This window comes from Colossoma macropomum, unplaced genomic scaffold (assembly GCF_904425465.1).
Source record: "Colossoma macropomum unplaced genomic scaffold, Colossoma_macropomum, whole genome shotgun sequence".
Classification (NCBI taxonomy): domain Eukaryota; kingdom Metazoa; phylum Chordata; class Actinopteri; order Characiformes; family Serrasalmidae; genus Colossoma; species Colossoma macropomum.
The window spans coordinates 3535745-3606253 of NW_023494806.1; the positions used below are offsets into that span (position 1 = coordinate 3535745).

General features: G+C 40.3%; 2 protein-coding genes across 4 annotated transcripts; both read left to right on the top strand.

The window, feature by feature from the left end:
* The first annotated feature begins 470 nt into the window (after positions 1–470).
* Positions 471–19066, top strand: tia1l (cytotoxic granule-associated RNA binding protein 1, like). 3 transcript variants are annotated; one of them, XM_036598541.1, is made up of 11 exons: positions 471–656; positions 3036–3132; positions 3237–3335; positions 5754–5808; positions 6751–6838; positions 7909–7984; positions 9639–9744; positions 9960–10058; positions 13966–14050; positions 14651–14786; positions 17074–19066. In XM_036598541.1, exons 1-11 carry the CDS (start codon positions 628–630, stop codon positions 17224–17226), a joined length of 1023 nt encoding a protein of 340 aa, XP_036454434.1. In that variant the 5' UTR covers positions 471–627; the 3' UTR covers positions 17227–19066. The 3 variants fall into 3 exon arrangements, with proteins under 3 accessions (XP_036454434.1, XP_036454437.1, XP_036454435.1); XM_036598544.1 differs by having other exon boundaries at positions 17077–19066; XM_036598542.1 differs by having other exon boundaries at positions 9963–10058.
* Positions 19067–21795: 2729 nt separating this feature from the next.
* On the top strand, positions 21796–56416 carry LOC118827632 (calcium-activated potassium channel subunit alpha-1-like). The gene is made up of 20 exons (XM_036599065.1): positions 21796–22005; positions 24871–24966; positions 26465–26526; positions 28225–28315; positions 30281–30392; positions 32960–33035; positions 34282–34357; positions 35912–36082; positions 36192–36283; positions 38510–38620; positions 40796–40901; positions 42475–42557; positions 42646–42715; positions 45545–45700; positions 45874–45983; positions 47169–47237; positions 48150–48236; positions 48322–48407; positions 48965–49034; positions 56192–56416. Exons 1-20 carry the CDS (start codon positions 21796–21798, stop codon positions 56385–56387), a joined length of 2130 nt encoding a protein of 709 aa, XP_036454958.1. The 3' UTR covers positions 56388–56416.
* Positions 56417–70509: the final 14093 nt, after the last annotated feature.

Here is a 70509-nt window from a genome sequence, read left to right on the forward strand (position 1 = left end):
TAACACTCTTATTACAAAATGTCACACTGCAACGTATAAAGAACGGCCTCGGTGCACATCCCCTCTTGTTTTATTCAACATTTCGAGTTCGTTTACGTTAATAAATGAAATTTTGTTGTAATAATTCTGTATTTATTATTTATTCACATTAATTTCTTGATACATGTTCTACCTGGCTGCATATATTGCTTTTATGTATCTCATTTTTTCCTTCATCTGTTTCCATTATATTTTAAATGCATGGTTTAACAATTAACTCAAAATAATTAAAATAAAAGAGAGAGAGAGAGAGAGAGAGAGAGAGAGAGAGAGAGCGAGAGAGCGAAAAAGCTGCTCGCCTCGTCCAGTGAGATCGCGACAGGCAGGAAAAACAAGGGGTGCAGAATTGGGCGGCGTGCGAATAATGACGCGCCGCCCCCCTCGGCTCGTCTTTGCCAGCCGACGCTGATTGGCTGGACCAAGCCAGACCGCGACGTCACACGGTTGCGTATGTAGAGTAACGTTAGAGGAAGTTCTTCTAGCGTTTTCTCTTTAGCACAAAAAGACGGCGATCCGGCTGATTTAAATCATCGGTAACCTCGAAAATATAACATTTCGACCGAAGGTTTGACTCGCTCAGACGGCAGGATGATGGACGACGACCAGCCCAAGACACTGTGAGTAGAAAGAAGCCCGTTATCATCACAAAAGCGAGCCATGCTATGCTATGCTATGCTAAGCTAAGCTAAGCCGTAGCGGCGAATGGGCCCCGTTAGCTTAGCATCATGCGGCACACAAAGCGGCGAAAACTCGCTATAAAACGCCGAAACTCTGCCTGGCAAGCAGAGATAGCGGCATAAAACGAAGGAAGGCGGTGTTTAACGTTAAAGCAGGAGGTGTTTGGTGCACTAAAAGCGGCCGAAATCAACATAAATGTGATTTTTAAGCGGGCTAAAGCGCCCAAACTCGGCCAGCCGGCCGGAAAAATGCGGTGTAGCCGTTGTACGGTCAGGGGTGTCTTAAACAAAAGGGACCCGGACTGGAAATATCTGGACAATAAAAGCCGTAACCCAGCTCAACTAACCCCAATAAACCAGGTCATGAAGCGAGGCTTTGCTACCAGCTTCTTGTTCCGAATTTCCTCGTTCCACCTTAAGTGGTGCAGCTGTTACATTCTGGCGCCTGTTCCATTTAAGGTGGAACGGAAATTTCGAACAAAAAAGCTGACGAAAAGGGACATCAGCTGCACTCAGGTTGACTTTTTGCTCATAACAACGTATATTTACTCGAGCTAGGCTCATCTGGGCTGACCTAAAGCCGGGTTTGGCCTGGATGGGTGCGTTTTTGTTAGTTTCGCTTTTGCCCCCCGAGCAGCGCCGGTTGCCGATTTGGCGCTCAAAAAAGCTTCATTTTCGTGAGATGTTTTCCATAATCGAGTTAAAGATGAACCCGAGGAGGTTCCACTCACTATCCCCGTTTTCCCGAGGTTTTCACCAGTCAGCAGAGCGGTAGATGGATTAACTTAGCTGGCTAGCTGAGGTGAAAACGTGGCAGAAGTGCTGCCTTTCTCTCACGGAGCTTTAAGCATGGCCCGTGTAGGGCTCATACAAATAAAGGGGAATTCCACCGATTTTTTCAAAATTTTTCCGTTGTTAACGTGTTAGTAGGTCATCATGCCACCAGAGTCGTTCGGGGTGGTTTGGTTTGAAATGGTTTACTATAAAGTCTCAAATTTCACACAACACAAATATATCCATTCCATTTACTGTCCAAAACCCCCAGTGAACCTACAAGTGACCTCAGGTGAATTTTACATGCAGTGTTGATGATGGTGGTGAAATCTGAAGACATACGTTTTCTTTTGGGACTATTTTGACTCTCAACGCCCTGCATCTGCCCCTCCCGCCATGAATGGGTTCAAATAAAGGGGTTAATAAGACAATTTAGGCCAAAACTTTATCACAGAACTGTCACAAAACAGTGTCTCAGACATCAGGCAGTGAATTCATAACCATTTCGTGTAATAACGTGATATGAGGGAGGTTTTAGAGGTGAACGTCTGGTTCCTGTCACCACCGCTGTGAACACTTCTGACTCGGTGAGTGTCTCTAGAAAAAGGCGTTTCACACCAAACCACTCTGAGCGATTTTGATTACATATCAAATAATTAATTATCTGGAGTTTTGGAAAATTAAGAGTTCCCCTTCAAGTATCATGATATCAGGTGATATTTAAGACATTTTAATTCATTATCATTACCATAAGGTGACATTAATGATATGGTTCATTTGATTTAACTCCATTTTTTGTGTTTTTTGTCTCTTAAAATAAATAGGAGTGCTTGATAATATAATCAATCAGCAGATTATTGCTTTAAAAAATAAATTAGATTAAAATTTAGATCAGTGGATATTTCAAACTGATACTTGACAGTGTATTCGTTGTTCAGTGGAAGAGTTGAACGTTCAGGTGATGCTAGATAAAATATTTGCCTTTTATTCATTTTACAGCGCTAATGTTAATCCAAGTCAACATCTGCATAGGCGGTTATGTACGCACAAAAAATACCAGGCGCTGGCCCAAAACTACCATATCAGCACATCTCTAAAAATGACATGGATGGGAATCTTGTAAATACTAACCAGACAGGAAGGAAAAACTGCTATTTATTATATATTTATAATTTAATTTTAAACTGTTCACTGTAAACAATCTGAGGGATCCACATTCCTGCTAACTGTCAGATTTTGGATACCATGAGAAAAGAGCATGAAATAGAATTAAAATAGTTATAATAGGAATAAACTACTGGGCAAGAGTTTAACTGCAGAAAACCTGTTTTAAATAGAACAAAATCGATCAAAACCAGCTTTACCAAGTTTAGAAATGCTCTCTTAAAAGTTGCAGCATTCAGAAAGGATAGGCTCGTTAAGTTTATTGATGCTGCACTTAAATATCATCTTATACTTCAATATGTTCATCCAATATCATGATATCCAGTTTTATCAGGCTTGCTTAGTCCCAATATCTCTGACTGATCTGCTTCTTTTCCTCAGGTATGTGGGGAACCTCTCAAGGGACGTGACGGAGGCCCTCATCTTACAGGTGTTCACCCAGATCGGCCCCTGCAAGAGCTGCAAAATGATCATTGATGTGAGTAGCAGTGAGCGGAACATGGCTTTAGCAGATGGCGGCAGGTTTCTGCTCGTGGGATGGAGACGTTTGACGCAGAGTGGGTTTCTTTCTTTTCTTTTCAGACTGCAGGAAATGATCCTTACTGCTTCGTGGAGTTCTATGAGCACATGCATGCTGCCGCTGCGCTGGCCGCCATGAACGGGAGGAAAATATTAGGAAAGGTAAGACGGCTTAAGATCAGCAGGAGTAGTTTGGGGGGGGACGATAGATCTGACGTTATCGGAATTTTTACACACACGTTCATTTGAGAAACTATGCCACTCATTTTGCTGGTTTTCTGAACAGGTAAGTGACGTGCATTCAACTTTTGAATCGTTGTTCTTGCAGCATTTCTTCTAATAGCCACAACCAAATCAATAGCATTATACCAGACTCTTGAAAGTAAAGGTGTCAGATAAAGAGTTTGAGAACCGCCAATGAGATGTGAGTGTGAAGAAACTCAGTGTAATGTTAAACCCTTTTCCTAGAAATCATGAGTTTAAGCCAAAAACCGTTTAGAAATCTCTGTATTTTTAGACACTCATCCTTACTGGGCACAAACAGCAGATAAAGGTCATGCTAACCATTTGTTCAGTCCTAAACAACCCAGCAGCACCGACCTTCTGATAAAAGGTCCTGCGTTTTACTCTTGTCTTTGATTTTTGCGCTTATTATGGAAATGTTTCATCTAATCCGCAAATGGAGCAACTAGTATAAGTCAGAAAGAGAGATCTAGAGGCCTTAGAGCCTGTGTTAGTTTTTGTTATGACAATAAAAGCAAAAGAGGGTGCATTAACAATTGAAAGTGAGTTATAATCTACTTAGAAATCTTATTTTATGAGGAGAAATTGTCTCATCACATTTACACAGGTGCGAAGGTGAGTGAAAAGCCTAGGAGCGTAGCCCCCTTGTAGTACTTACATATGCAAAATATTATATATATATATATATATATATATATATATAATTTGCACATTTGTCTCAAAATATACACATTAATATACACCTGTATTGCATAATAACAAATAAAAGGCTGTGATATGTATGATATTACATATGCAGTCTGTAGTTATTGATAATGAACCATGAAAATTACTGAAAATCGAGGCCGATGCCAATTCTGATGGCAATTGCTGTCAAATCACAAATAACCCATTATTAGTGATTTGACATCAATTGCCATCAGAAAAGGGTCTCCTTTTGAGTTTCTCAGTGGCGCAATCTTCTCCTTATTGTTGCGTGATCATAAGCTCGAATCCTGGCAATACTGTGACCAAAAAAGGGGCTAATTATTGGTAATTGTTATTGCCTGTACTGATAAAAGCGTGGCTTGTTATTGGCCAATATTATCTGCCAACACTTATCAGTCTGGCTCTGTTTGCAGTGTGTAGATATATTTGCATATAAGTTTCCAGAATAATTTTTATTTTTAATTTTACCACTGCACCTATCCAAACATGCACCCTCTAAGGCTGGTTGTGCACGGTAAAACTTTCATGCAACACTATTTCAAACTAAATTGCGCCAGAGTCGCGTAATGTACCGTGTCTTGCAACGCATTTGAAACTCAGCTGCAACAGTTGCACAGCATGCTTGAAACCATTGATTTTAGTGGAATGGTGGACAAGAAAGTAAACAGATGATGTTTTATTTGGGGGTTCTGCTAACTTTTGGAGCAGTCAAATGTGTTGCATGCAACTTTCGTTTCAATTTGCTGTGTGTAACTGACATGCAAGTAGTTGCATGAAAGTTGCACAGTGTAAAGCCAGCCTGAGCTCCTCAGAACGAGCAGACGAGAATTGTAAGTTTACTTCGCCACACAAATATGCAGAAGTCTGGTAGGTGGCTGCATTGCGTAGTAATGGACCCGCCGTCCTTACCTAAGAGGATTAGACTCGAGTACAGCTCACAGGTCCAACCTGAATTCATTGCTCAATTGTTCTTTCCACCGATTAGTTTAGTCACCGTCGAGTCACATCTACTGATGTTAGAGTTATTATGAAGGTTTCTCCCTGTAGGGAAGAAAACAAGCCACCCTCGTTTAGTTCTAGATCCATATTTTGGGAGGAACCCTTATAATGTGAACGTTGGCCTCATTCTTTTTACCGCTGTGCTTAGTCCTCTGCACATCTTATCATCACACCATCTCTGCACCCACACCAGGCCTTCTTCTTCAGAGACGCCTTGGCAGAAATATATTCAGTGCAAATATTTTATCCTCAACAGGTAATGAAGGACCGTTTGAGGAGTAATACAAGTTGATAGTGTCACTCTGTTGTAAGTCTCTAGACCTTTTTACTCCGTAGCAATATTTACAGATTATTTTTTTTTCTTCTTAATATTTTTGGTAGTTTTTTTGATGCCTTGAGTGATCGCCCGGAATTTTTTCCTTTTTTCTGATTTGGATTTTTTTTATTTTTTAGTTTTGTTTATTTTATGAATTTTATAATTATTTTGTTCGTCAGTCTGTTTCTACGTTTGGAGACTCACGTTATTGTCACGCTAAGTAAGTTGGAGGTTCTCTTTGTGTGTGTGAGTTCGAATGTTACTCCCTCAAATGTTTTTTATTTTGTTTTCCGTATCTTTTCTCATCCTCGCAGGACATGAAAGTCAACTGGGCCTCAATGCCAAGCAGCCAGAAGAAAGACACAAGCAGTAAGTGCTGATACTGAGATCCAGCAGTCCTTGATTTGTTGTTGTACAGGAGTGTGATTAGCGCGTCCCGTTGGCAGCCTGCCCTTCGCGTCAAGAATGCTTTTCCTTAAAGGGCTCATATCATGAAAAACCCAGTTTTTAAAATAAAGAAATTCGTGAATAAGAGTTTGATGTCGTACATAAACATAGGCAGAATTTTATAGGTCTGCATTTGTACTGTACACTCTATTTAGAGTTTATATGAGGAGACTAAGCTAGTTTATTCCAGGTCACGCAAAGCAGTGTATTTGCATATTCACCTATTCAGCCTAAGGCAGTTTAGCTCTGCCCATTCAGTATGAATTTAAAGGGGAAATCCACCCTTTTTTCCAGAATTTCAAAGTTATTCAGATTGGATTGATATGAAACGCTCCGTTCTAGAGAAACTTGCAGAGTCAGAATCGTTCTCAGTGGTAGCGATAGGAACCAGACGTCTCAGGAATTTATTGCTCCTGAAATGATCTGCTTGATACCTGAGAGTAATTTAAATGGCTAAATTTGAATTGTGGACGTTGTGAAGTCTGGTTCCTATCGCCACCATTATAAAGAAATCAAAGTCTAAGTTTCTCTACAATGAATCACTTCACATCAAACCACTCTGAATGACCTAGTTTGCATCTCGATCACTGAATAATGGAGAAATTTAGAAATATTGGAGGAATTGCTCTGTAAGATGAGTTGTTTCTGCCTGTACTGCTTTTTGATTGAGGTAGAATAAATGACAGCCAATGAGAACAGAGTTATTTTACCTATCAGTCTTGAAGGCAAAGTTGGAAAATGACCTTGTAAAAATGATTTATGCTGGTTTAGGTACCAGAAACACCCATGAATGTCCCATAATTAGTGATATGGGCCCTTTAATCAATGGCTAACTCTGTGCACCCTTTCTTTTTCCCACCTCAGATCACTTCCATGTCTTTGTTGGTGACCTGAGCCCAGAAATCTCCACAGATGATGTCAGAGCTGCCTTTGCTCCCTTTGGGAAAATATCGTGAGTGAACGTTTTAGTGCTGTTCTGTAGTTGATTGAGATGCCATTAAATTGCCCTTGTGCAACACAAGAGAAGAACAAAATGTCCTAAACTCTTAATGTCTGCTACTGATTTTTATTCTGAGTAATGGAGGAATGTTTCTGTTGGTCAGTTCATCATGAAATTTGAAGACACTGTAAAACATAAGACAGTTAAAGACAAATATGGAGTTGCAAGGTTTTCATGTATTCCTAAACATACATGAATACATAGAGCTGGGTTTCTTTCATATATATATATATATATATATATATATATATATAGATATATAGATATAAATCGAAGAAATGCCCCAAAATTACTTGGAAAAAGTTCTTGTTCTGTTGACTTACATTAAAAGTAAAGAAGGTATTTTCCTTCATTTATGTATATATTCTAAATAAATACAGGACAAGGGAAAAATGTCCTTTACTTTTGATACAAGTCAGTACTCTTTTCCGAGTAATTCTGAGCCATTTCTTTTGGTCCATTCATCGTGAAACAAAGTGTACAAAGTAGAAATCAGCAATATTAAGACAAGCTGTGCCACAACAGTGCACAAAGCAGCTTCATGGGATTTTTGCCCCTTGTGTCTAAAAACAAAGTACTTCCTCTGACATTTCATTTACCAACGTTCTGCGTACGTTTTGGCACAAAACAACCTCATGTTAACATAATCTGTTGATGGTATATGTTTACTGATACAGGATGGGCTCCTCAACTACACTGTGTTGGAAATTGGCCCAAAATATTTTTTAAGCAAAAAAGTTTTGTTTTTCTTAATGCTTTCTGTTAGAAGTGGGCTGAGAACACCTGGTTTAGAGTAGTGTAGTAGAATTTGTAAATTAAGTATACATAGTTTAATTTCTATAATTCAGCTTCATGTATATCTAGTTTGGTCTCCTCACTTTCCTGCTCAGCCGGGTCGCTGGTTTGAACATTCAGATCGCTGTTCAGGGGCCAAGTGGTTGATATACACTGTTCCAAATGTCTAAAATGCAGAGATCTTCCATCTGTTCCACTGTCTGTTACTGATTTGTGTTTTCTTCTAGTGATGCTCGTGTGGTGAAAGACCTGGCTACTGGAAAGTCCAAAGGATATGGCTTTATCTCCTTCATCAACAAATGGGTAAATAATTGTAGCCTCTGAGGCGAGGGTGGGTGGGGAGGGCCACATCACTGCAGACTAGGGACATGCATTCCGACTAATTTTGATGTTCAAGTGTCCGGAAGAGTTTAAGAACAGATAGCTGGTTAACCGCAGAGAAGGGCAAAAAAAGAATAGACAGATTTCAGCTGAAATTAAAGTACTTTTTTAGGTGACAGCGCTGGTGTTGCACAAAAACTTAGCAAAATAACTTACTGAGCTCTTCATGTCAGATGAGTAACATAATGGAGACGGCTTCGGATGAGCGAATGAGCTTCTTTTCCCTCTTCAGTGAACGGTGTGCCATGTTATACATTAGTTTGTCCAAGAAATATATTTTCTGTGGTTCTGGAACTCGCTAACATTAGCCTGGCCCAGGGGTCGGGCAACATGCGGCTGTTTTATTGCCCTGTTGTGGCTCCACAGCAGAATTAGATTTGTAGGTAAAAATAAAATAATCCTCCTTTACAGTAAAATAAAGCTCTGCTGATCGTTCAACACAGTTTAACAATTAAAGGGCTAAAACGCTGGAGTTAATGTAGAACTGCTGATTCACCCTTTAACCCTGAAGGTCGGCACAGACTGCTGGTCACCATAGCAACACAGATAAGTCTCATCTAGTTATTAGCTAACGTAGCGGTAAAGAGAGAGATTTAAGACGAACTTTGATAATTTGGAGACAAATGGACTTATTTGCGTTTATAATCACTCCAGCTGGTTTCCTGTTACGATTAATCTGCAATGAGAAACTGTCACACTGAAAAGTCGTAAAGCTGAAGTCCGCTTGTCATCCCGTTCCACCTTAAATGGTGCAGAAGGTACATCCGGAGGTTAGAGATGTGGAACGGGAAAATTTGAACAAGAAGCTGGAGAATGAGAAGCCTCGTAAAAAGTCAAATGTTGAGAGATTTTAAAAGAAAGTATTCTACTTCTGCGGAAAAGTTTCCTGCGGGAGATGTGAGAAAAGCAGCTATAGCTGAGCTGAAGCTTAAAGCAGAGCAAAGTAAATCTGCGTTTTGTTTATATTGAATTTTTTATTCTATACTAGTACATTAACACATACTGAGACATATTAACAGCCAAGATGGTAAACATTACTTTAATAAATGGACATAAAGTGCTGTGGCTCCCAAGGTGGTTTGACTTTTGTTAAAAGGATAAAATGGCTCTTCGTAACATCTGGGTTGCCGACCTCTGGCCTAGCCTAACATTTAGTGACGATAACTGCGCTGTCTCTGCCTTCAGTCTCGTCTTTAACGGTGCGTCCTTTGCCATGTGCCCACATTTAGGCTTTTGCGCTTCAGAGCAGGAAAGTATAAACATACTTACTCACAAAAACAAGCAAGATGTTTACGTTATACAGTTCTGTTAAAACAGAATTGGTGTTTCACTGAGCAGGTGGTCTGTATGTTTTGTCTTCACATGGTAAAAACAGTAGTAAAGTCAGTATTAGTAGTATCAGTAGTATGGCACTCCAAACTGTATTGTTTTCCTCATTTAATAAGTGATTCATCTGCTAATTAATATCAGAATTGAAAGTGAGTAGCAGGATATTGTTTTTCCAGTGATAAATTAGCTTCTCTGTTTGCCATATGACTGATTTGATTCAATTTATTTTGTGTTCCTCATCTGATAGGATGCAGAGAATGCCATTCAGCAGATGAACGGCCAGTGGCTGGGAGGAAGGCAGATCAGAACCAACTGGGCTACCAGGAAACCACCTGCACCCAAATCCAATGAGAGTGAGTGTTTCAGACGAATGTCATTTGTGATGCTTGTGTTTGAGAAGATGATGTCATATATTTAACGCTGACCATTTAAATGAAGTAGAAAAAAGAAACCTCATCCTTTTAGCTGTTAGAAGAAGAGCAAATCTTTATAGGTTTGGACAGAACCCTTTATTTGAACCTAACTGTTCTAAGTATTGACCCTGCTGTCCTCATTTCACCTTTGTAAGCAGGCAACACCAAGCACCTGTCCTATGAGGAGGTGCTGAACCAGTCCAGCCCCAGTAACTGCACCGTGTACTGTGGAGGAGTCACCTCTGGCCTGACAGGTTTGTTGTGTTCTTCAGCCTCGGTCTCTTGCGATGGTTATCTAGTTCCGCAGTGCAAGTTTGGTGATAAAACCCTCCTTTAGGGCTGAAAGATTAAACGCTTTTATGTTGAAATAGTGCAGTTTTCAAATCACAAGCATGACAAATTTAACTGTACACACTTAAAAATAATGGGTAATCAAGGTCTTTAGTACAGAAAATTGTTCTATATAGAGCCATGATCATTCAGAGAACACTTTGCATGATTAAAGGGTTCTTTGCATCACGAAAGGGTTCTTTGCATCACGAAAGGGTTCTTTGCATCACGAAAGGGTTCTTCGCATCACGAAAGGGTTCTTCGGGTTGATGAAAAATGTGCATGAATGTGCTATATATAGTACTATATAGAACCTTTTTTGAAATGAGTTCTATATAGCACCCAAACAGGTTCTTCGGTTGTTACTACACTCTTAAAGATAGTGCTTCAAGGGTTCTTTAGTAAAAAAAATTTTTTATGTAGAACCGTGAACACTCAGAACCCTTTGCATAATTAAAGGGTTCTTTGAGTTGATAAATGTGCATGAATGTGATATAGACGGTACTTTATAGAACCTTTTTGAAATGAGCTTTATATAGCACCCAAAAGGGTTCTTTTATGGTTACAAGCTTGACACCTTTGGGTGCAATGTGGACCGTTTTCAAAAAGGTTCTGTATAGAACAATCAACAGCACATTCTTCATCAATCTGAAGAACCATTTCAAGAAGCAAAGACCTCTAATCATGCAGTGGGCTTTTGGTTATTTTTATTTTATTAAAAAAATTTTTTTGGGGATTTTTCCCCAATTTTTTCCCCCAATTTAGTCATTTCCAGTTCCACCCGCTAGTTAGGACTCCCCCAATCACACGACACTCTCTACACACAACGCTAGGAGGGTGAAGGCTAACACAGGCTTCCTCCAAGACCTGTGAAGCCACCGCATCTTTTCGAACTGCCGCTCACGCAACGTCATTGGACAGCTGAACGCGCTCAGAGGAAAGCGCCAACCGCCAGATCTGTTACGTCAGCTAACAGACGCCTGCGCTGACTAGCATCGCGTTAAGTGGTGGGGGGAGAGGAGGGGGCCGTCCTACTCACCCAGAGAGAGCGAGGCCAGTTGTGCTCTCTTGGACTCCCGGCTACGGACGGCTGTAGCATCACCAGGGATCGAACTCGTGATCTCCTGATGATAGGGCCAACACTTAGACGGTTGGCTACCCAGGAGCGCTTCTGTTCAGTTTTTTCGACATTTCCGTTGTTTGAAGTAGACTGCCATCTCTGGGCTTAAGACGGGAAAAAGTGGCCATGCTGGTGGTCTTGGCCAAAATACAGTCCTGGATGTTAATTTACAGCAAAGTAGTTGCAATTTTAATTGCAGTCATATCCATCATTTTCCCTAATTTGTTTAGCACTGCCCTACTTAATTCAGATGTGTCAGTATGGCATACCAGCAGCCGCTGAAGTGGGAAATGAACATAAAATGAATCTATGGAAAATGAATGTTTATCAAAGCATCAAATATCAATTTACTAATCTTGTAACGAACAATTATACAATTATAATTGCCCTCCTGTGTATTCTCATCCCAAAGCCATTTACCTCTTTCTGTCTCGATAATCATCCAGGCTGTAAAAGGTGTCTGGCGGTGCATTGTGATGCCAAAATAAGACAATATGCTGCGTGGAATCAGCTGTATCTACAAGTTATGCAATCTAATGCAGCTCTGATGTTAAAACACTTCAGGCTGCAAGCAACTTAACCCACACCAGCCCTTTCAGCGTCATAGTCGACCCACACCAGCATGCTTAATGAGAGTTCCTACAGATCCTCAAAGTCTTAATATAGATTTATAAAATTTAGGGGTTTTAAAATGTCTGTTTTTGACTGTTAGAGCAATTCTGTTCTAAGATGATTCCTAAAGAGCATGTTCAAAAGAGTCACTGTGTAAACTGTTTGAGTAGCCCGACAGCCAAAAATATCCAACCGATTACGGTCCTCTGGCCAGAAGCTGACCACTTGTGAAGGGCTAGAGGACACAGAACTGATAACAAAGTCAAACACTTAACGACTGTGCAGTGACTCTGCACTCTCAGTGTATAAACATGTTTATTTGGTTCAAACATGGTTGAAAATTAGACACTTTATACTGGCCAAATTTGAGTTTGTGGGCATTATGAGATGGAAGTGGTGTTATTTTTCTGTTCTTTTTAAAAGGATGTTAATATTATTTTAAAAATTGCTGCCACCCTGACATTCCCAGTACACCAACCTCTAATAGGCTGTGCAACATGGTTAGTTATTTATCGTCATTGAAAATATTATAGGAGAGTTCTGAATCTATTATTAATCAAATCGTGATTAGTGTAGCTCGTGTTGCTCTGTAACTGTGATCACCTGTCACTTATATTTGGATGGGATATATTTTGTCTGGGAAACACCTAAAACTTCATTAGGTGGGCTTTAAATGATCGCATTGGGAATCCGGTTATTAATGTCTGTGAAATGCGTCCCCCCTCATGGGACCTTTCTGTCAACAGTTTGTCTGTGACCTCCAGTTTGGCTGAGGTTTACTCGCAGAAGGTTGGTGAACTTCGCACTTTGAGCAGGTGACGATGGGTCGTTTGCTGCATCTTAAAGCAAGCCAGCTATTCTTTTGGCTGCCATGTCCTGGTTTCACAGTCGTTTTCTAAACCAGAGTTGATTGTGTGTGTGTGTGTGGGGTTCTTTCACTGGCGTCTGATGGACAGATGAAGGCATAGAAGCGTGTGGGTGGTTCAGTGGGTGTTTATGCAGAGAGAAAAAAGAGGAAAGCTTTATTAACAGTAGATACGTTTCCATCGGCTTTTTGTGCAAATTGCAGGCAATAAAATGAAAATGTGTTAAACGTGTTACTTTAAGTGATGATAAATGCTTATGATGGGATTTCCTGCAGAAAACGCTGTTGTGACAAAAGTGTGGTGCAACTTGTACCTTTCACTTCCCTGACTTCCCATGAGTCAGTCTGTCTGTCTGTCTGTCTGTCCATCTATCTATTTATCTGTCTATACTGTGTGTGTGTGTCTGTCTATCTATCTATCTACTTGTTTGTTTGTCTGTCTCTATCTATCCTGTCTGTCTGTCCTGTCTATCTATCCTGTCCATCTATCTATCTATTTATCTGTCTATCCTGTCTGCCTATTCTGTCTGTCTTCATCTATCTATCTACTTGTCTCTATCTGTCTGTCTGTCTACTTGTTTGTTTGTTTGTTTGTTTGTTTGTTTGTTTGTCTGTCTCTATCTAGTCTGTCTGTCTGTCTGTCTGTCTGTCTGTCTATCTATCTATCTATCTATCTATCTATCTATCTATCTATCTATCTACTTGTCTATCTATCTGTCTGTCTGTCTACTTGTTTGTTTGTCTGTCTCTATCTATCTGGTTTGTTTGTCTGTCTCTATCTATCTGGTCCGTTTGTCTGTCTCTGTCTATCCTGTCCATCTGTCTATTTATCTGTCTGTCTGTCCGGTCTGTTTGTCTATTCTGTCTATTTATCTATCTATCTACCTGTCTATCTGTCTGTCTATCCTGTGTGTCTGTCTATCTATTCTGTCTGTTTGTCTGTCTCTATCTATCCTGTCCATCTATCTGTTTATCTGTCAATCCTGTCTTTGTCTATTCTGTCTGTCTGTCTGTCTGTCTGTCTGTTTGTCTATCTACTTGTCTGTCTATCTTTCTGTCTATCTATTTATCTATCAGTCTGTCTGTCTGTCTATTTATCTATCTACCCTGTCTGTCTGTCTGTCTGTCTGTCTGTCTGTCTGTCCATAGAGATCATGTTTGTCATATAGAGCTGTTTGAGCGCTTAAAGTGAATTAGGCTCTAAATCTAACGTCTGTTTGTTTCTTTGCTCCAGATCAGCTGATGAGACAGACTTTCTCTCCATTCGGCCAGATCTTGGAGATCAGGGTTTTCCCCGATAAAGGCTACTCATTCGTGAGGTGAGGGTTTTTTTGCTTTGTTTTGGGGTTTTTTTCTACTGTGCACTGCCAGATAATTTTGCATATTTCAACAAATGATGCCAGAAGGAAGTTAAATTGTCTAGTAGCGTCAAATCTAATATACAGTTGCTCTTTATATTATCTTGTGTATTGGTGCCGCTGTAGTGGTAAATTAAGTCTGGTGTTCACTGCTTCCGCAGAGATGAGAATAAAGGTATACATAAACTAAAAAAACTCAGGATTCGAAATCCAAAAACTGCTTTCACCTGATATCATACGCTGTTTACACGACCACTTAAAGAAAATGGTAACGGCCAAAATCAGATAATAATGCACTCGCTTTCACATACGTTGAATACATACATTAAAATGCCATTATTCTCCAGAATAGAAGCCTTAATTCACTCAGCTTTACGAGGCCAAATGTAGCAGGGGGTTTAGACAGTTCTTGCTGTACATAAACCTTCATATCACGTGAAGTCAAATGTTTATTTATAGAGCGCTTTTTACAACGGGCCTTGTCACAAAGCAGCTTTATAGCATCAAAACGTGCGGAAATGTGTCCTGCAAAATCACAGTCTGTCTTTTTTCCATTTGCAGGTTTGACTCCCACGAGGGTGCGGCTCACGCCATTGTATCGGTGAATGGGACGTGCATTGAGGGCCACACTGTGAAGTGCTACTGGGGAAAGGAAACCGCGGACATGAGGGCCATGCAGCAGATGCCCATGCCCCAGGTACCAGCCTCTTCTCAACGTCAAAGCTTCACAACTAGCCATAAGATATAAATGTCTCCATTCATACTTGGTTATACCGCTAGTTCACCATCTGTCCTGTAGAACCTGGGCTCTGCTTTTACATCTCACCCAGCTCCTGAAAGACCTTAATTTTTCAGAAAAGCCATTTGAGTGTGGGTGTCCATAGCCCCCCCCCCACCATTGTACTCTGATTGGATGAACCCAGATGTGTAGTTTTGATCACTGACAGTGGTTTTCATGGAAGAGGAGTGTTTCCTCTAGATTTTTCTTCAGGCCTGATTTGTAGACCCTTCAGCACTACCAGCGTTGTCTTGCATATGTGGTGTCAAATGCACGGGGTTGTAGGAATGTCATCGCAGTATCACCACACATAGTGAAATATTACTACTTTTTTCTTTTTACAAATACAGTGAACACACTATCATGTGTAAACACCATGTTTTGCATTTATTTTGAAGAAAACCTTCTTTGATTGGTCTAGTAGTTCATGCAGTAGTCAGTTAATTTATATCTGAAGAATTCATATGTGACTGAAATTCATACTGGGCCAAAAACTAATGTGCATATAAGTCTAGAAAAATGTTTACGATGCTAATACTGTTTGAACTGTCAAGTCTACAAGATTCGCAGCGGATCTGCATTAAAGAATACTGTAAGTTGATTGCTTGTGTCTCCAAACACCCAGAAAGTGGACGTCTTGTCGGCTTTCTTGTCAGTGGAAAGGCAGAGATGAAACACCATGCTGGTTTCACGTATTGTATTGACTCTGGGATACATCACCATATTTCAGAGAAACCACCCGAACTGATATTTCAGTTTGCTGAAAAACTTTGTTCTGACCAAGAAAGAAAACTGTCTCTAGATTTTAGAAGGCTGGCACAGGGCAGTCCTCCTCTGCTACACCCTGCTATATCACAGTACTGTAGTAATGATTGGATTTGAGCCAGATTTAGAATTTTATTTTTGCCAAAAAGAGCAGATGCCACAGTTTGGTTGTGTGGGCAGCCTGGGGCCTGTATAATGATGGGGGAAGCACTGGAGAAACACTCTGAGAGAGCAAGGGGTGTATCAGTGATACATTTTTACAGTTTCCATGTTAAATTGTTTGTCAGAACTGCATTGAAATCGTTATACCTTACATTTAAAAAGGGTCCTAAACTGTTACTGGGGTGGTACTGTTCATCACTGGGGTGGTACGCTTAAGCGTGTGTGTTCAGTACCTTTAGTCAGGGAACATAATTACATAATATGTAATTGCAGTTATTTTTTTCAGTTAATTATAAAAATGTATTTTTTATTTATTTTGTTTCCACGCACCCTGTCTTGTCTCCAGACTCTTTATTTTATAGTTCGGTTTTAAAACATTCAGTAATGAAATGGTACAAATATGTACCTTTCTCCTGGGATGAGGGTGGGGGGGACTTAATCATGGTACACAGTAGGAGCTTAGGACGACCTTGTTTGTACTTGGATGAACAAAGCATATACACAGATCAGGAATAACATTATGACCACCTCCTTGGTGGTCAGGACCCCCATGGACCCCCACAGAGCAGGTACTATTTGGGTGGTGGATCATTCTCAGCACTGCAGTAACACTGACGTGGTGGTGGTGTGTTAGTGTGTGTTGTGCTGGTCTGAGTGGATCAGACACAGCAGTGCTGCTGGAGTTTTTAAACACCTCAGTGTCACTGCTGGACTGAGAATAGTCCACCAACCAAAAATATCCAGCCAACAGCGTCCTGTGGGCAGCGCCCTGTGACCACTGATGAAGGACTAGAGGATGACCAACACAAACTGTGCAGCAGCAGATGAGCTATCGTCTCTGACTTTACATCTACAAGGTGGACTGACAAGGTAGGAGTGTCTAATAGAGTGGACAGTCAGTGGACACAGTGTTTAAAAACTCCAGCAGCACTGCTGTGTCTGATCCGCTCGTACCAGCACAACACACACTAACACACCACCACCACGTCAGTGTTACTGCAGTGCTGAGAATGACCCACCACCCAAATAGTGCCTGCTCTGTGAGGGTCCACGGGAGTCCTGACCACTGAAGAACAGGGTAAAAGGGGGCTAACAAAGTATGCAGAGAAACAGATGGACTACAGTCTGTAACTGTAGAACTACAAAGTGCACCTATATAGTAAGTGGAGCTGATAAAATGGACAATGAGCGTAGAAACAAGGATCGGTGTATCTATGCAGTACTGGGCAGTCCTTAATCAAGTCCTGTTCTCATGGTCTCTCTTCTTCTTTTTCAACAGCAGAGTAACCCAGGCTACGCTGCCCAGCCATACGGCCATTGGGGCCAGTCTTATGGCAATGGGCAGCAGATGGGCCAGTATGTGCCCAATGGCTGGCAAATGCCCACCTATGGAGTCTATGGCCAGGCCTGGAACCAGCAGGGCTACAAGTAAGTACGACATGGGCACCCTCCACCACCTCCTTCGGCTCAAGCGCTACTCCTGCTCCAGTGCGGCAAATTTCCAGCAGGATGTACCAATACGCCAGCGAGGAGGTGTGAAAGGACTCCATTTAACCAGTGTACAATATATTTGGATCATTAACCTGCCCTCGCTGCCCCTTTTTCTCTATTTTTTTTTTGTTTCTTTCTTTCTTTTTGTTCCCTCCCCAAATAGTTCTTTGGACAGTAATTTTTTTTTTCATTGGTCATTTCCCCCCACGGTGGACTTAATATTGGAAACGCTTCCCCGTCATTCGCCCCCAATCAGGAGGACTGTCTTCATGTAAAAAGCCCCTCAGGTTTTTTTTTTTTTGTTGTTGTTTTTTGTTTTTTCCTTTTTTCTGGACCCCTTATGTTTGTAAGGACTTGAATACTATTCGATGGACATTCATTTCTTTTATTCGCACCAGTAAGGTTTTCCGGCACCCTCTCGGCTCGGTAGTCAGGAGCATTTTTATCTCCAAACTGAAAGTTATGAGAATTCTTCTCCTGATGTGGAGGAGGCTTCCTCAGTGGCCTTGACATGTACTTGAAGTCTTGAAGTTACCAGAACTTCTAGCGAAGTAACAGATTGTTCTTAATTTCTTCTCCAGCTTTTAATAAAATTCATGATAACATGTTACACAACACATTTTTTTTCCTCCTCCTTCCCTTGGTTCTCCAATACGATTAACTTTTTTATGACGTGAGATATACGAGGCTTATTTTAAGCTCTGATGTTTAAACTTCATCCTTTTTTTATTGTTGTTGTTAAGGATCATGTTTTCTGAGATTAAATTAGGCTATGACAACACGGAGTGTTCTAAGTTCTATGTAAAGATATTTTTGTAATTCTGTGTAAAATGGGGTTGTGAATTACTTTGTCGGAGCTTGTAAATTGGGATTTGTTTACCATCTTGTAAATTGCATGGGCAATCTTAGGCTATGTTGACTCGTTTTCGCTCTCTTCTTGACATGTTGGAAGACCTACGGAGTTCGGTAGATTCATTTGGATATGCAATTTTAATTTTCCCTTTCTTTTCCTGTGTAGCCCGTGTTTCGTTCATTTTTACCCTCACGTGAACAGGCTTGTCACTGTGTTTTGATTTTTATAAGCCAAAGACAACGGTAGGCATGGCAGTGATTATCTCGAGTGGGTTTTGAGCGCGCTCGGAAAAGACGACGAAAGATGCTCCCTACACAGCTTAATTCAGTTCAGAAAGACATAGTGCCACATAGCCATATGGTTCAGCTGTTTATGGTCATATCAAACCTGAGTTGTGTCCAGTGTGTTTGTGTGTTATTTCTCTCTTTTTCTTTTCCTTCATTCTCTTCTGGGCGTCTGGTCACCATCCCACTGTGCTCCATCCCTGCTGTTAGTCATCACTCTGCCCTCAAAGCATAGAGCTTTCATCCCTGAGCAACAAATCTCTGCTTTTGTGTTCTTTCCTTTTTTTTTTTCTTTAATTTTTTTTGAAATACGATTTTTTTTGACTCTCCACTCGAGTAGTTTTGGACTAATGAATCAGACAGTCTGCTTTCTATAACGTTTTGAATTTGTATTTTGTAAAAAGCTGAAGAAATGTACTGTCGTTCATCTTGATTCCTGAGTTTGAATTATTATTTTTTTGTCCTCTCATTCCATTTTTCTCCTAGACCTCATTGGAGGGTCCTGTTTGATTTTTTTTTTTGTTTGTTTTTTCCCTCTTGAGTTGGGTTTTTTTTTGTTTTGTTTTGTTTTTTTTTCTGATTCCATGTGTAAATAACTTGATAACCATTAATGATAACATTAAAATACTGTTCCAGTATTCCAAGACTCTGATAAGTAAGAAATGTCTGTTTTGTCTTTTTTTTGTATCTCCAAAATTGATTTGTTAACCAGTTTGTCACAAATTCCGCTTAGTTAAGTTATATTAGTTATATATTATATTAGTTAAGGGGGAGCGATATGGCAAAAATGTTACGATATATTTAATGACATATGGTCAGTACATATCAAACCGCAAAAGCAAAATATTTTGATAAGCTGGAACAAATGCAGTGCGAGAATTGAGTGCGATAATTTTGTTTCACATACTGTACTGCACTTAATACAGTTAACCAGGACTAATTATGTTCTTTTTATAATGATAAATCAACAATATGTTCCGAAAAGGTATATTGTGATGCCATTTCTCACAGTAATGGTGACACAGTGTCATGTTGCCCACCCAAAGGACTGTCCAAAGTGAGTGAGCTACACTTACTGCTAACAGCTGTATAAAATTAAGCGCGTACCCATGCAGTAAATTGGGTACTGAAGAGCTCAGTGAGTTTAAACATGGCACTGTCACAGGACCGGATCTTTAAGTCAACTCATGAAATTTCTTTCCTGCTTGATCTACCGACTGTAAGTGCTGTTATTATGAAATGGAAGCTTCTAGGAATAACAACTCGGCCACAAAGTGGTAAACCACACAAACTCGCCAGCATCACTCACTGCGGAGTTCCAGATTGCCTCTGGAAGCAACGTCAACTCAAGAACTGCAGCAGGAGCTTCATGAAATTGGTTTCCACAGTCAAGCAGCTTTACACAAGCCTGAGATCACTGTGCGATGCAAAGGCCCAGTCCCATTCCCTCTTTTTACCCATACCCCTTGTTTTCGAGTGTCACTCTAACCCCTTGGAACTGAGTTACAGGGTAGTGGTTGAAATCTTCCCTCTGAAATGGGACCCTCAAATAAAAAGAGCATCACTTCATTAACAGCTACCAGCGCTGCTCTGTAGGCGACCCTGCCAGTCTGCAGTGACAGCAGAGGAGGGTAAAGTTCAGCTCCTCACTGCTGGGCTTTAGTTACATTTAGGGCATCATATGCCTTCAAAGAGGGGGGCAATTATTTATTATCACCCACCCCTAATTCTTCAGTGATGTGAAGCTGAAGTCAGATATTCACCAGCTTCTTGTTCGAATTTTCCCTGTTCCCTGTTTAAGGTGGAACGGGAAGTTAGCTAGATAGCTACTGAGACATTTTTATGCTTGTTATGAAGAAAATCATCATAAAACATTGAAACAACATTAAACTAACGGTTATCGTATTTATTTTAACAGAGAAAATTCTCACATTTGTGGGTTTCTTTGGTTTCTTGTTCAGCCGTCTTGCAGGTTTCCTTTTTTTCCTCATATCTCTCTGTTTGGAGTCTCTGAAAAACCTCCGTGTGGAGGGTCATGTAGCCCCAACACTTCGCCCTCCCCCTCTATCTCAACAAGAAGTGGGACACCCTACCCCTAGACGTGAATGCGCGAAACAGAGGGCTAAGGGCTCAGTGGTAGGGGCGAGGGGTGAAATGGGATTGGGCCCCAAATGTCGGCTAGACGGGTGTAAAGCACGTCACCACTGGACTCTGGAGCAGTGGACAGGTTCTCTGGAGTGATGAATCACACTTCTCTATCTGGCAGTCTGATGAATCTGGGTTTGGTGGATGCCAGCAGAACGTTAGGAGGAGGGATGATGGGCTGGGGCAGTTCTTTGGGGTTTGGGTTCCTTGGTTCCAGTGAAGGTTGATGTTGCAGCTACAGCCATACAAAGACATTGTAGAAAATTATATGCTTCCAACTTTGTGTCAGCAGTTTGGGGAAGAGCCTTTCCTGTTCCAGCATGACTGAGCCCCTGTACACAAATCAGCTCCATAAAGACATGGAGTGACGAGTTTGGTGTGGCGGAACTCCAGTGGCCTGCAGAGTCCTGCCCTTCTGTAGTAATAGTGAAAACAATGAACAAGAACGAAAACTCTTACAGATGCTACATGTTTGCCATGGTCTGCTGGTTACGTACACTAAGGGAAGGTGTCCTGGATGTGAACTAAGCCTAGTCTTGGACTTCAGCCTAGGTTTAGGATTAATCTGCTTATGGACGTCTGGCCCAAATGTCCAAAAGTTTATAGACACCTGCGTATCCAACTTTCTTCTGAAATGAAGGGTGTTAATAATGAGTTTGCTGCAGTAACAGCCTCTACTCTTCTGGGAAGGCTTTACATTAGATGTTGGAACATTGCTGTGAGGATTTGATTGAGCATTAGTGAGGTCAGGTACTGATGTTGGATGATCACTGGATCTCCAACTCATCCCAAAGGTATTGGATGGAGCTCCATCACTCCAGAGAACTCAGTTCTACTGCTCCACAGCCCAATCCTGGGGGGCTTTATACCCCTCTAGTCCCCAATTGGCATTGGACAGGGTGACCTTAAGCGTCCCAAAGTATTGCCAAACAGCTTTCAGTGTTTTGCAGCATTGTTTGACTTTCCTTAAGAATCCTCATCAGGTTGCATCCATGGCAACAGGCCTGGTCACAACAAACATGATGTCACAAAGCTGTTATCACTCTATTTTGACTGCATGTAACCTTGCGTAACGTTCTAACACCAAACAGCTTCTTTGCTGGAACTCTGAACCAACACGTGATGGTGTGGTTTAACTTTCTTCCACGCTTATATAAAGTAAACAAACCGTGAAAGCAAAGCTATTTGCCATATAAACCGGGGCACTCGGAGCTGCGAAGGCACCGCCATGTTGGCATTCATACCAGCCAGCAGTGTCCACCCCCACCTGTATGAGGAGTACTGCACATACCGAGGCCATCGCCTGTGGGGGGCGTATTTCTGCTCCTCTCTCTCAGTCTTCGTAGGAGGACTCGTTATCTTGCTCATCTGGAAGTTCGGGAGCCGAGCCCTCCGGGGATTACGTGTCATGCCCAAACACAACCGCACGCACCCACAGGTGAGTCAAGGCACGTTTAGGCCACAAACACCTCAGAATAAACTTGCTTCAGGCCTTTCTTTTCCTCTCTCCAGTGTTTTTATTTATTTTTGCACAATAGCCAAACATTTCACAACAGACGTACACGTGGTTAACACAGGTCCACAGGTGTGTGAATGCACAGTAGGCTAATTTTATATCCTCCCACTTTTTTCTTTCTCTAGAATTCATAAACATAATAATCCATTAGTAACAGTATTTTTTTTTAATACCCAAACATTCAACAGACAGAAATAGAAAAGTTAACACAGGTGGTTCCAGGTGAGTTAGAGCTATTTTACAATTAACACAGGTGTGGCTACAGGTGAGTTAGGAAGCTAATTTACAATTAACACAGATGTAGCTACAGGTGAGTTAGAGCTAATTTACAATTAACACAGGTGTGGCTACAGGTGAGTTAGAGCTAATTTACAATTAACACAGGTGTGGCTACAGGTGAGTTAGAGCTAATTTACAGTTAATACAGGTGTGGCTACAGGTGAGTTAGAGCTATTTTACAATTAACACAGGTGTGGCTACAGGTGAGTTAGGAAGCTAATTTACAATTAACACAGATGTAGCTACAGGTGAGTTAGAGCTAATTTACAATTAACACAGGTGTGGCTACAGGTGAGTTAGAGCTAATTTACAATTAATACAGGTGTGGCTACAGGTGAGTTAGAGCTATTTTACAATTAACACAGGTGTGGCTACAGGTGAGTTAGGAAGCTAATTTACAATTAACACAGATGTAGCTACAGGTGAGTTAGAGCTAATTTACAATTAACACAGGTGTGGCTACAGGTGAGTTAGAGCTAATTTACAATTAACACAGGTGTGGCTACAGGTGAGTTAGAGCTAATTTACAGTTAACACAGGTGTGGCTACAGGTGAGTTATAGCTAATTTATAATTAACACAGGTGTGGCTACAGGTGAGTTAGAGCTAATTTACAATTAACACAGGTGTAGCTACAGGTGAGTTAGAGCTAATTTATAATTAACACAGGTGTGGCTACAGGTGAGTTAGAGCTAATTTATAATTAACGCAGGTGTGGCTACAGGTAAGTTAGGAAGCTAATTTACAATTAACACAGGTGTAGCTACAGGTGAGTTAGAGCTAATTTATAATTAACACAGGTGTGGCTACAGGTGAGTTAGAGCTAATTTATAATTAACACAGGTGTGGCTACAGGTGAGTTAGAGCTAATTTATAATTAACACAGGTGTGGCTCCAGGTAAGTTAGGAAGCTAATTTATAATTAACACAGGTGTAGCTACAGGTGAGTTAGAGCTAATGTATAATTAACACAGGTGTAGCTACAGGTGAGTTAGAGCTAATGTATAATTAACACAGGTGTAGCTACAGGTGAGTTAGAGCTAATTTATAATTAACACAGGTGTGGCTACAGGTGAGTTAGAGCTATTTTACAATTAACACAGGTGTGGCTCCAGGTAAGTTAGGAAGCTATTTTACAATTAATGCAGGTGTGGCTACAGGTGAGTTAGAGCTAATTTACAGTTAAGGCAGATGTGGCTACAGGTGAGTTAGAGCTAATTTACAATTAATGCAGGTGTGGCTACAGGTGAGTTAGAGCTAATTTACAGTTAAGGCAGATGTGGCTACAGGTGAGTTATAGCTAATTTACAATTAATGCAGGTGTGGCTACAGGTGGGTTAGAGCTAATTTACAGTTAAGGCAGATGTGGCTACAGGTGAGTTAGAGCTAATTTACAATTAATGCAGGTGTGTCTACAGGTGAGTTAGAGCTAATTTACAGTTAAGGCAGATGTGGCTACAGGTGAGTTAGAGCTAATCTACATTTTTTGCAGGTGTGGCTACAGGTGAGTTAGAGCTAATTTACAATTAATGCAGGTGTGGCTACAGGTGAGTTAGACAGCTAATTTAGAATTAATGCAGATGTGTCCGCAGGTGTCTGAAGGGACATTTAGGCCACACCCACTTCTGATTAAACCTGCTTTAGTCCTTTTTTTTGTCTCTTCAATATTGTTGTTCATTTTTGCACAATAGCCAAACATATATTTGACAACAGACATACAAGTGGTTAAGCCAGGTGAGTCAAGGCACATCTAGGCCACACAGTGTCTGTACTTACTTTAGGCTGTGCTGTTTTTTCTGTTCTTCTTACTGTTTTTTCTTTCCAATATTTGATTGTTCGGTTTTGCACTATATCCAAACATTTAGCAACAGACAGACAAGCAATTACAGATCAAATAAATGAAATAACACCTCTCTGTGCTTTACATGAATACTTAAAATAATAATAATAATCATTTAGGCACTTCTTACGGGTTAGTACAGGCAAAAAACAGTTAAAGATTATAATGAACTGGATGATTTTAACTTTATGCTGGTAACATCTTATTTACGCCATAAGGAGTCTTAGGAAACTCAGTACACTCCTTGGGCGATGCAATTCCCTAAAGGGCCTCTTTAAGGGGCCATTTCATGGAAAACCGACTTTTCCTCACTTTTTTGGGACAGAAGAGTTTGATGTAGTATGTAAACGTTGTTAAAGCTTCAAAGTGTGCCATTCACTCCTCAGTCCATACGGTCCATACATGGAAACTAAACTGCAGGAGCCCATTTTGATTTCACTGTTTTCTGTGATGTCACAAAAAACCAAATCACTTACATATTTCCACATACTCAGCCTGTTTAGCCCCGCCCACTCACGCTGAAGTTATAAGGAGTGTTTCAGCTCTTCTTTTTGAGTGAGGCGAAATGCAGGACAGATGAGAATCCAGTTTTCCATGAAATGGGCCCTTTAAATCAGCCGCAGTGGTGGATTTGTTGTTGTGTAACTCTGGAAATCTGTGTGTTCTTAGGGTGTTAATCCAGATGCTGTTCTCAGTCTGAGGAACTCATTGAGAACGTGGGCGTTCTCCATCATCTCTGCTCAGCGCCGACCTGGAAAGATTCTGGTGCGTGTACTTAACCAAACGCACTTTACATACAAACCGAACGACCCTCTCTTAAAAAAGATGGTTCCTCAAGGGTTCTGTAGTAAAGGCTATGGTTCTAGATGGAACCGTGAACACTCAAAGAACCATTTGCACGTTTAAAAGGTTCTTTGCATGGTGAAATGGCTCTTCAGATTGATGGAGAATATGTTTTATGTGGTTCTATATAGACCCTTTTTTTGAAAATGGTTCTATGTAGCACCAAAAAAGGGTTCTTCTATTGTTACAAGCCTGACATTATAATTAAAGCAGAATCCTTTTTAGTGCTATACTGGTACTTCAAGTGTTCTTTAATAAAAAATGGTTCTATATAGCACAAAAAGGATTTGTCTGTTCTTACCATGTCAGGCTTGTAATAATAGAAGAACCCTTTTCAAAGAGGTTTTGTACAGAACCATGCATAGCACATTCTCCATCAGTCTGAGGAACCCCTTCACGATGCAAAGAACCCTTTAACCATGCAAAGGATTCTTTGAATGTTCATGGATCTATATAGAAGCATTCCTTTTTAAGTGTGTAGAACCATTTTCAAACAGGTTCTATCTAGAACCATATACAACACATTCTCCATCAATCTTAAGAACGATTTCACCATGCAAAGAGCAGGAGCATGAAATGGGTCTATACAATACTCATGGTTGTAAATGGAACCATCCCCTTAACTAAGGAACCCTCGAAGAACCGTCTTTTTAAGAGTGTCGAGCTCTTTTAAGGTTCCCCATTAATGTTTAAGGGAAATTCCACCAATTTTTTACATTTTCGGCATAATTGAGTGTGTGAGATATAAACAGAGTGATTCAGAGTGGTTTGGTGTGAAATGGTTCAGATGTCTTTACAGTGGTGGTGATAGGAACCAGGGGTCGCCATGACTACAACACAATTATAGACATTTTATTTACTATCCAGAACCACCAGTGAACCAACACGAGTTTATATGGAATGTTGATGATGGAAAAATAGGAAAAAATCCGAAATAATAATTTTTTTTTTTTGGGACTATTTTGCCTCACAACACCCTGCATGTATCCCTCCACCATGAATGGAGTTCATGTTCTCAAAATCTATCGTTAAACAGCGTCTCAGACATCAGGCGGTGAATTCATAACCATTTAATGTAGTAACTTTCTGTGAGGGAGCTTTTAGAGGTGGACGTCTGGTTCTTATCACCACCACTGTAAACAATTCTGACTCTGTAAGAACAGCGTTTTACATCGAACCACTCTGAGTGGCTTTGTTTACATCTTAACCATTTAATTATGCAGAAAAGCTCTTATCTAGAGTGACTTGGAGAATTCAGTGTTTGTCTTCAGCTGGTTCCCAGTTTGACGTGTAAATTATAGCGTGTAAAAACACTTGGCTTGTGCGCCGTGTGGTGCGTTTTCAGGTTAAGTAGGGAGCTCATGTTGTCTCATGTTGCCTGTTCATCTCTGTGTTTGTCTTATTTTCTCCTCTCTGCCAGACGCTGTTCACGTTTTGTGTGCATCTTTGCTCGGTTGTGACGTACATGATCATGACAGCATAGTGAGTATCTCTGTTTCTCCTCAACATCCTCTGGGCTAGCCTGTTGTACACTGTGACAGTGTGAGGATTTGATTGCATTCAGCCATGAGAGCATTAGTGAGGTCAGGTACTGATGTTGGATGGTTAGTTCTGGATCTCCTACTCATCCCAAAGGTACTGGATGGAGCTCCATCATCCGTCATCAGGGGGCTTTTCTAGACTTTAAACCGGAAGATCTCGCTTTAGAAACTGCACTCTTGAAAAAGATGCTTTTTCAAGGGTTCTTTGGTAACAGGAATGGTTCTGTTTAGAACCTTGAATATTTAAAGAACCATTTGCATGCTTAAATGGTTCTTTTCATGGTGAAATCGTTCTTCAGATTGGTGGAGAAGGTGTTGTATATGGTTCTGTAGAAAACCTTTTTAAAATTGGTTCTGTATAGCACCAAAAAGGGTTCTTCTGTTGTTACAAGCTTGATGTCACTCTTAGTAAAAAGGTTTTATTTTAGTACCAAGAAAGGATTTTTTGGCTTGTAACAATAGTGGAACCCTATTTGGTGCTACGTAGAACCATCGACAGCACATTCTCCATCCATCTGAAGAACACTTTCATATGCAAAGAACCCTTCTTTGCATTCTTCAAGGGTTCTTTAGTACAGAAAATGGTTCTATACAGAACAATGAACATTCAAGGACCCCTTTGCATGAGTAAAGGGTTCTTTGCATCGTGAAAGCGTTCTTCAGACTGATGGAGAATGTGTTGTAGATGGTTCTATATAAAACCTTTTTGAAATGGTTCTATATAGCACCAAAAAAGGTTCTTCTATTGTTACAAGCTTGATGTCACTCTTAGCGAAAAGGATTTTATTTTAGTACCAAAAAAGGATTTTTTTGGCTTGTAACAATAGTGGTACGTAGAACTATCTACAGCACATTCTCCATCCGTCTGAAGAACCTTTTCATGATGCAAAGAACCCTTAAATCACACTCTTAAAAAACATGATTCTTCAAGGGTTCTTTAGTAAAGAAAATGATTCTATATAGAACAATGAACATTCAAGGAACCCTTTGCATGAGTAAAGGGTTCTTTGCATCGTGAAAGGGTTCTTCAGACTGACGGAGAATGTGCTGTGGATGGTTCTATATAGCACCAAAAGAGTTCTTCTATTTTTACAAGCTTGACATCGTAACAATAGAAGAACTCCTATTATTTTACTAAAGAACCCTTGAAGAACCATCTTTTTTAAGAGTGTATGTAGCACCAACAATGGTTCTGCTACTGTTACATTGTCAAGTTTGTAACAGTAGATGGGTTCTTTGCATGGTGAAATGGTTCGTTAGATTCGTTCTATATAGAACCTTTTTGAAAAGGGTTCTAAATAGTGCCATAAAGGTTCTCCTATTGTTACGATGTCAAGGTTGTAACAATAGAAAAACCCTTTTTGTTGCTATATAGAACCATTTTCAAAAATGTTCTATATACAGCCGTACGCAACACATTCTCCATCATTTCACCATGCAAATCGTTCTGTATAGAACCATTCCCTTTACTAAAGAACCTTTGAAGAACCATATATGTTAAGATTGTACTGAAACACCACTCTAGGAGGTGTCTAGGCATGTTTACATCAGGTGTAGTGATGGTTATAGTTTTATTTTGGTCCTCAGTGTAGTTTCAGTACTTTAACAGTGTTCCTGTTTCATCTCTTGTCTGTAACAGTCCAGTGGAGTACTGCATGCAGGACTACAGCACTGTATTTATGGTGGACGTGGTCTTCAATCTCTTTTACGTTGTAAACTTTGGCCTCAGGGTAAGTACACAAGGTAGTTCTGGAAATAATGATAGTAATAATGCATTTTGTTCATGTAGTGCTTATCCTTAAAGACTCTAACAGAACAGAAGTTCCTCCAGAATCAACACTATTGTGACTCCGTTCTGTGCAATTGCTCCAGCAAATCTTGAAGGATCCATAAGTGACCCTTATTAGTCCCACAATGGGGAAATTTCACCTCCGCATTTTAACCCATCCATGCAGTGAAACACCACATCAAGTCAAGTCAAGTCAGCTTTTATTGTCAACACTACAATATGTACAAGACATAGAGTATTGAACTTGCGTTACGCTCAGACCCCATGGTGTAAACACTAATCGTAAGCAAAATAAACACTAATTGTAGAAAAATAGAATAATAAAAAGAAAAAAAGAATAATATAAATGTAAGAAGGTCCTGAAATTAACACTAAAGTGACATAAGGCACAAACAGATTAAGGTCTGTGGGTATAAATAGTGCAAATATAAACAGTAGTACAATTAAACAGTAGTACAATCAGAGTTCAGTATTGGGGAGTCGGGGTCAGGAACCTGTGTTTGGGTCCCAACTTTGTGTGTGGGGGGGGCAAAGTAGGGAGAGAGTTGAGCATCCTGACAGCCTGGTGGATGAAGCTGTCCCCCAGTCTGCTGGTCCTGGCCCGGAGACTCCGCAGTCTCCTCCCTGATGGCAGCAGGCTGAAGAAGCTAGTACACGCACATGCACGCTAGTGAGCGCACACACACTAGGGGGCACTGAGCACACTTGCCCAGAGCGGTGGGCCAGCCCTATCCACAGCGCCCAGGGAGCAGTTGGGGGTTAGGTGCTTTGCTTAAGGGCACTTCAGTCACGTACTGTCTGCTCAGGCTGGTTCCCTGACCTCCAGCCCACGACTGCTTTAAATAAAGGAGTTAAATGTGGAATGTAAACACTGTTATGTAAACACAGTTTCAAAAAGTACCCAGTCCATACAGTCCATATACTACGCTGCAGTGCCGCCCATTTTCAGCTGTTTCTGTGATGTACATCTTTTCGTTCTTTATTTAATTAATTATATTTTTCATTTGTCCTTGTTGTATCTTATTTACTAAGTGTAACGCCACACAACTGACCAGATGTTTGCGGATAAAATTAGGAAAGGAGGCTTTACTGGCACAGGTCAAATCCAAGATAAGCCAAAAATACAAATGGACAAACATAACAAAGGCAGGGGAACACAATCAAAAAGGCGAAGGCAAAAGGCGTAGTCAGAAACACAAAAAACACAGTTTGATACACAAAAAGGCAATACAAGAGAGAACCCTCATGAGAGAGAACCCAACCGCTCAAGTGAAAGAAGCAACACCTCACAAAGATCTAACCTGAAGGCTGGGCTCTATATACTAACTATCACCAGACATATGACAAACAAAACAGATTTGTGTTCACAGAGCCTGTTTATGAGGAGCCTGGCCACTTCTTATTTCCCCCGTTACATCAAAAAACAGGACAGCTGAACAGCAGAGGGCGTCCGCGAGCCAGTCCTCAACGAATGGGAGTAAATGGAGCTTAACAGCTAAAAACAAAAAGTTAAAATAGTTTCTAAACACTCGTCCAGAACTTTCCTTTAAGTTTAGAAAGTAGAAGGATGTATAACACTAACAAAGCAAAGGTAACTGATGTGAGGATTTGGGGCTGATAATCAATATTTTTGTACTATATAGAACCCTTACAGAACCATCTTTATAATGTCGTCGTATTAGTTTTTTGGAACGGTGGTTCCAAACTTTTGAGTGTATCTAACTGAACATTTGTATCGAGGTGTTTGTCTACTTTGCCTCATGTAAAGGTGGAAAGCTCTCCCAAACGAGGGTCATCTGGTCAATCTGGAACTTCTGAGCTGACTTTGAGCAGCGCATTCACCCTTAGGACGGGCACTGAGGAACACTCGAGTAATGCGTTATGCTTTTGTGTCTTTGCTGGTTAGTTCATAGCAGCCCAGGATGAGCTGCTGGTGTGGGTGGAGCTGAAATCACTCATAGACTTCTTCACCATCACTCCGTCCATCATCAGCCTGTTCACAAGGCGAGCATGGCTCGGTAAGTGTGTCGTGCATACTGGAATTACAGATGTGTTAATAGGTGAATATGTGCATTTCTGCGATTGTATGGTGCTTTTTTACATGCTTATATGGATCATTCTACTGTCAGAGTTGAAAACACTTAACTGACTTTAAAATCCTTTAGCATTGACTCTATACCTTAATTATGTTTATATAATTAAACAAATGACTCAATGTTCCATTTTGTCACTACCAAAATAATCATAGCACTATCAAAACTTTACCAAATGTTCTAGTAGTGACTGTTTTGGTAGTGACCGTTTTAGTGTGTGAGTTCGGACCATGCCTTCAACATGGCGATGGTAGTATGGGGGAAGACTGAGAGGGAGGGGGGAGAACTCTGAGAACTTCTAAACAGCTTCTCCCTGTAGCTAGAAGGCTGGGTCCCCTCATAGCTGTAGTAGGACTGATTTAGGACTGAGGAATAGGGAGGAGTTGGGGTGGTGGTTGAACGGAAGTGTTGTCATGGGAACGGAAGGTGGGGATGTGAATTCATAGGGTGTTAGATTGGAAGAAGGAGGGGTTTCAGGCATGTTCCCATATTTCAGCAGTGGTGGACGGTAATGAAGTAAATGTAATTCGTTGCTGTACTTAAGTAGTTTTTTGTGTATCTGTACTTTACTGAAGTTTTTCCATTTTGGGTGACTTTTTTCTTTCACTCCACTACATTTCAAAGTCAAATATCTCACTTTTTACTCCGCTACATTATGAGAAATCTGTTGTTCCTTTTGGTTTATGTGTGTATAAAAACGTAACATGTCAAAATGAAAGAAGAGTGAAGCAAGAACACCAATCAGGGCACAGCGGTCACTTTGTTTTGAGCTTGTTTTGACCTGTTGGTCATACCGACCCAGTGCAGCACACAGTTCAACATCAGTGCAGCAGCGTAAAAGTTTGGGAGAGTCTATTCAACATAAATGATGAACTAACCTAACTTTGTGTAAACAGACCACAATATAGAAATATGTACTCATATGCAGTTGTGACTGACGTGTCTTTATTCTGAATTTATACAAACACATTTCATTTTATAGTAAATTAGTTTTGTCTAGTTTATGTTTATGAACAGAGACCTACAGATGCAGTTTAGTAAAGGAAAACTCATTTGTGAATCTGAGTTTAAAGTTTTTATTAATCTTGTAACTAAGTTGAAAATAAATCTTAAACTGAAACTTTGTTTGTTTGTAAAAAGTGATTTCAGAGCCACTCAGTTCTACCTGATGGAAACTGTTTGCCTTCAGTGTTTTGTGCTTATGATAATTTTAATAGACATCAGCGTCACTAATTAATGACCTTCTATTAAAAGACTGGTTTACCAAGAGAGACACTGGAGTATTTTCACCTAGAATGAGTTACAAAAATGATAATAGGACATCAGAGCCGTAATTAATCTTTTAGTACTTTTACTTTCGATACTTAAGTACATTTGAAGGCAAATACTTTTGTACTTTTACTCAAGTGGAGGTCTAAAGGGAGGAACTTCTACTTTTACTGGAGTAATATTTTACCTTGGGTATCTCTACTTTAACTCAAGTACATGGTTTGTGTACTTCGTCCACCACTGAACTTCAGCTATAACATAACTACATCTCAGCAGGTCAGCAGAACTCAGAAACACTAGCCAGTACATGACACAGCTTTACAAGAAACTGTTCTACCTTTGAGAAAAAGTTTCCTGCCGGAGATGCAAGAAAAGCGGCTATAGCTGAGATGAGGAGTGGTGAACCCCTCCCCATCTTTACTTCTGAAAGACTCCGCCTCTCTGAGATGCTCATTTTATACCCAATCATGTTACTGACCAGTTGCCAATTAACCACCGGGTGTTTTTTTAGCTTTACACAACTTTATCAGCCTTTTGTTTCCCCTGTCGTCCCAACTTTTTAGGAAAGTGTTGCTGGCATTAAATTTAAAATGGGCAAATATTTTTCAAAAAGCAAATAATATTCCTCAGTTTCAACATTTGATATGTTGTCTTTGAAGCATTTTCAATGAAATATAGGATTTAAATGATTTGCCTGTCATTGCATTTAGTTTACATTCTGCAGAGCGGCCCAGTTTTTTTGGAAATTGGGTTATAATAAAGTAAAACAGTTTTCCTGTAACAGTTTTATCAGATTAACTAACTGACAGACACTGTTCTCGTTTACTCTGTGTGTGAAGTGTTGTGACTCCGTGTTGAGCTGCTAGTGAGCAATGATGGGTGAAAGAGGAGGGATGAGAACCCCCTCCTGTGAAAAACTATTCACCCCTCTCCACAAAGACAGCCTTGTAGAGTTAAAACAGACAACTTTCAAACAGCAAAGAGCATTTCAGCTTTCATTAAAACACATTTATGAATGTTGACCTTCCTGCTTCCATGTATAGATGACAGTCCAGTTTGCTGCTGGTTTTGTAAATCATTGACATTTTCAGTTTTTACTAAAGATAAAAGAAACGGCATAGTTGAGGGTCCTCCTCCAAAACAGGTGGAAATCTTATGGCTTCTGTGAAAAAGCATTAGGGCTTGTGTAGATCAGACTGGTGCTCTCTGTGTGTGCTGTGCAGGTTTGAAGTTCCTCAGAGCTTTACACCTTCTGGAGCTGCCCAGAGTCCTTCAGCTCCTCAACATCCTCCACAGCAAGTGAGACACACAGCACTACACACTGCATCTACGTTTCTTTCTCATGTACACTGTTAGAGGAAAGGGTACATTACAGGTCTGTTTAGTTCCCCAAGGTACAAAGAACATTAATGTATCCTCTGAGGTCACGTGAGGTACGGATATGTACCTTAACCCCTTAAATTCCCAGCATTCAGGCAGCACGGCTGAGCTATTCCTGTGGTATAGAAGTGAGGGATGGATGAATGGACCTGCCTGTGACTCCTTAACATTTAAGGCATTTACAGAAGAGATACACCGATCAGGCATAACATTATGACCACCTCCTTGTTTCTACACTCATTGTCCATTTTATCAGCTCCACTTACTATATAGGTGCACTTTGTAGTTCTACAGTTACAGACTGTAGTCCATCTGTTTCTCTGCATACTGTGTTAGCCCCCTTTTACCCTGTTCTTCAGTGGTCAGGACCCCCATGGACCCTCACAGAGCAGGTACTATTTGGTTGGTGGATCATTCTCAGCACTGCAGTAACACTGATGTGGTGGTGGTGTGTTAGTGTGTGTTGTGCTGGTCTGAGTGGATCAGACACAGCAGTGCTGCTGGAGTTTTTAAACACCTCAGTGTCACTGCTGGACTGAGAATAGTCCACCAACCAAAAATGTCCAGCCAACAGCGTCCTGTGGGCAGCGTCCTGTGACCACTGATGAAGGACTAGAGGATGACCAACACAAACTGTGCAGCAGCAGATGAGCTATCGTCTCTGACTTTACATCTACAAGGTGGACCGACAAGGTTGGAGTGTCTAATAGAGTGGACAGTGAGTGGACACAGTGTTTAAAAACTCCAGCAGCACTGCTGTGTCTGTTCCACTCGTACCAGCACAACACACACTAACACACCACCACCACGTCAGTGTTACTGCAGTGCTGAGAATGATCCACCACCCAAATAGTACCTGCTCTGTGAGGGTCCATGGGGGTCCTGACCACTGAAGAACAGGGTAAAAGGGGGCTAACACAGTATGCAGAGAAACAGATGGACTACAGTCTGTAACTGTAGAACTACAAAGTGCACCTATAGAGTAAGTGGAGCTGATAAAATGGACAATGAGCGTAGAAACGAGGAGGTGGTCATAATGTTATGCCTGATGGTTGTATGTTCACTTTTCTTGGTGTTTTATTATTCGCAAAAGATTCTAAACTTGTGAACTTCTCTCTCTCTCTCTATTTGTCTCTCTGTCTCTCCGTCTCTCTCTCTCTCTCAGCACCTCACTGAAACTCACTCGGCTTATCTCTGTTCTGGTTGGATCTTTGCTGACCGCAGCTGGTGTAGTTCACCTGGTGAGTGTTGTTCAATCCAGATTTAATATTAGTTAGCTTGTGTGTAAAGCTGGGCAATAAGATGATATCTATCATATTTATTTGTTAGCATGATACATTTGTAGCATAATATGTCTGCGAAAAGATCAGGTCTTCTCTTACTGCCCTGCTCTCATTGTCCAGATTATAGAAACGGAATTATAACTCTGTTATACAACACCTGTATACACTGTTTCCATGGTTACTTTACACCTATTTGCATGGTAATGCTACACGTATTTCCATAGTTGCACTACAACCATTTATGTGGCTATGCTACACTCATTTCCATGGTTACATTACACCAATATGATGATGTTACATCTTTTTCCATGGTTACACTATGCCCATTTACACTATTATGCTACACCCATTTCCATGGTTACACTACACCCATTTACATGATTACGTTTCATCTGTATTTATAGTTGCACTACCCCCATTTACATGGTTATGTTACATCTGTTCCCATGGTTACTCTACACCCATTTACATGATTACGTTTCATCTGTATTTATAGTTGCACTACCCCCATTTACATGGTTATGTTACATCTGTTCCCATGGTTACTCTACACCCATTTACATGGTTATGCTACATCTGTTTCTATGGTTACACTATGCCCATTTACATGGTTATGCTACATCTGTTCCCATGGTTACTCTACACCCATTTACATGGCTATGCTACATCTGTTTCTATGGTTACACTATGCCCATTTACATTGATATGCTACATCTGTTGCCATGGTTACACTACATCCATTTACAGGATTACATTACATCTGCTTCCATGGTTACACCACACTCATTTACATGGTTATGTTACATTTGTTGCCATGGTTACACTACACCCATTTACATGGTTATGTTACATTTGTTGCCATGGTTACACTACACCCATTTACATGGTAATGCTGCATCTGTTGCCATGGCCACACTACAAACATCAACATGGTTATGCTACATCTGTTGCCATGGTCACACTACAACCATTAACATGGTTATGCTACATCTGTTGCCATGGTCACACTACAACCATTAACATGGTTATGCTACATCTGTTGCCATGGTCACACTACAACCATTAACATGGTTATGTTACATCTGTTTCCATGATTACGCTATGCCCATTTACATGGTTATACTACACTTGTTTCCATGGTTACACTACACCCATTAACATGATTATGTTACATCTGTTTCCATGGTTACACTACACCCATTTCCATGGTTATGCTGAATCTATTGCCATAGTTATACTACACTGATTACCATGGTTATGTTACATCGTTATCTGTTTCCATGGTTACACTACACCCACTTACACGATTATGCTGCAGTGCTTCCATGGTTACACTACACCCATTTCCATGGTAACACTACACTTATTTACATGGTTAACCTACATTCACTTACATGGGTTTGCTGCACTGGTTCTATGGTTACACAGTTGTTTCCATAGTAACACACTTCACCCATTTATATAACACTCTTTGCCTGGGCTTTATGCTTAATAACGTTATGTTTTGTGCAGGTGGAGAACTCTGGAGACCCCTGGAGCTCCGTGCCCAATACAAACCTTCTCACCTACTTCAACTCTGTGTACTTTCTGGTCGTAACCATGTCGACAGTCGGCTATGGTGATGTGTGGCTCCATACTGTCTCCGGCCGCTTCTTCACCATCATCTTCATCACCACTGGACTGGTACTACCACACACACATGTACACACTCATGCAGACGTGCTGTTTTAAAGAACGACCAACCTAATTTCAGTCTTATATTTTTCACAAGTGAGTCTTATGTTCCCACCAGGGTCTGTTTGCCAGCTACGTTCCTGAAGTGATTGGGATTATCATTAACAGGAAGAGATTTGACGGCAGCTACACAAACACTTCAGAAGAGACGTGAGAAACTTATCAAAGCGCTTTGGCCGTTCTGCATTTCTCTGTTTGTTTTGCTCACAATTGTCCTGACTATGTAGGAAAACCAGAGAGAAACTGAGCTCACCCCCATATCAGGAGCAACAAAATGACAGCAAAAGATCCTAATATTCTTAGATACTTAAATGTGTTACACATATTTAAAATATTAACATTGTTATTACCCATGTGGAAAAAATATATATATTCCAAATGTTATTTATCAAATAAAAATGTTCAATATATAATAATGGCCAAAATGCATTTGTTAAATACATTTTAAAATGCCTTTTAAGTGTTTTTTACAAATGTATTTATAAAAAATATATTTTTAAGTTGGATGAAAATGGCCAAAAACTATATTTGTTAAAAGTATTTTAAAATGGATTTTTAATCTATTTTTTTAATATTTGTTATTATATTTTTTCAATTGTATGTAGTTTTAACAAAGGTGACAGACAGACCTGACTATACCTGAACTGAACAGTACTGACTTCTGTGATCTGCATGATATCAAATCATAACTGCATTTTCACAGAGTATCAATACCTACAGCACTCGCTACTGTCATGTTAAAGGTTCATTTGCTAATATTTAAAATGAAGATACTGGGATACGAATTCATTTCAAAAGGTATTGAGCAGTAAAGTGTATTAGACAGGATTTTGGCTATTTACATACATTTTCAAAAACATTTGATAAACACATTTACATACATTTATTTTGTAAAGTACCTTTTTATGTGTAATATTTCCCCATTCATTGTAAAATAAATGCATTTTAAAATATATTTGGTTAATAAGGCAAAATATTCTGAAATACATTTTGGTGTTTGGTGTTTTTTTTCCATATGGGTACTATTACATACAAGTACTTACATATTGTCACTATCAAGAAAAAAAAGCATGTATTCCTTTTTTTTATTTTAATTTTTCCAGATCATTTAAACAGTAGCTGTTCTTAATATTCTGTAGAACGTCACGATGAAAGGACCAATATAAATGCTTTAAAATTAAAAATTAATTTTCGTTACGTTACATTAAAAGTTAAGAATGTTTTTGCCTTCTTCTGTAAAGTTATCATTTTGGTGATACTTGACAGTGTTTATATTTGGGACATATTATTATTGCATATAAATACTGACATATATAAAAATATGGGGCATATTATCATTACATACACACCAATCAGGCATAACATTATGACCACCTCCTTGTTTCTACGCTCATTGTCCATTTTATCAGCTCCACTTACTATATAGGTGCACTTTGTAGTTCTACAGTTACAGACTGTAGTCCATCTGTTTCTCTGATACTTTGTTAGCCCCCTTTTACCCTGTTCTTCAGTGGTCAGGACCCCCATGGACCCTCACAGAGCAGGTACTATTTGGGTGGTGGGTAATTCTCAGCACTGCAGTAACGCTGACGTGGTGGTGGTGTGTTAGTGTGTGTTGCGCCGGTCTGAGTGGATCAGACACAGCAGTGCTGCTGGAGTTTTTAAACACCTCAGTGTCACTGCTGGACTGAGAATAGTCCACCAACCAAAAATATCCAGCCAACAGCGTCCTGTGGGCAGCGTCCTGTGGGCAGCGTCCTGTGGGCAGCGTCCTGTGACCACTGATGAAGGACTAGAGGATGACCAACACAAACTGTGCAGCAGCAGATGAGCTATCGTCTCTGACTTTACATCTACAAGGTGGACCGACAAGGTAGGAGTGTCTAATAGAGTGGACAGTGAGTGGACACAGTGTTTAAAAACTCCAGCAGCACTGCTGTGTCTGATCCACTCGTACCAGCACAACACACACTAACACACCACCACCACGTCAGCGTTACTGCAATGCTGAGAATGATCCACCATGGGGGTCCTGACCACTGAAGAACAGGGTAACAAAGTATGCAGAGAAACAGGTGGACTACAGTCTGTAACTGTAGAACTACAAAGTAAAACTATATGGTCAGTGGAGGTGATAAAATGGACAATGAGTGTAGAAACAAGGAGGTTTGTGTCCTGAAAAGTATTCCACTATCAATACGGCTATTATTATTATTATTATTATTGTTATTATTATTATTATCGATACTCATGAACACGACTGTGAGAGAAGCAATATCTCCTGGAGAGAATCTGCTCAGTAAAGGTTGTTAAAGTTGCTCTTCTAATCTCTGTCTGTCTCTTTTCTTCCCCAAAAACTGACACTGATGTGGTCAGTCATGTGGTGGTGTGTGGCCACATCACTCTGGCCAGCGCCTCTGCGTTTATGAAGGAGTTCCTGCACAAGGACAGAGGGGACGTTCACATCAAGGTGCTCTTCCTGGGAAAGTGAGTCACAGCTTTAAAGCAATACACCAGCATTTTTCACCCTAATCTACGGAAGTCTGGAGAGGCCATGAGGTAGTTACATCTTTCTGGATTGTTATATTGAGATCACAACTTAACTATCTTGTGATCTCAAGATGACAAAGTTGTTTTCTTGAGATCATGACTTAATTATCTTGTGACATCAAGATAAACAAGTTGTTATCCTGAGGTCACAAGATAACTAAGTCATGATCTCAAGATGACAACTTTACTGTCTTGTGATCTCAAGATAACTCTTGTGATCTCAAGATAAACTTGTTGTCTTGGGATCATGACTTAATTATCTTGTGATATCAAGATAACAAAAGTTGTTATCCTGAGGTCACAAGATAACTAAGTCATGATCTCAAGATGACAACTTTACTGTCTTGTGATCTCAAGATAACTCTTGTGATCTCGAGATAAACTTGTTGTCTTGCGATCGTGATTTAATTATCTTGTGATATCAAGACAAAAAAAGTTGTTATCCTGAGGTCACAAGATAACCAAGTTGTGATCTTAAGATAACGACTTAACTGTCTTGTGATCTCAATATATACTTGTTATCTTGAGATAACAACTATCTTGTGATCTCAATAACAACTGTCTTGTGATCTCAAGATAGTGAAGTTGTTATCTTGAGATCACAATTGTCTTGTGGTCTGAAGATAACAAAGGTTGTTATCTTGAGATCACAACACAATTAAGTCGTGATCTCAAGATAACAACCCAGAAAGTTATAGCCACAGCTCTTAGCCTCTCCAGACATCCATTCTAATCTCCATCTGTTTCATCCGTAGCATTCAGTCAGTTACCACAGCATCTGCCCACTGGACTCTATTATAAGTGTAGAGTCAGTGGGTTTTCTGTTCTTTTATAACTACAGGAAGACAAAAAGAAATTATTGTCTATGATTGAACGTTTACAGTAGGTTTGCTTAATAACACTGCGTTTCCAGTTTAACCCCTTAAACCCCTAAAACCCCAGACCTTCTAAACTAAGTTGAGATCATTTTAAAAAGCTGTGCAGAAGGTTGATTTAACCTTTAAACCTTACCTGACTTTTTACTGTCTGTAGAGCCATTTAAACATGATTATGGTAATAATATCACAATGGAAGATTTAATATTATACAACAGTTAGTTCCAGCCATGTTGAGAAGCGTTCTAACTGTGCTGATATTTCACCATAACATCACGGGTTTTTCACAACACTGTATCACTCCGCTGAGACGCCGTTGCTAAGCAACGACTTTGACAGCTGTAGGAGACGCTCAAGACATTTAAACGTTTTTACTTCTCACTTTGCCACAAACAGAAAATGGACACTTTTAAGATCACATTTGACCGACAGCCGATTTGGTCAGACTCTGAAGATGAGACGACACTAAATTCCCAAACTGTCATCACCACTGAGCAGCTTTTCAGTCGGCAGCTGTGACAGAAGAACAGCTGAACAACCTGGAATCAGCCAGAAATGAACCCAACACCATTCGCCAAACTAAATGGGCTGTAAGAAGCTTTACAGACTGGCTGGAACAAAACAACATTAATACTGATCTGGCAAAAACTGACAAAACTGAGCTAAACTTGATATTGCGGCAGTTTTATGGCTCAGTCTGATTTGGTCAGACTCTGAAGATCAGACTACACGTTTGGCGAATGGTGTTGGGTTCATTTCTGGCTGATTCAGGTTGTTCAGCTGTTCTTCTGTCACAGCTGCCGACTGAAAAGCTGCTCAGTGGTGATGACAGTTTGGGAATTTAGTGTAAGGAGCTGGAGAACGAACTGCCGGCTGTGCAGCGAGTGGGCGGAGCTCGTTACTCTGACGTAGCAACGAGCTGCTTGTTAAGGAACCATAATTTAGTGAAGGAACTGCGAACATTAAAACATATTAAACGCCGCGTTCACGGCCCAGTTTATTAATTTATTACTGTATTTATTTAACTGTTGTATAAAAGCAATAGAACACTCGAGGAGTGTGTTATCGCCAATAACAATCACAGCCGTGACGTTATTTCGTGATAACACACTCCCTCTCGTGTTCTATTGCTTAATTATACTAATTTTACTATAATATCTTACATTTGTGATCATATTTTTGGACCTGGCTTGTCACGATTTCTCTGAATGCTGATTATGGATTGTGTGATGTGTAGTTTTCATCCGGATCAGGAGCTGGTGGCTTTCTTCAATCTGCACTTCGTGCAGGCCTCGTTCTACGAGGGTTCTGTACTGGAGAGACACGACCAGGAGAGAGTGATGGTACACACACGCTTACATGGCCTATTCTACTGAATTAGTTCAAACTGCACTCCTACAGTAAAAAATAAACCATTTAAAAAACAACGAAGTATTCAGAGCTTAGATTTTCTCAGAGGATTATGTTCTGATGTATTTAAACCCAAAGGATTAATAGAGATAGAAATAAACTAAATATATACACAATCATCATTTATATGATACTTTATATTAAGATGTTTTTGACTTATTTTAAAGTGAAGTTGAAACATTTTATCATTTATATCACTTATAGCTTAAATTAAAAAAGGTTATTCAAAAAATGCTGCCCTACGTTTTCATGCCACTAGTTTTAGTCTGTGGGTGGAGCCTTATTTTAGCCACGCCCCTATGTTTTAGAGCAGGAAGTGAGGCTGCATCCCTGTCCCTCATGGCCACATGGTGAGCAGTTAGATCCCACTGTTTTGTAGTAAATGTGTCCCAAAGTCTGAAAATCAGTGTGGAACATTAAGAATCGTCAGTACTGAAACACAGATGTGCTGCAAAGTAAACTTTGACTCAGAAAGACTCTGTTTACATGGTACCATTTGATTAAGCAGAAATTTTGAAAAATCAGTGGAATTTCCCTTTAATGGAGATTTTTTTTTCCCAAGAAATTTCAGATGCATTCATCATGAAATGAGGCAGCCAGTGACTTTTATATTGTGTTAAAAAAATAAAATTAAAAAGAAATAAAAATGAAGTTTAAGGTTTAGTCCTGACAGCGACTACCTGTTGCGTAGCTTGGCAGCAGTTTTATATATGTTTATATTTTATAGTTAAAATTTTTATATCTATACAAATAGATGGTTCTTTCAAGGTTCTTTAATAAAGACAGTGTCTCTGTATCGAACCATGAACACTCAAAGAACCATTTGCATGTTTAAATGGTTCTTTGAATGGTAAAATGGTTCTTCAGATTGATGGAGAATGTGCTGTGTACGGTTCTATATAGAATCTTTTTAAAATTCTAAATAACACCAAGAAGGGTTCTGCTTTTGTTACAAGCTTGACATCGTAACAGTAGAAGAACCCTTTTTGGTGCTATACAGAACCATATACAGCACAATCTCCATCAATCTGAAGAGCCATCTTCCCATGCAACGATTCAGACTGACGGAAAACGTGTTTTATATGGTTCTGTATAGGACCACAGAGGGTTCTGCTGTGTTTATGATGTCATGCTTGTTACAGTAGAAGAGTGTAGAGCTACAGATAGAACTACAGTGTAGAACTGTTTTCAAAAAGGTGCTATGTAGAAACATACACAACAAGTTCTCCATCAATCTGAAGAACCATTTCACCATGCTAAGAACCATTTAAGCATGCAAATGGTTCTTTGAGTGTTCATGGTTCTACATAGAACCATTTTCTTTACTAAACAACCCTTGAAGAACCATCTTGTTTAAGAGTGTGTCTTTTGGCAAGATAAGTCTGTTATATGAGTGAAGCCTATTTGATTTGATTTAATACTCTCTCTCTCTCTCTCTCTCTCTCTCTCTCTCTCTCTGTGTGTGTGTGTGTGTGTGTGTGTGTGTGTGTGTGTGTGTGTGTTCAGATGAGTGAGGCCAGTGCCTGCTTGATTCTCTGTGATCGCTTCGCTGATGATCAGAACAATGAAGATGTAGCCAATCTCATGCGGTAAATCCTATATAAACGTGTCTTACTGTTCCTCCAGGTGGAGTCGGAGTCGTGGTTTCTGACAGTTTGTTCATGTCTTGATTTGCAGAGTCATTTCCATAAAGCGCTACTGTCCCGACACCAGAGTGATCGTGCAGATGTTCAAACACAGCAGCAAGGTGAGCTCAGATCTAGCCCATGATATTACACTACAGCTTTAACCCCTTCAATAGCCAGGAGTCAGCAGTAGCTCCAGGCGTCCGTTGCTCACTCAGTTAATAATAATAAGCCTTAGGATGTATTAAGACCTGGGCCTGAAATCTGGAATTCTTCAGATCCAAAAAAAAGCAGGAAGATAACACACTCTTAAAATGATGGTTCTTCAAGGGTTCTTTAGTACAACCCCAAATAAAAAAAAAGTTGGAATTCTGGGCAAAATGTAAATGAAAACAAAATGCAATAATGTGAAAATCATTTAGACCCTATTTTTGATTCAAATTGGATAAAGACAACATATCAGATGTTGAAACTGAGAAATTTCATTGTTTTTTGAAAACTCTATAGCCATTTTGAATTTGATGCCATCAACATGTTCCAAAAAAGGCTGGTAACAAAAGGCTTGTAAAGTTGTGTAATGCTAAAAAAAACACCTGGGGGTTAATTGGCAACAGGTCAGTAACATGATTAGGCATAAAAGAGCATCTCAGAGAGGCGGAGTGTTTCAGAAGTAAAGATGAGAAGGGGTTCACCACTCTGTGAAAGACTGCACAGGCAAATAGTGCAACAATTCAAGAATAACGTTTCTTAACATAAAACAGGAAAAAACTTTTGTTTTTCATCATTTACGGTACAAAATATCATTAAAAGATTCAGAGAATCTGGACAAATCTCTGTATGTAAAGGACAAGGCCAAAAACCAGTATTTGCTGGCCGTGATCTTTGGGCCCTCAGGAGGCACTGCATTAAAAACAGACGTGATTCTGTAGAGGAAATCACTGCATGGGCTCAGAAACACTTCTGGAAACCACTGTCTGTGAACCCAGTTCATCACTGCATCCACAAATGCAAGTTAAAACTCTAAAACACAAAGAACAAACCATTTATAAACAGGATCCAGAAATGCTGCCACCTTTTCTGGGCCCGAGCTCATTTAAAATGGACTGAGGCGAAGTGGAAAAGTGTTCTGTGGTCCAACGAATCAACATTTGAAATTTTTTTTGGAAATCATGGACACTGTGACCTCCGGGCTAAAGACCACTCAGCTTGTTATCAGTGCACAATTCAAAAGCCAGTATTCATGATGGTATAGGGGGGCATTAGTGCACATGGCATGGGTGACGTGCACATCTGTGAAGGCACCATTAATGCTGAACGATATATACATGTTTTGGCAACATATGCTGCCATCCAGACGACGTCTTTTTCAGGGAAAGCCTTGATTATTTCAGCAACATGATGCCAAACCGCATTCTGCATGTATTACAACAGCATTGCTCCATATTAAAAGAGTCCAGGTGCTAAACTGACCTGCTTGCAGTCCAGACCTGTCACCCACTAAAACATTTGGCTGAAATCCTGTATCAAACAAGAACAGGAAAACATTTCACTTTCAAAACTACAGCAGTGTCTCCTCAGTTCCCAAACGCTTACAGAGTGTTGTTAAAAGAAAAGGTGATGAAACACAGTGGTAAACAGGCCCCCGTCCCAACTTTTTTGGAACATGTTGTTGGCATTAAATTCAAAGTGGGCATATATTTTTCAAAAAACAATAAAATGTCTCAGTTTTAACATTTGATATGTTGTCTTTGTAGTATTTTCCTTTAAAAACATGGTTTACATGATTTGCACATCATTTCATCCTATTTTTATTTACATTCAGCACAGCTTTTTGGAAATGGGGTTGTAAAAGGAATGGTTCTATTTAGAACCATGAGTTATATATATATATATATATATATATATATATATATATATATATATATATATAACCATTTCATGCTAAAATGGTTCTTTACATGGTGAAATGATTCTTCAGATTGATGGAGAATGTGTTTTATATGGTTCTGTATTGTACCGAAGTCTGGAGAGGCCATGAGCTGCTGCTATAATTTTCTGGATTGTTATCTTGAGATAATAAGATAAGGAACTCGTTATTTCAAGATAACAATTTTGTTATCTTGAAATAACAAAAGTAACTCATTATTTCAAGATAACATTTTTGCTATCTTGAAATAACAAGATAAATAACTAACTTTATCTTGAGATCACAAGATAATTAACTCGTTATCTTAAGATAACAACTATTGTTACCTTGAGATAACAAGATACTTAACTCGTTATCTCAAAATAACAATCTAGAAAGTTTTAACTACCTCATGGCCTCTCCGGACTTCTGTAATATAGCACTGTTTTGAAAAGGCAAAAAGGTTCTACATAGGTGAAATGGTTCTTCAGGTTGATGTGTTGTCTGTGGTTCCATATAGAACCTTTTTTAAAAATGGTTCTACAGAGCACGAAAAAGCATTCTTCTAATGTATACAAGCTTGACATCGGGACTATAGCAGAACCCATTTTGGTGCTACATAGAGTCATTTTCAAAGATCTATATAGAACCATATACTGCATATTCTGCATCAATCTGAAAAACCACTTCACCATACACAGAACCATTTAAGCGTGCATATGGTTCTAGATAAAAACATTGCCTTTACTAAAGAACCCTTAAAGACCATCTCTTTTTAGAGTGTAGTGCAAATGTTATTCTATGTGTATCTGTTTTTAATTTTACTGTAAATGGACATTTAGTGTTTTGCCTTATTTAACTCACCTGATTAAAATCAGCTAATTAGCCGCTCTGTGCTGGAAGAGGGATAACGCTACTCTCTGCAGAGCTGCGGCCTGGAGGGAACCCAGTTTGACACCCTTGCCTTGTGTTATGTAGTTCATGCAGCTCTTTCTCTGTCTCTCTCTCTCTGTCTCTCTCTGTCTCTCGGCCCTCTGGTGTCCAGGCGTACCTGCAGAATGTGCCGAACTGGGACTGGAGCCGGGGGGACGCGGTGATCTGCCTGGCCGAGCTCAAACTGGGCTTCATGGCTCAGAGCTGTCAGGTTCCAGGCCTGTCCACTCTGCTGGCCAACCTGTTCACCATGCAGAGCGAAGTGGAGGTACCGAAACAGCAGGAGCATCAATTAATGGGGCTGAAGTTTCAGTGTAACACCAGCATGAAGGAGTCTGAGAAGGACTAGAAAGATCATCACTGTTGTTTAAATCCTCTTTAATTTTTTCTGTCTCTCTCCCTCTCTCCCTCTTTCTCTCTCTCTCTCTCTCTCTCTCATAGAATGAGGGAAATCGTTGGCAGAATCTCTACAGAGAAGGTATATTTAATGAGATGTACACTGAGTACCTCTCCAGCTCCTTCAGCGGTTTGTCCTTCGCTCAGGCCAGCAAGTGAGTTTAACTGAGATAATCCAGAAATCTGTTCTTCTGTCATCCATCCATCCATCCATTCATTTATGCATTCTTCTATCCATACATCCATCCATCCATCCATTCATTTATGCATTCTTCTATCCATACATCCATCCATCCATCCATTCATTTATTTATGCATTCTTCTATCCATTCATCTGTCCATCCATCCATTATGCATGCTTCTATCCATTCATCTGTTCTTGTCATCCATCCATCCATTCATTCATGTATGCATACTTCTATCCATACATCCATCCATCCATTCATTCATTTATGCATACTTCTATCCATTCATCCATCCATCCATCCATTCATTCATTTATGCATTCTTCTCTCCATTCATCTGTCCATCCATCCATTATGCATGCTTCTATCCATTCATCTGTTCTTCTGTCATCCATCCATCCATTCATTCATTTATGCATACTTCTATCCATACATCCATCCATCCATTCATCCATCCATCCATCCATCCATTCATTTGTGCATTCTTCTATCCATTCATCTGTCCATCCATCCATTATGCATGCTTCTATCCATTCATCTGTTCTTCTGTCATCCATCCATCCATTCATTCATTTATGCATACTTCTGTCCATTCAACTATTCAGCCATCATCCATCCATCCATCCATTTATCCAACTGTCCGTCTGTTCAGTTCTTCCGTCCACTCATTCTTCTATGCGTTGCTTTATGCGTCCATTTTTACATGCATTCATTCATCCATGCAGCCATCCATCCATTTGTTTATGTATGCTTCTATTCATCCATACATCCATTCACTCATTCTTCGATCTACCCATCCGTGTATTAGCTATTAGTGTTCTATCTATCCATTCATCCATCCATCCATCTAGACATCCATCCATGCATCCCTTCATTCATCCATCCATTTCTTTATGCAATCATACATCTATCCATTTTTTGTCCGTCCTTCCATCCATCCATTCACTCATCCTTCCATCTGTCCATCCATCCATTCACTCATCCTTCCATCTGTCCATCCATCCATCCATGCATGCATCCCTTTATTCATTTATCCATGCATCCCTTCTATCATCCAATGATCCATTGACCCACACATTTATCCATCCACCCATCTACTCACCATCCTTCCAGCTGTTCCATCTGCCTGTTCTCTAATTCTTTTCTCTCTGTCAGGCTTTGTTTTCTGAAGCTGAAGCTGCTTTTGATTGGAATCGAGTATCAGAATGGAGACGATGATCTGAGGTACGTTTGTTCACTCTGACCACAGAAACTAGAGTCAGCTCCCATCTTTAAGGACATAAACACTGACACATCGCTGTGGTTCTAACCAGCTCACTGCCAAGACTGCAGACTCTCCATATCTGACTCACAACTTGCTTTTAGGAGTGTAACGATGCACTTTACAGGTTTTATATGATTTCTATTTCTGAGATTCGATTGGATTTCCCATATTTCATGTGATAAAATGTCTTGAGTCTACAGGGATCTAATTATATACCATCTTTCAAAAACAAACATATCTGCCGTACAGTTTTACATTTCCATACCGTGATTTAACGATCATTTTACTTCCAGCTGCAATAAGAACTGGTGATGAGGCAAGTGGCTCAGTTGTAGAGTGATGTGTTTTATTTATATTTTATTTATTTTAAATCACTTAACGAAACAGTACAGTAGCAAACATACAAAACACAACCCCACCAACCCCCCACCAAAGCCCAAACACCCAGTACTTGTTTGTGAGTTTGGACCATGCCTTCAACATGGCGGTGGTAGTATGAGGGAAGACTGATTGAGGGAGGGGGAGAACTCTGAGAACTTGGCTGGAGTTCTGGGCAGCTTCTGCCTGTAGTTAGAAGGCTGGACCCCCTCATAGCTGTAGTAGGACTGATGTAGGACTGAGGAACAGGGAGAAGATGGGGTGACGGTGGGGATTGCGAACCCATCGTCACGGGAACGGAAGGTGAGGATGTGAATTTATATGGGCGTTAGATTGGAAGAAGGAGGGGTTTCAGGCATGTTCCTCCCCTGAAACATCAGTTATAACGTAACTACACTAAGTATGAATCCGACTGCCTCTATTTTATTAGCTGTTTCTCGTTTGATCACTGCTTTTATTAGTGTCAGTAATGAGGTTATTTGGTTCTGTTCTAGTGTTCTGGTGAATCCTCCCAGCAGTATAAAGATCAAGAACCGAACTCTGGGATTTTTCATTGCCAGCAATGCAGCTCATGCAAAAAGGTACAGCCACTCCAGAGGCTTATAATAAATATTGCTATATGTAAATAAGTACTTTATTTGCTGTTTGTGCTGGTGTGTATTTTAGGGCCAGCCTCTACTGCCTCAGGTGTCATTCTGACATCAAAGACCCGACCAAGATGAGGCCCTGTACATGCAACAACTGTAAAGATGGTAAACCAGCACCTGTCCATTCAAAATGCTTAATGTTACAGACAAAACTCAGGCTGCTACTGTTTTTAGCTATGTTAACATCTTATTTGTTCACTTTAAAGACAACAGTTTGTCACACAGTGTCAGAAACTGCAGTAGCTTCGGCTAACACTAGATGGCGACACCGGACTATTGTATAATACCAGACCTCAAAGTGCTTCAGTACGTTTGAGCTACTGAACCCCAGCCATTACCCTTAAAAACAAAACACACCCAGACGTGCACACAAAAGAAGTTGTGATGCAATTTTCCACACCTAGATTCTGCATTGTCCTGGGCCAAACGTAAAGGAAGAATTCAAATAAATGAATGAAAGTAAAGCAGTAGCCACCAGTCAGCATGGAGCCTTTCTGAACAATGTTAATCTGGGATTATTTGCTTTCATTGGCATTATTAGCAATGCTAGCTAAACTATTCCTTTAATCTGCGGCCAACTTTAATTCTGCAGTGCTAATAGTTGTTATTGAAGAGTAGTAAAGCAGAACACAGTGTGATGCAGTCATGAATGTGTGTTTTAGTGCCCTCCAGAAACTTCTCCACTGTCAATCTGGGCTGCCGAAGGCCTTCTCTCGGAGTGCTGTCCTGCAGGTGAGACACATTGGAAGTGGCCACTTATCACGAATTCCTGAATTAAAAAAACTGAGAACACTATGTAGAACATTATTATCAGGGAACAGAAATGACCTATAGTAGTGTTCTGTATACTGCTCCAACGTAGGCCTATAGTAGTGTTCTGTATACTGCTCCAGGGTAGGCCTATAGTAGTGTTCTGTATACTGCTCCAACGTAGGCCTATAGTAGTGTTCTGTATACTGCTCCAGGGTAGGCCTATAGTAGTGTTCTAGATACTGTTCCAGTGTAGCCCTATAGTAGTGTTCTGTATACTGCTCCAATGTAGGCCTATAGTAGTGTTCTAGATACTGTTCCAATGTAGGCCTTTAGTAGTGTTCTAGATACTGTTCCAGGGTAGGCCTATAGTAGTGTTCTGTATATTGTTCCAGTGTAGCCCTATAATAGTGTTGTGTATACTGCTCCAACGTAGGCCTATAGTAGTGTTCTAGATACTGTTCCAATGTAGGCCTATAGTAGTGTTCTAGATACTGTTCCAGGGTAGGCCTATAGAAGTGTTCTGTATATTGTTCCAGTGTAGCCCTATAATAGTGTTGTGTATACTGCTCCAACGTAGGCCTATAGTAGTGTTCTGTATACTGATCCAGTGTAGGCCTATAGTAGTGTTCTGTATATTGATCCAGTGTAGGCCTATAGTAGTGTTCTGTATACTGATCCAGTGTAGGCCTATAGTAGTGTTCTGTATATTGATCCAGTGTAGGCCTATAGTAGTGTTCTGTATATTGATCCAGTGTAGGCCTATAGTAGTGTTCTGTATACTGATCCAGTGTAGGCCTATAGTAGTGTTCTGTATATTGATCCAGTGTAGGCCTATAGTAGTGTTCTGTATACTGTTCCAATGTAGGCCTATAGTAGTGTTCTGTATACTGTTCCAATGTAGGCCTATAGTAGTGTTGTGTATACTGTTCCAATGTAGGCCTATAGTAGTGTTGTGTATACTGCTCCAACGTAGGCCTATAGTAGTGTTCTAGATACTGTTCCAGGGTAGGCCTATAGTAGTGTTCTGTATACTGCTCCAACGTAGGCCTATAGTAGTGTTCTGTATACTGCTCCAACGTAGGCCGATAGTAGTGTTCTGTATACTGTTCCAATGTAGGCCTATAGTAGTGTTGTGTATACTGCTCCAACGTAGGCCTATAGTAGTGTTCTAGATACTGTTCCAGGGTAGGCCTATAGTAGTGTTCTGTATATTGTTCCAGTGTAGCCCTATAATAGTGTTGTGTATACTGCTCCAATGTAGGCCTATAGTAGTGTTCTGTATACTGCTCCAACGTAGGCCTATAGTAGTGTTCTAGATACTGTTCCAGGGTAGGCCTATAGTAGTGTTCTAGATACTGTTCCAATGTAAACCTAAAGTAGTGTTCTGTATACTGCTCCAATATAGGCATTTAGTACTGTTCTAGATACTGTTCCAGTGTAGGCCTATAGTAGTGTTCTGTATACTGCTCCAATGTAGGCCTATAGTACTGTTTTATATACTTCTCCATTATAGGCATTTAGTACTGTTCTAGACATTGTTCCAATGTAGACCTATAGTAGTGTTCTGTATACTGCTCCAGTGAACACTTATAGTAGTGTTCTGTATACTGTTCCAATGTAGGCCTATAGTAGTGTTCTAGATACTGTTCCAGTGTAGGCCTATAGTAGTGTTCTGTATACAGCTCCAGTGTAGGCCTATAGTAGTGTTCTGTATACTGTTCCAATGTAGGCCTTTAGTAGTGTTCTAGATACTGTTCTAGTGTAGGCCTATAGTAGTATTCTGTATACTGCTCCAGTGTAGGCCTATAGTAATGTTCTGTATACTGTTCCAGTGTAGGCCTATAGTAGTGTTCTGTATACTGCTCCAATGTAGGTCTTTAGTGGTGTTCTAGATACTGTTCCAGTGTAGGCCTATAGTAGTGTTCTGTATACTGCTCCAATGTAGGCCTATAGTAGTGTTCTGTATACTGCTCCAATGTAGGCCTATAGTAGTGTTCTGTATACTGCTCCAATGTAGGCCTATAGTAGTGTTCTAGATACTGTTCTAGTGTAGGCCTATAGTAGTGTTCTGTATACTGCTCCAATGTAGGCCTATAGTAGTGTTCTGTATACTGCTCCAATGTAGGCCTATAGTAGTGTTCTGTATACTGCTCCAATGTAGGCCTATAGTAGTGTTCTGTATACTGCTCCAATGTAGGCCTATAGTAGTCTTCTAGATACTGTCCTAGTGTAAACCTATAGTAGTGTTCTGTATATGGCTCCAATATAGGCATTTAGTAGTGTTCTAGATACTGTTCCAGTGTAGGCCTATAGTAGTGTTCTGTATACTGCTGCAATGTAGGCCTATAGTAGTGTTCTAGATACTGTTCCAGTGTAGGCCTATAGTAGTGTTCTGTATACTGTTCCAGTGTAGGCCTATAGTAGTGTTCTGTATACTGCTCCAATGTAGGTCTTTAGTAGTGTTCTAGATACTGTTCCAGTGTAGGCCTATAGTAGTGTTCTGTATACTGCTCCAATGTAGGCCTATAGTAGTGTTCTAGATACTGTTCCAGTGTAGGCCTATAGTAGTGTTTTGTATACTGTTCCAGTGTAGGCCTATAGTAGTGTTCTGTATACTATTCCAGTGTAGGCCTATAGTAGTGTTCTGTATACTGCTCCAATGTAGGTCTTTAGTAGTGTTCTAGATACTGTTTCCAGTGTAGGCCTATAGTAGTGTTCTGTATACTGTTCCAGTGTAGGCCTATAGTAGTGTTCTGTATACTGCTCCAATGTAGGTCTTTAGTAGTGTTCTAGATACTGTTCCAGTGTAGGCCTATAGTAGTGTTCTGTATACTGTTCCAGTGTAGGCCTATAGTAGTGTTCTGTATACTGCTCCAATGTAGGTCTTTAGTAGTGTTCTAGATACTGTTCCAGTGTAGGCCTATAGTAGTGTTCTGTATACTGTTCCAGTGTAGGCCTATAGTAGTGTTCTGTATACTGTTCCAGTGTAGGCCTATAGTAGTGTTCTGTATACTGCTCCAATGTAGGTCTTTAGTAGTGTTCTAGATACTGTTCCAGTGTAGGCCTATAGTAGTGTTCTGTATACTGCTCCATTGTAGGCCTATAGTAGTGTTCTGTATACTGTTCCAGTGTAGGCCTATAGTAATGTTCTGTATACTGTTCCAGTGTAGGCCTATAGTAGTGTTCTAGATACTGCTCCATTGTAGGCCTATAGTAGTGTTCTGTATACTGTTCCAGGGTAGGCCTATAGTAGTGTTTTGTATACTGTTCCAGTGTAGGCCTATAGTAGTGTTCTGTATACTATTCCAGTGTAGGCCTATAGTAGTGTTCTGTATACTGCTCCAATGTAGGTCTTTAGTAGTGTTCTAGATACTGTTCCAGTGTAGGCCTATAGTAGTGTTCTGTATACTGTTCCAGTGTAGGCCTATAGTAGTGTTCTGTATACTGCTCCAATGTAGGTCTTTAGTAGTGTTCTAGATACTGTTCCAGTGTAGGCCTATAGTAGTGTTCTGTATACTGTTCCAGTGTAGGCCTATAGTAGTGTTCTGTATACTGCTCCAATGTAGGTCTTTAGTAGTGTTCTAGATACTGTTCCAGTGTAGGCCTATAGTAGTGTTCTGTATACTGTTCCAGTGTAGGCCTATAGTAGTGTTCTGTATACTGTTCCAGTGTAGGCCTATAGTAGTGTTCTGTATACTGCTCCAATGTAGGTCTTTAGTAGTGTTCTAGATACTGTTCCAGTGTAGGCCTATAGTAGTGTTCTGTATACTGCTCCATTGTAGGCCTATAGTAGTGTTCTGTATACTGTTCCAGTGTAGGCCTATAGTAATGTTCTGTATACTGTTCCAGTGTAGGCCTATAGTAGTGTTCTAGATACTGCTCCATTGTAGGCCTATAGTAGTGTTCTGTATACTGTTCCAGGGTAGGCCTATAGTAATGTTCTGTATACTGTTCCAGTGTAGGCCTATAGTAGTGTTCTGTATACTGATCCAGTGTAGGCCTATAGTAGTGTTCTGTATACTGTTCCAGTGTAGGCCTATAGTAATGTTCTGTATACTGTTCCAGTGTAGGCCTATAGTAGTGTTCTGTATACTGTTCCAGTGTAGGCCTATAGTAGTGTTCTGTATTCTGTTCCAGTGTAGGTCTTTAGTAGTGTTCTGTATACTGTTCCAGTGTAGGCCTATAGTAGTGTTCTGTATACTGCTCCAATGTAGGTCTTTAGTAGTGTTCTAGATACTGTTCCAGTGTAGGCCTATAGTAGTGTTCTGTATACTGCTCCATTGTAGGCCTGTAGTAGTGTTCTGTATACTGCTCCATTGTAGGCCTATAGTAGTGTTCTGTATACTGCTCCATTGTAGGCCTATAGTAGTGTTCTGTATACTGATCCAGTGTAGGCCTATAGTAATGTTCTGTATACTGTTCCAGTGTAGGCCTATAGTAGTGTTCTAGATACTGCTCCATTGTAGGCCTATAGTAGTGTTCTGTATACTGTTCCAGTGTAGGCCTATAGTAGTGTTCTGTATTCTGTTCCAATGCAGGCCTATAGTAGTGTTCTAGATACTGTTTCAGTGTAGGCCTATAGTAGTGTTCTGTATGCTGCTCCAATGTAGGCCTATAGTAGTGTTCTAGATACTGCTCCAAGGTAGGCCTATAGTAGTGTTCTGTATATTGTTTCTGTGTAGGCCTATAGTAGTGTTCTAGATACTGATCCAACATAGACCTATAGTATTGTTCTAGATACTGTTACAGTGTATGCCTTCAGTAATGTTCTGTGTAGAGCTCCAATCTACGGAACAGTGATTAGGGGACCTTTTCTGTTCACTATAGTAGTGTTCTATATAGTGCTGTAATGTAGGGACAAATGTCTTCTGACCATTATAACATTACAGAAGGATACTAATAGTGTTCTATATAGTGAATAGGGCATAATTGTGGACATAGCTTTGGGGCACTGTGAGAACTGACTCTAGATCAGCATGTTTAAATAGTAGAAAGTAAAAGACTAAATAGTGGGAGGGTCAGTGAGAGTGTCTTTAGTGGCGGCCTGGTTGGTCAGTGTGATGGCGGGGGACTGAAGCTTGAGTGAGTGTGTGGGAGTGTGTTGATGAGAGTTCAGTGCCATTCATCAGCGCTGCAGTGTGGACCAGAGGGCCAGGAGTGTGTGTGTGTGTGTGTGTGTGTGTGTGTGTGTGTGTGTGTGAAGTGAAATAGAGGCCTGGATTGACACAGTGATAAATGAGTGCTGTTCCCCAGCCAGCCTCACTCTACCAGCATTAATGCTGAGAGAGAGAGAGAGAGAGAGAGAGAGAGAGAGAGAGAGAGAGATGTCAGTAGATGAGTTACAGAGCAGATTAGAACTGAGATAAATCAGGTTTGTCTATCTCACTTTCTTCCACTGTCTCTGATGTCAGCATTTTAAAACTGAACCTGCAATGCATCACATCAGTCAAAACTGGGAGAAAATGTGTGTGTGAGTGCTGGTGTGTGTGTGTGTGTGTGTGTGTGTGTGTGTGTGTGTTACATACCAAAAGTGTTATTTGTTATTTTATGTATTAATTAATTCAAATGATGTCAACATAACACATTTGCTGGCATTTAGTTTAACAAGACTGAATAAATACTTAAAAACAAAAAAATGTTTTTATAGAATGAAACACACAGTTTCCCCTCAGCAGCTTCCAACACTGCTTAACACAGCACGCCACTCAGCATTAAAGGGCCCATATTATGGTAAAACTGTGTGTGCCTTTAGTAGTGTTCTAGATACTGCTCCAGTGTAGACCTTTAGTAGTGTTCTAGATACTGCTCCAATTTAGGCCTTTAGTAATGTTATAGACACTTATCCGGTGTAGGCCTTTAGTAGTGTTCTGTATACTGCTCCAATGTAGGCCTATAGTAGTGTTCTATATATACTGTTCCAGTGTAGGCCTATATAAGTGTTCTAGATACTCTTCTAGTGTAGGCCTTTAGTAGTGTTTTAGATACTCTTCCAATGTAGGCCTATAGTAGTATTCTAGACACTTCTCCAGTATAGGCTTTTAGTAGTGTTCTAGATACTCTTCCAATGTAGGCCTATAGTAGTGTTCTACACACTTCTCCGGTGTAGGCCTTTAGTAGTGTTCTAGAAACTGCTCCAATGTAGGCCTTTAGTAGTGTCCTAGATACTGTTTCAGTGTAGGCCTATAGAAGTGTTCTAGATACTGTTCCAATGTAGGCCTATAGTAGTGTTCTACACACTTCTCCGGTGTAGGCCTTTAGTAGTGTTCTAGAAACTGCTCCAATGTAGGCCTTCAGTAGTGTCCTAGATACTGTTTCAGTGTAGGCCTATAGAAGTGTTCTAGATACTGTTCCAATGTAGGCCTATAGTAGTGTTCTATATATACTGTTCCAGTGTAGGCCTATGTAAGTGTTCTAGATACTCTTCTACTGTAGGCCTTTAGTAGTGTTTTAGATACGCTTCCAATGTATGCCTATAGTAGTGTTCTAGACACTTCTCCAGTATAGGCTTTTAGTAGAGTTCTAGATACTCTTCCAATGTAGCCCTATAGTAGTGTTCTACACACTTCTCCGGTGAAGGCCTTTAGTAGTGTTCTAGAAACTGCTCCAGTGTAGGCCTTTAGTAGTGTCCTAGATACTCTTCCAGTGTAGGCCTATAGTAGTGTTCTAGACACTTCTCTGGTGTAGGCCTTTAGTAATGTTCTAGACACTTCTCCGTTGTAGGCCTTTAGTAGTGCTCTAGATACTGCTCCAATGTAGGCCTTTAGTAGTGTTCTAGATTTTTTCCAATGTAGCCTGTAGTAGTGTTCTAGATACTCTTCCAAGGTACGCCTGTAGTAGTGTTCTATATACTATTCCATATGTGTGTGTGTGTGTGTGTGTGTATGTGCGTGTGTATGTGTATATATACTTACTCTTATACATTACATATATATTACATTACATTAACTATGTAGGCCTGTTGCTTCTATGATACAATGACTGTATCATGAAATGCTTCTCAGTCGATCAGCAGGCTGTGCCGTCTGAACTAGCTGTTGTATGAATAACATGTTTGAGTGGTTATATTGTGATGTTTTTGTGCGTCGTGCTGTCAGTATATACACAGAAATGTGTGTATGTAATGATTTGTGTTGTAGTCGCTCAGATCAGCTGTGTGAGCTCGGCCTGACTGAGAAACAGCTGCAGCAGTGTGTGGGCCGAATGGAGAGGGAGGAAGTGAAGCTGGACTCGACTGGATTGTTCCACTGGTGTACACCGGTACCACTGCAGGACGTCACCCTGGTCAGGCTTTCGTACTTTGTTTTCATACTTTTTAGAACAAAGTTGTCCTGAAATCAAAATACAAAAACAGTTCTGACCTACAGAACCGACAAAATACTCCTGACTTCGTAGAACAAGAAAAAAACAGTTGTAACCTACAGAACCGACAAAATACTCTTGACTTTTAGTAGAACCAAAGATAAGCAGTTCTAACCTACAGAACCAACAAAATGCTCCATACTTTGTGGTAGAACCAGAGAAAAACAGTTCTAACCTACAGAACCGACAAAATACTCCCAGCTTCATAGTAGAACCATAGAAAACCAGATAAAAAATGTGTTTTAGATGGTTCTACATTGAATCTTTTTAAAAAGGGTTCTATATAGCACCAAAAGGGTTTTACTATTGTATATAAGCTTGGCAAGCAGAACCTCTTTTGGTGCTATATAGAACCAGTTTCAACAAGGTTCTATATAGAACCATACACAACACACTCCATCATTCTGAAGAACACTTTAATCATGCAAAGCGTTCTTTTTTAGTGCTCATGGTTCTTTATAGAACCCTTTTCTTTACTAAACCACCCTTGAAGACCATTTTTTAAACTGTATACAGAACTAACCATTCCCCAGAAAAAAAAAGGGTTTTTTTAACAAAAGCTCCATATTAATTAATGTTTTGTTATTATTATTAATATTACACACACCGATCATGTTTTCTACACTCATTGTCCATTTTATCAGCTCCACTTACTATATAGGTGCACTTTGTAGTTCTACAGTTACAGACTGTAGTCCATCTGTTTCTCTGCATACTTTGTTAGCCCTCTTTTACCCTGTTCTTCATTGGTCAGGACCCCCATGGACCCTCACAGAGCAGGTACTATTTGGGTGGTGGATCATTTTCAGCACTGCAGTAACACTGACGTGGTGGTCGTGTGTTAGTGTGTGTTGTGCTGGTGTGAGTGGATCAGACACAGCAGTGCTGCTGGAGTTTTTAAACACTGTGTCCACTGACTGTCCACTCTATTAGACACTCCTACCTCGTTGGTCCACCTTGTAGCTGTAAAGTCAGAGACGATAGCTCATCTGCTGCTGCACAGTTTGTGTTGGTCATCCTCTAGTCCTTCATCAGTGGTCACAGGACGCTGCCCACAGGACGCTGTTGGCTGGATATTTTTGGTTGGTGGTCTATTCTCAGTCCAGCAGTGACACTGAGGTGTTTAAAATCTCCAGCAGCACTGCTGTGTCTGATCCACTCGTACCAGCACAACACATGATGATCCATCACCCAAATAGTACCTGCTCTGTGAGGGTCCATGGGGGTCCTGACCACTGAAGAACAGGGTAAAAGAGGGCTAACAAAGTATCAGAGAAACAGATGGACTACAGTCTGTAACTGTAGAACTACAAAGTGCACCTATATAGTAAGTGGAGCTGATAAAATGGACAATGAGCGTAGAAACAAGGAGGTGGTCATAATGTTATGCCTGACTGTATGTATGTAATGTATGTAATAACACATAGATACATAATGTATGTAATGCCTGTATGTACTGTGATTGGTATGAGGAATATGGATGTGCCTGTAATCGGTGAAAAGAAGGCCACACTTTCTAAATCAAATGTGCCAGAATTACTCATTAAAGTAGAAATTAGAAGCATCACTGATGTGTTTCTTCTAATTTAAGCCTAAAACATCCAGCTGTGTCCTAAAGAAGTCCAGTTTAAGACCGGCAGCACTGCTTGCTGTTATATTTCATCATCATTGTGATAAATAATAACAAACAATAATATAGAGATGGAAACATTTATATTCACTGTCTGTCAAAAGTTTGGGGACTGTTCAACAAGAGCAAGTTTTCTTTGTTCTCTGTGCTTTTCCAGTTTGTACCTACAGCTCAGTGTACGTATGTATGTGTTTGTGTCCAGACGCGACAGGCCGCCCGGTCGTTAGCGCTGAGGGATCACGTGTTGGTGTGCGTGTTTGGAGACGAGCGGTCCAGTCTGCTGGGGCTGAGTGATTTTATGATGCCGCTGAGGGCCAGCAGCCTGACCTCTCTGGAGTTGAAGACCGTGGTGTTTCTGGCCGATCCGCTGTACTTCAGCCGAGAGTGGCCCAGCATCCGCTACTTCCCCCACGTCTACTTCCTGCCTGTTAGTATCACAGCCTGCCTAAGACTGTAGATATCACAGTGAATCTCTGCCAGGCGATCACTGATATTTTAAGAAGTATCTTTTGCCTTTGAAATTTTTCAATTTAATTACATTTAGATATGCAAATGAGACATTACATTTGCATTTTTAAAACAGACGTAGCTTTTTATGATATTAGAAATTCAAATATTTATTCAACCCCTTAAACTCTCAGGCTTATTACATACTAAGGCTTATTATTCAGTAACTACAGGGACTTCAGTGCAAATGGGTTGAGCTATTCTTAGGTTATAGAAGTGTGCAATAAAACTCTGGGCTCGCCGGTGGGCTCTGGCCTTTTTAGGGGTTAATTGTGAAAACAGATTCCCAGAAAAGATTTGCACCGAACAGATCAAGATCAAAATCAAAATAACACTGTTGCGCTGTTTTTACAAAGTGTTTTTCTGGTCATTTTGGAGTACAAAATCTAGCATAAATCCAGCTAATAGCAAAAGGAAAATGCTTCTATAATTTCCTTCAGAGTAGGGTTAAAAATTAACACGTAGATAAGTGAAAATGAGATTTTTGGTTCTGAATGTAGAGAAAAGCTGATTTTGAAAAAAAAAATATTTTAAGAATGTATGTATCCAGGGGGTCTCAGAAAACATGCACCGTTTGTCATTAGTACTAAAGAAGTAGACTTATTCGATTACTCAGGTTAGTTTCTACAGGAAACGAGCATTTCAGTGATATATGACATGAGAGGGTTGTGTGGGCGGAGCTAGGCACACATCATCAAAATAATCAGGTTAGTTAGCCAGACAGCTAACGTTAGCTACCGTTACTGATATAAAAAGGTAAAACAAAACTAAAGTGCAATAAACTTGAAGTTAAGAATAGTTTGTGAGCGCCCCCTGCTGTTTATCAGAGAGTCGCCCCTCCACAGTTTCAGTCTCTACTTCCCAGAGCGCGCTAACGTTGTTCCTCCTAATAAACAGACACACGTTCCTCATTATTCACCACCATCAAAAAACTTGACAAGTCAAATCACCGTTTTCAGTGTAGATCAATGGAGCGTCACTATACCAGCTATAGTGAACTGAGCTGCATAAAACAGTAGAAACAGACGGTTAAACAGAAGTTGAGACCCTCTGGGGTTTATTTTAAAGTTAGGACAGGGTTTAGGAGATTTAGTCTAGTTAGGATGTTTGTGTAATTTTCTTAATGGAAAAGATGAGAACATAAGAACTGTTTAATAGATTAAGTTCAGTTCTAACTGAAATACATAAGTAATACATTCGAAATACATAAGTAAGTCGGTAAATAAGTCAGTAAGTAAGTAGGTCAGTAGGAAAGTCAGTAAGTAAGTAAGTCAGCAAGTAAGTAAGTAGGTAAGTCAGTAGGTAAGTAAGTAAGTCAGTAAGGAAGTCAGTTAGTAAGTCAGTAAGTACGTCAGTCAGTAAGTAAGTAAGTCAGTAAGGAAGTCAGTAAGTAAGTACGTCAGTAAGGAAGTCAGTTAGTAAGTCAGTAAGTACATAAATGAGACAGTAAGTCAGTGAGTCAGTAAGTACATAAATGAGTCAGTAAGTAATTAAGTAAGTAAGTCAGTAAATAATAAATGAGATTAAAAAATGAAATTAAACAATATTTCACGTTCGTGTTTATCAGCAATGCAGATTTTTATCTGCTTTGTTTTGAGAACAGTATTAATGATGAATGTTCATAATCCGACACTGTAACAGTGCTTTTGTGTAGGGTGTTACGAACGTAAGGACGGACCTCTTTTATCTCTGAGCCAAACTGAGTCGTAGTGCATAAACAGAAATATTCCATCACATATAAAAAGGGTAAAACATCCCATTTGAACGGCAGCAACAACAACAACGATAAAATGAAACCTTATTAGCTGACCTATCCCAGTTTACTTCATATATTTAGATATTTTAAGATATTTAATGGTTATTCAGTCATCTAATGATTATATCTGCATTGAATTGCCCCGTTATATAAGACCCCTCTGGTCTTGTGGTCTGAGGCCTGAGGCCCTTCGTGTCAGAGGCACTGGCCCCACTGCCTGTATCCCTGCCTGTAGACTCGCTTTAAAAGAGTTTGATCTTGCCTGTAAACTTTGTTAAACTTTCTAAAAGTATAATTCAGTCCATAAAAGGAAACTAAACTCTAAAATCAGCTTGTTTTGATTTCATCATGGTTGTGATGTCAGAGCCATAAATATGCTTACATTTGACCATCCATTCGGCCCATAGCAGTTTCGCCCCGCCCATTCCCGTTGAAGTGATGCAGAGTGTTGTTCCCCACAGAGTTATTAGAGTGGGGAAAGAGATTAAACGTTCTGCTGATCTTGGCTGTCGGGAAGCAGCGTTCCAAAGGATCCACACATCCGAAAGAGGCAGCTGAAGTTTATTTTTTCCGACATTCCTGAGGATTTCAGTCTGAACTTAACAGTTTGTGCTGGACGTTTCGGCCCTGACCGCTTTTTGAACATGGTGTGCCTCATGTCACTCTGAAGGGGTCAGCCGATCAGAACGGAGAACATTTACATTTATGTGAACGGCACAGTAAGAAAAAACAGCAGGTCTAACTGAAGGGATGAAGAGAGGCTGGAAAATATCATGTAAAGATGAATGACAGACACCAGTGTCATTAGCTGACCTGAGGAGAAAGAATTACACACAAGAAAAATGTAGAATAAGAGGCCTGTAAAAGTGACCACACTCGCCTGAATTTGCTAAATAGACGCTTTCTTTCTCTCTCTCTCTCTCTCTCTCTCTCTCTCCCTCTCTCTCTCCCTCTCTCTTTCTCTCTCAGGGTTCTCCTCTGTGTGGAGCTGATCTGAAGGCCCTGTCTGTGGAGAGGTGTGTGATGTGTGTGGTGTTGAATGCGTTCAGCTGTGTGCGAGGGGACGAGCCGGCCATGCAGGACAAAGAGACCATCCTGTCCTGCATTAATCTCTACAGCATCCGCTTTGGCCAGGAGCTCAACCTTAAACACCCACACACACACAGCCACGGTGAGACACACACGCACACACACACACACACACACAGCCACGGTGAGACACACACGCGCACACACACACACACACAGCCACGGTGAGACACACACACGCACGCGCACACACAGCCACGGTGAGACACACACACACGCACAGACACACACACACACTCACTCACACACAAACACAGCCACGGTGAGACACACACACACGCGCAGACACACACACACACACACTCACTCACACACAAACACAGCCACGGTGAGACACACACACGCGCACACACACAGCCACGGTGAGACACACACACGCGCGCACGCACACACCACACACACATACACAGCCACAGTGAGACACACACACGCACACACACAGCCACGGTAAGACACACACACACGCCACACACACATACACAGCCACGGTGAGACACACACACACGCCACACACACATACACAGCCACGGTGAGACACACACACTCGCACAGACACACACACAGCCACGGTGAGACACACACACACAGCCACGGTGAGACACACACTTACTCTCACACACACACACACACACACTCATGCACTATGAGTTCTTCTATCTATCTATCTATCTATCTATCTATCTATCTCAGTCTGTCTGTAGTATACTTCTACCTCATGAAGACCTATGTTTGTGTGTGTCTCTATGTGTGTGTGTGTGTGTGGTGTGTGACACACACTTCCCTGCTTTGAGTTGGAGGTACTGTGGGTGTATTTGTGTGTGTGTGTGGGGGGGGTGATGGTTTGCCATGGAGACCCTCAGAATAAACCCGTTACAGTGATTAACCTTGACGGGTTCAGTGTGGTCGCCGGCAGCAGCTCTCAGCTAATGATCCAATTAATCTATAATTAAGACACGCTGTCTAATGAGAGAGAGTGTAGGGTGGGAGGGTGAGCGGGGGGGCTTTACCATCACACTAATTTCATTATTTGGCCAATCACACAGTCAGCTCTGCCCACTTCATTCATCCACATTACCTGCAGTCAGCTTCTGCACACTCGATGTAGCAGTTATTATACATGCATTATGTAAATGAGTTACGCACATTGTGTTATACTTGCAGTCATTTCAGCCTCAGTGCAAACCCAGTTTGTGGATAACTTTGGCTTTTTAAATGTTTTTGATACAAATTATGCAATTTTTCAAAGAAAACATTTAAAAACAATAAAAGATACACTTAAAAAGGGAAACTCAGCCTATTAAAATCCCTCTTTCTCTTTTATAAAATGCGTAGTAAAGTGTTATACATGTTTAAAATATTCACACATTAAAGAATACAAATGTATAAAGGGGTGAAGAGATTTAGGGAAAATCAACGTTGACCTTGTTTGAATAAGTCACTGGTCCCTTATAAGTGAGTGAAATAAAAAATAAATAAATAATATAATGAAGAAGAAGAAGAACAACAACAATAATAAACAGTTTCATTTCTATAGCACGATTTATGCACTCTTTAACACAGTGCGTTACAATATATATATTTTTGTGAATTCTGTAGGAGTCTTTGCTCGGACATCAGGGCCCTCGTGTCTGCCCCGAACTGGAGCTACAGTGCCCCTGCTGGTGGAACTTGGTATTTGATCCCTATCTATGTATCTATCTATCTATCTATCTATCTATCTATCTAGCCAGTTAGCTACCTGCATGTGTTGACATTTCTACCCTGCAATCAGTCAAGTATAGATACGGTAAACTGTATGCTTATTATTCAGTTATTGATCTTGAGATTTTTTGTGCAGTAACTACTACGATTTATTCAGTATCTACTATAAATTATTCAGTAAATACTACAAATTGTTCAGTATCTACTATGAATTATTCAGTAAATATAAATTATTCAGTATCTACTATTAATTATTCAATATCTACTATGAATTATTTAGTATCTACTCTGAATTATTCAGTAAATACTATGAATTATTCAGTATGTAATATAAATTATTCAGTAAATACTATGAATTATTCAGTATGTAATATAAATTATTCAGTATCTACGCTGAATTATTCAGTATCTGTTATGAATTATTTAGTAAATACTATAAATTATTCAGTATCTACTATGAATTATTCAGTAAATACTATGAATTAATTAGTATGTACTTATGTAATTAAGTAATTCGTATGAATTATTCAGTAAGTTCAGTGTAAGTTCTGTACTTATGAGAGTGAGAAATTATATTGCGTGTCTGTCCCTTTATATGCCTGCTTGTCTTCATGTCTTCCTGTCTGTCTACTTGTGCTTCTGTTGCTGTCTGTCTGCCTGTCCATCTGCTGATGTCTCTCTGCCTCTGTCTGTCTCCCTGTCTGTGTGTGTGTAGAAAATCCGTCTAATGTGCAGTATATCAGTAAGACGGACGGTGCTGAGAGGTTTTCCAGTCTGGCTCTGACTCAGGCCTTTGCAGTGGGCTCAGTGTTTTCTATGGACTTCCTCGACTCGCTCGTGGCTGCTGTGAGTTCTTCATACCTCATCTTTCACAGCTCCCTGTGAGCTACTGTTTCCTATCACTGCATCAAAGAAGCTCCATGCTGCCTCTGTTGTTGGATGCACTGTGATGGTTTTGAGCGAGCGTGAGCAAACATTCAGAACTCAGTTCACATCACTGTATAAGCTCTTATTATTGATTGGTTTCATTAGAGTAACAATAAGAGGAAGCTGATTTAAAATGCCCATTTATGACGAATCATGTTAGATCATGTTCTTTTCATATCAGAATAAATGTGACAACAGCAGTGTATGTGTATTATTGTGCAGACGTACTTCAACGCTCGTGTCCCAGCACTGATCTGCACATTGGTGACTGGGGGAGACACCCCACTTCTGGAGGCCCAGCTGGCTGAGAATAATCACCTGGATGAGGGTGAAATGAGCCCCCAGCTCAGAGCCCTCCGACAGCGGTCCAAACTCGTCCAACTCGCCCTGAACAAGCAGCCGCTGAAGAGTTTCAAGGTGAGAGGAAGAGATGTGTTGAATACAGTGCTGGCTTTTGCAGTACTAATATCCTGTATTGAGACTTTTCAAAAAATTTCAATTGTACCAAAAATATTTTTTATTTTGTGTTGTAACCATCCTGTGAGTCAGATGTTCCAAATGAGTTTGTTTGGGATAAGTTTCAGATTGGAGCGAAGAAGTTCAACTGAAAGCTTTTGGAATGAGCAGGGTTATACTAATGAACAACTTTGGCAAAGTAATGATGCTCCAACAAACAACTTTGGGATGGGTTGGAGTGATGAAGCTCCACTGAACGTCTGTGGGGTGAGTTGGAGTGATGAAGGTTCATTGAACAGGACCCCCTGTGGACCCTTTAAACACCTCAGTGTCAATGCTGGACTGAGAATAGTCCACCAACCAAAAATATCCAGCCAACAGCGTCCTGTGGGCAGCGTCCTGTGACCACTGATGAAGGACTAGAGGATGACCAACACAAACTGTGCAGCAGCAGATGAGCTATCGTCTCTGACTTTACATCTACAAGGTGGACTGACAAGGTAGGAGTGTCTAATAGAGTGGACAGTGAGTGGACACAGTGTTTAAAAACTCCAGCAGCACTGCTGTGTCTGATCCACTCAGACCAGCGCAACACACAAACACACCACCACCACATCGGTGTTACTGCTGTGCTGAGAATGATCCACCACCCAAATAGTACCTGCTCTGTGAGGGTCTATGGGGGTCCTGACCACTGAAAAACAGGGTAAAAGGGGGCTAACAAAGTATGCAGAGAAAGTTTTTAAATACTGTGTCCACTCACTGTCCACTCTATTAGACACTCCTACCTTGTCGGTCCACCTTGTAGATGTAAAGTCAGAGACGATAGCTCATCTGCTGCTGCACAGTTTGTGTTGGTCATCCTCTAGTCCTTCATCAGTGGTCACAAGACGCTGCCCACAGGACGCTGTTGGCTGGATATTTTTGGTTGGTGGACTATTCTCAGTCCAGCAGTGACACTGAGGTGTTTAAAAACTCAGACCAGCACAACACACACTAACACACGACCACCACGTCAATGTTACTGCAGTGCTGAGAATGATCCACCACCCAAATAGTACCTGCTCTGTGAGGGTCCATGGGGGTCCTGACCACTAAAGAACAGGGTGAAAGGGGGCTAATAAAGTATGCAGAGAAACAGATGGACTACAGTCTGTAACTGTAGAACTACAAAGTGCACCTATATAGTAAGTGGAGCTGATAAAATGGACAATGAGTGTAGAAACGATGAAGTGGTCATAATGTCATGCCTGACCGGTGTACATATATATATATACACCACAGTAATACTCCTACTACTCTGCTGCCACCCAGTTAACATTGTCTTATTAAGCTTGCCTGAGCAGGTAGGAAAGCAGAAAGTGTAAAGAAAGTGCTACATGTTTGTGAGGGAGATAAAGTCTGTGATAAACAGAGAAAGGAAAGTTCCACCGGAGTCTAAAGAATTGTGATTTTGTAGAGCGAGGATGTGAAGACATCTCTGAACCCCTCTGTGTGTCTGCTCATTCTCCAGTGTAATCACTTCAAGGATTTATTCTGCCAGGCGTTGGACAATCTGGAGATTATGTGCTTTGGTCTCTACCGCCTGCTGGACCCCACAAACGCCTCTCTAAAACGGTGAGTCCCCCTGTCCCCTCTCTTCTTTTGCGGATTATGGCCCCACCTCAGCACTTCCTGAGCCTCTGAGCTGATTAACCGGCCCCCGTTGCTGCACGGACATCCCGGCCACAACAAAAATCCCAGGATATGTGAATTTAAGAGCCGAATACAGACTCTTAAGCTGCTTCTCCAGTAGTGTCTTCATTCAACAGTGTTTCTTATGCAAATTCTCACAGTGCTCTCCCACAAACTGCAACTACACGCCAACTAGTAGGCATACATTTGGTTTGATGAAACTTACTGAGTTTGCTAATCTGAACCTGTTATTTTGCTTTGCATCATTTTAATTGAAGAATAATACCAGTTAAAGAGGAATTGCACTGATTTGAAACGGTTAAGATCTAAACAAAGTCGTTCAGAGTGGTTTGGTGTGATGCTCTGTTCTAGAGAAACTTACCGAGTCAGAACTGTTCACAGTGGTGGTGATAGGAACCAGATGTCCACCTCTAAAAGCTCCTTTACAGAAAGTTGTTACATGAAGTGGTTATGGATACTTCGCACTTCCACTCACTGGCCAGTTTGTTGGAAACACCTACCTTGTACTTCCACCTACTGGCCAATTTATTTGAAACACCTACCTTGTGCTTCCACTAACTGGACACTTTATTAGAAACTCCTAGCTTGTATTTACACTCACTGGCCAATTTATTAGAAACACCTACCTTGTGCTTTCACTTACTGGCCACTTTATTAGAAACACCTACCTTGTACTTCCACCTACTGGCCACTTTATTAGAAACACCTACCTTGTGCTTTCACTTACTGGCCACTTTATTAGAAACACCTACCTTGTACTTCCACCTACTGGCCACTTTATTAGAAGCATCTATCATGTACTTCCACTCAGTGGCCACTTTATTAGAAACACCTACCTTGTGCTTTCACTCAGTGGCCACTTTATTAGAAACACCTACCTTGTGCTTTCACTTACTGGCCACTTTATTAGAAACACCTACCTTGTACTTCCACCTACTGGCCACTTTATTAGAAGCATCTATCATGTACTTCCACTCAGTGGCCACTTTATTAGAAACACCTATCTTGTGCTTTCACTCAGTGGCCACTTTATTAGAAACACCTGCCTCGTACTTCCACTTAGTGGCCACTTTATTAGAAACACCTACCTTGTACTTCCACTTACTGGCCACTTTATTAGAAACACCTACCTTGTACTTCCACTTACTGGCCACTTTATTAGAAACACCTACCTTGTACTTCCACTTACTGGCCACTTTATTAGAAGCATCTATCATGTACTTCCACTCAGTGGCCACTTTATTAGAAACATCTCCCTTGTACTTCCACCTACTGGCCACTTTATTAGAAATGCCTACTTTATGCTTCCTTTCTCTGGCTATGTTATGAGCTTCATCTACCTCAAAGGTCCACTATATTGGTGTTGAGAATAGAGCATCACTCCAGAATATCCAGCAGCTCTGTGGTCAGAAACCGACCATTGTCAAAGACTAGAGGGTGGCTAACACTGTGCATTGACAGATGACCTATAGTCTCTAACTGTACACTAGCAAAGTGGAGCTTTGTTTTCTAATTAAATGAATAATTAGTATATATTGTAGTTGGAATGGTTGGTTGATTTGTTCTGTCTGTCTAATCCTGGGTAGATTTGTGATCACCAACCCACCGGCTGACCTCCCTCTGCTACCAACGGACAAGGTCTTCTGCTCTGTCCCCTTCCACCAGAGCTACCTGCTGATCAGGGCTGAGGCCTACTCCTCTCCCAAGCTCTGACGCACCACAGCTGGGCTCAGAAATTACTAAGAGCCCTTACAGACACATCGCATCCAGCCAGCCTCAGAGTTTTTACAAGTCCTGTACTTTCCTACTTTCAGATTAATAAAACTGATCACAATGCCTACATTTAGAGCCAGTTACTCATTCAGCCTAATGAGAAACTATAGAACAGACTCAGTTTATATCACAATACCTACATTTAGAGCCAGTTACTCATTCAGCCTAATGAGAAACTGTAGAACAGACTCAGTTTATATCACAATACCTACATTTAGAGCCAGTTACTCATTCAGCCTAATGAGAAACTGTAGAACAGACTCAGTTTATATCACAATACCTACATTTAGAGCCAGTTACTCATTCAGCCTAATGAGAAACTATAGAACAGACTCAGTTCATATCACAATACCTACATTTAGAGCCAGTTACTCATTCGACCTAATGAGAAACTGTAGAACAGACTCAGTTTATATCACAATACCTACATTTAGAGTCGGTTACTCATTCAGCCTAATGAGAAACTGTAGAACAGACTCAGTTTATATCACAATACCTACATTTAGAGTCAGTTATTCATTCAACCTAATGAGAAACTGTAGAACAGACTCAGTTTATATCACAATACCTACATTTAGAGTCAGTTATTCATTCAACCTAATGAGAAACTGTAGAACAGACTCAGTTTATATCACAATGCCTACATTTAGAGTCAGTTATTCATTCAGCCTAATGAGAAACTGTAGAACGGACTCAGTTTATATCACAATACCTACATTTAGAGGCAGTTATTCATTCAGCCTAATGAGAAACTGTAGAACGGACTCAGTTTATATCACAATACCTACATTTAGAGTCAGTTATTCATTCAACCTAATGAGAAACTGTAGAACAGACTCAGTTTATATCACAATACCTACATTTAGAGTCAGTTATTCATTCAACCTAATGAGAAACTGTAGAACAGACTCAGTTTATATCACAATACCTACATTTAGAGTCAGTTATTCATTTAACCTAATGAGAAACTGTAGAACAGACTCAGTTTATATCACAATACCTACATTTAGAGTCAGTTATTCATTCAACCTAATGAGAAACTGTAGAACAGACTCGGTTTATATCACAATGCCTACATTTAGAACCAGTAACTCATTCAGCCTAATGAGAAACTGTAGAACAGACTCGGTTTATATCACAATACCTACATTTAGAGTCAGTTATTCATTCAGCCTAATGAGAAACTGTAGAACAGACTCGGTTTATATCACAATACCTACATTTAGAGTCGGTTATTCATTCAGCCTAATGAGAAACTGTAGAACGGACTCAGTTTATATCACAATACCTACATTTAGAGGCAGTTATTCATTCAGCCTAATGAGAAACTGTAGAACGGACTCAGTTTATATCACAATACCTACATTTAGAGTCAGTTATTCATTCAACCTAATGAGAAACTGTAGAACAGACTCAGTTTATATCACAATACCTACATTTAGAGTCAGTTATTCATTCAACCTAATGAGAAACTGTAGAACAGACTCAGTTTATATCACAATACCTACATTTAGAGTCAGTTATTCATTTAACCTAATGAGAAACTGTAGAACAGACTCAGTTTATATCACAATACCTACATTTAGAGTCAGTTATTCATTCAACCTAATGAGAAACTGTAGAACAGACTCGGTTTATATCACAATGCCTACATTTAGAACCAGTAACTCATTCAGCCTAATGAGAAACTGTAGAACAGACTCGGTTTATATCACAATGCCTACATTTAGAGTCGGTTATTCATTCAGCCTAATGAGAAACTGTAGAACAGACTCGGTTTATATCACAATACCTACATTTAGAGTCGGTTATTCATTCAGCCTAATGAGAAACTGTAGAACAGACTAAGTTTATATCACAATACCTACATTTAGAGTCAGTTATTCATTCAGCCTAAGGAGAAACTGTAGAACAGACTAAGTTTATATCACAATACCTACATTTAGAGTCAGTTATTCATTTAACCTAATGAGAAACTGTAGAACAGACTCAGTTTATATCACAATACCTACATTTAGAGTCAGTTATTCATTCAACCTAATGAGAAACTGTAGAACAGACTCAGTTTATATCACAATACCTACATTTAGAGTCAGTTATTCATTCAAATACCTACATTTGCTGAAGTTCACCAGCTTGTTTTGAGAATTTTCCATCGCACCTTAAATGGTGCCACATTACATTACGGTGCCTGTACAAGCTGTAGCATTTAAGGTGGAACGGATCATTCAGTTAAGAAGCTGACAAATAGGACACCGACTTCAGCCTCGTTTAAAGACAAACATCAGTCGTACCCGTTGAGTGTTCGGTTCCTTAGGAAGGGAATTAAACTGCTGACATCCCCATCATGGCCTGGAACGGTACATTACTGCACATAGTCTGCCATTTTCATTGCTGTTTTTCTGTTATTATTTTGTTTTTCACAATACCTGCTGGCTGAACGGGGGCTGGTATATGTAAATTTTGGGTGCATAAAAATTAGTTAAGACTATTACAGTTTAGGATTTTGGAATTGGCCTCTGCCCTCTTTTGCAAATTGGGATTTGCGTTTGAAGGAGGAG

Coding starts and splice junctions, on each gene's coding strand:
- LOC118827632 (XM_036599065.1), top strand. CDS start 21,796: ATGTTGGCATTCATACCAGCCAGCAGTGTCCACCCCCACCTGTATGAG. Junction 28,316..30,280: donor TTGTAAACTTTGGCCTCAGG/GTAAGTACACAA, acceptor TTTGCTGGTTAG/TTCATAGCAGCCCAGGATGA. Junction 34,358..35,911: donor CAGCTGGTGTAGTTCACCTG/GTGAGTGTTGTT, acceptor TGTTTTGTGCAG/GTGGAGAACTCTGGAGACCC.
- tia1l (XM_036598541.1), top strand. CDS start 628: ATGATGGACGACGACCAGCCCAAGACACT. Junction 7,985..9,638: donor TCTCCTTCATCAACAAATGG/GTAAATAATTGT, acceptor CTCATCTGATAG/GATGCAGAGAATGCCATTCA. Junction 14,051..14,650: donor AAAGGCTACTCATTCGTGAG/GTGAGGGTTTTT, acceptor TTCCATTTGCAG/GTTTGACTCCCACGAGGGTG.